This window comes from Argentina silus, assembly GCF_951799395.1.
Source record: "Argentina silus genome assembly, chromosome: 14".
NCBI classification, from domain to species: Eukaryota; Metazoa; Chordata; class Actinopteri; order Argentiniformes; family Argentinidae; genus Argentina; species Argentina silus.
The window spans coordinates 5088516-5150725 of record NC_139668.1 but is presented as its reverse complement, the minus strand read 5'-3'; the positions used below and the strand labels follow the sequence as shown (position 1 = coordinate 5150725).

The following is a 62210-nucleotide window of genomic DNA, read 5'->3' as shown; positions in this document are numbered from 1 at the left end:
ACCGAGACTGGAAAGTTTTTGGGTTTACTTACGATCATGCTATCTTGCAGTTTCCCGTTCTTGCCGTCCGCTATTGTTCCAATCGGCCAAGCAGTTAGCTATCAATTACTCCATAAATCGCCTAAATAATTCATCAACATCAAACCCTCCATCTTCATTACTTTCTCCACTCAGACTACCATGAGCCCGAGGACCCGTTGGGAGTGGCAGGCGTGTAAGCCAATGGTTAAGCAGTATAAAGGCTAACCACCGCGCCTCCGCAAATAGCAGCCAATGAGATTAGACGTAGGTGCCGTGCCTTAATAATTTCCGCGATTAGGGTAGGCTGTCGCTGTCATTGCCGCTTGACAGTGCTTTGACAGCACCAACAGTGATCAATCACAAATCATTCGCTCATCACTTGGAATGACAATTTGAGATTTCAGAGATTTCAAAACATTCTAAGATAATACATTGAGGTGGATGGATTTTAATTGGAGGAACTGTTACATTTCCATTGGGTCTGTAATGGAAACTGAACGTCATTGCCAATAACCTTAAGGACAAACAATACACAAAACCTTTAACTCAGAGACCAACCTTTGTATGCCAGACGTTTCCCCGAGCAGCGTGAGGTCTGTACGGCAAATTGCCTTGTAAAGGTTAAGCACCAAAACAGTCCTTTTAATTGCAGAGCTTAACATTTGCTCTGATAAATTATGCATGTCTATTGATCTCTGTCTCTCTGTTATTATATACAAAGATAATGTTGTATGTGTTGTATCTATGTATGCTGCCACTTTTAATGCACAGTGCAATTGCTTCTGTGGGATAAATAACGTATTTTGAATTGAATTGAACAACAGTACAGTATCAGATGCAGCATAGGCTTCATCAGGTAAATCATGGATATTTGCCTGCGGGGTCTCGTCACTGAGGGCCTGATTTACTAAGCGTAATAAACTGCACCTCATTCAACCTAAAAGACAGTGGAGGCAGAAATTAGAGGACATGCTCATTGTAATGCATGGAATGGAATGAAGAATGCTATCAAACACATGTTTGATACCATTCCTCATTCCATTCCACGTATTACAATCCGTTCCGTGCATTACAATGAGCATGTCTTCCGATTTCTACCTCCACCAGCCTCCACTGCTAGAAGTTGAAATGAAGACAGTTTCATGTTTAGCTGTATCCTCTATTCACAAAGTCAGTGCAGTTTGCACCTGGTACAAACCTGGTCTCGTGATTCTGACCCCCTGTGTGATGATCTGTAATATTCTGCCACAACATGAATGAAAGCAGAACAGAAATACAGTACAATAGAGAGACTATCTGGTCAGATCAGCAACACTCAGCGCTCCAGATGACCCTCTTTCTGCTATGCTGATATTGATGGATTTATGATCTATTTTAGGAAGATCTATACACTGGGCAGATCTAATCCTCTTAAATCCGGAAGAATTACTGTACCGGTCATAAATCAGAATGTTCAGTACAACACAACACATAATGAAATACCAGGCAGCAACAACACACACACTCTCTCTCTCTCTCTCTCTCTCTCTCTCTCTCTCTCTCTTACTCTCTCTATTAACAACCATGAAACGATGATGGAACTGCATTTCGTTGTCTCAGTACTTGTACTCTGTGCAATGACAATAAAGTTGAATCTAATCTAATCTAAATGATTGATTGATATTCAAATTGCATTGATTAAGACCTAATTACTGCCCATATATATATATATCACTTTATACTACAAGGTTATACTGTATACATACCATCGCGAGTAGGGTTACAATACATTTTATGACATTTTTGACATTTAGCAGACGCTTTTATCTAAAGCGACTCACAACAAGTACATTTGTCTAAAGTAAGTGAGCATAAGAAAATAAAAAACTATGCTAGGACCAGGGGAAGAAGTCACAATGGAAGAAGAAGGAAGGATTATTATTTATTTATTTATTTATTCATTTTTACAGTAGAGGAACTGTACAGGGGGGTAGTGGGGATGAAGAGGTCTTTAGGAGGGACAGTCAAGATGTAGCCTGAAGAGATGGGTCTTCAATCTACAGTGGAAGATAGGTAGTGACTCTGCAGTCCTGACAGCAGTGGGAAGCTTGTTCCAATAATAAACGTCTGAGGCTATGCAAAGCAACATTCTTGTTATTTGATTGCGGGTAGACACAGTGTGGACAACAACATTGTCCAACAGTGGTCTAATAAGTGCATATAGTACTTTTACGTTTAAAAGCGGCTTTCATTATAACATATCTCATTTAATGTGTGTATATGTATGTGTGTGTCTCTGTGTGTTTGTGAGCGTGTGTGAGAGTGTATGAATGTGTGTGCGGCGTGCATGCGTGCGTACGTGCGTGCGTTTGTGCGTTAGGTTCTGACTCCAGCTATCTCAGCGACCTCAGTCAGAACCTTCCTAGCCTGTTGTCTGTATCCAAGCGACAGTTCCTTCGCCCTCCTCACTTCCTGCATGGTCTCGTTCAGGTTCTTTTCCAGCCTACACCGCTCCTGATAGGTCGGCGTTGCCTCCCTGACCTGCTCGGCCATTTGCTCCTCCCCCCGCAGCAGCCAGCCTATCAGCTCCTGGAGTTTGGTCCCTACGGCAACTGTGGCCTTGGCGTCCTGTGACATACCCTTCAGCTCCTCTTGAGCCAATCGCAGACGGGAAGGTAGTGACTTGTCCTCTGACATCAGAGGGACCACGGAGAGAGAGAAATCATACCCATCCATCTCTATGGTTACCCTAAATCTGTCCTCTGGATGGGGGGAGAGAGAGAGAGAAAGACAGACAGAGATCAATTCTGTTTACCCAGCTCCTCTTGGCCCATCATTCATAGGCAGTGTGTGAACTGTGAATGCCATCTGGTGAGGTGTGTGTGTGTGTGTGTGTCTGTGTGTTGCTCACCGTGCTCCTCTCTGATCCTCCTCACACATTCTGTCAGCGACAGAGCGTCGTCATGGTTACAGCCATAGGTCTGTCGCAGTTTGATGATGCGTTGTGTCATGAGCTCGAACCGCTCCTGCTGCTCATTAAAGGTCTCCGCAGTGTCAGAGAACCTCTGGTCCAGCTCTGACACACACACACGGCGCACCGCCAACCTTCCATTGCGAATCTGTGGCAGAGTGTCTGCAACAACACACATACACACACATTTGTATTTAATTCACACACACACACACACACACAAAGCCCTAAAGCCACAGCACCAAGTCAAACTTCCATATAGTACAAGCTTCTAACAACTTCTCCCAAATGTGTTGACTCGTTTTGCACTGTGGCTAGTTTGCCCATCTAGGGAGTACAGAGTTGCCATTTTAATTACAATGAACCAAAATTGTCCGTGGGTCAGGGGTTAGGGGTCAGGGCTCAGAAACAGACCAGCGCGTCTGAGTCTGGCTGACTCTGGTTTCTCAAGTCCTGGTCCTGGTCCTGGTCCTGGAGTGCTGGGCTGCAGTAGGGGCTGCCTCTGTAGGACACACACACACACACACACACACACACACACACACACACACACACACACACACACACACACACACACACAGAGACAGACACACAGACACACACAAAGAGACAGACAGACAGACAGACACACAGTCAGACACACACACACACACACACACACACACACACACACACACACACACACTTTGGTTTCCAACCTGTTCCACCCAGTGGGAGTTCAGGAGCAGCTCACACAAATCCAATCAGCCCTAAAGCATAACTTTTTAACAGCAGATAACAACAAACAATGAGTCTAAACGGAGCTACAGCGTTGCCATTGTTGCTAATCGCAGAAACATCTAGGTCATGTTTTGTTACTGTATCACAATTGATTATGAAATATGAAACGATTTCGTTTCCTCCTAGTAGTGATTGTATAAAGTACCTCGCCGTCGGTGTTTTCAGTGGGTGAAAGGCACGGGCAGCAACAGAGTAGTAGAGACATGTTTGTCGCTGATATGATTTAGGTCAATTAATCCCTGTCCCGGATTCCTAATGACGTCAGCGTCATGAGACTGCTGGAATGTGTTGTTTTTTATTTCCTGTACTTCAGCGACAGGTGCACCTGCTACGGTACTCTTACCACGTGAGATGGGAAGTGTAGGCATTTGGCAGACGCTATTCTATTTAACTGCCGTTGTGACACGTCTTGAATATGAACTTCAGACTTTTCCCAAACTTTCTAAAGTAATCAACAAAGGCAAATGAATAGGTGACGGTATCCTGTCCTATCCTAATATCCGATCCCACATTAAAAAAAAAACAAAAAAAACATTCATCAACAGTGAAGACAAGCATTCCACACTTCATTTCATCATGGTCGACTGACTTTCATCATGAAACTTTCGCAAATAACTTTTGGTTATGGTCTGAGAGAGAGGTGGTCTGGAACTCTCCTCTAGAGGGCGATGTAGCGCCGAATTCCGCTGAGGAGTCACAACATGAAGACAAAGGAGAAAAGGGGCCCAGAAGAAGAAGCTAGCTGAATAACCCCAATGCAACCAGGAAAACACTGACAGCACCACGTCTCTTTAAACCCCTGATCCGACACACACCGCGCTTTATTGACAGGGAGATCAAACGTTAAATCCTGTACGTGCTGTCTCTACAGTAAGTAGAAACACACCATTAGTTGCGATCTGGACACCTCCTTTTTTTAGTAAGCTAGGGCCAGAGCTCTGGCTAGCTAAGCTAACTGCTAAGCCAAAACAAACACAGTTGGTTACTGGGACGTTGTGAGCAGACGAGTGTGACAGACGGGCGGCATGGCCACTCCTCCGGGCGACAAGGCGTCAGTGTCCAAGAAGAAGAGCGATAGGAAGTTTGCTTCCAAGGAAGAGTACAGGCAGCTGTCCAGTATCATGGGAGTCATGAACAGCCTCAGGAAACAGGTGAGACAGAGTGAGTGTGTGTGTGTGTGTGTGTGTGTGTGTGTGTGTGTGTGTGTGTGTGTGTGTGTGTGTGTGTGTGTGTGTGTGTGTGTGTCTCGACAGAGTGAGTGAGTGTGAGTGTGTCTAACAGTGTGTGTGTCTTCTGTAGGGAACCCTGTGTGATGTGTCTCTGGTGGTGCAGGGGAGACACTTCCCTGCTCACAGAGTGGTGCTCGCTGCAGCCAGCCACTTCTTCAGTCTCATGTTCACCAGTGAGTACACACACACACACACCACTATACACACACACACACACACACACACACACACACACACACACACACCACCACCACCACCACCATACACACACACACACACAAAGGATGATGATGGTGACATAGGTATATCTCATAAATCAGACCCCCCCCCCCCCCCTATTCCTCTCTCTCTCTCTCCCCCCCCCCCCCCCCCCCTCTTCCTCCCTCTAGCCAGTATGATGGAGTCTACCTCTCATGAGGTGGAGCTGAAGAGTGCTGAGCCAGAGATCATTGAGCTGCTGGTGGAGTTTGTCTACACAGCACGGTAAGAGACTAATACCGGACTAACAACAGACTAACACAGGACTAACAACAGACTAACACAGGACTAACACCGGACTAACACCAGACTTACGCTGGACGTTCATACACATGGGTCTTTTACATTTGTTTGTCCATTTTAGATGCAATAGGAGACCTACTGATCTGACTAGGAGAAACATACTCTTGTGATATAGCAAAGCAAACAACATCGCAATCAAATAAACTGGCCTGTTTCAATGGAGAGGGCTTTGAGTAGTAACGTGTGTGTGTCTGTGTGTATCAGGATCTCAGTAAACAGCAGTAACGTCCAGTCCCTGTTGGATGCAGCGAACCAGTACCAGATAGAACCAGTCAAGAAGATGTGTGTGGACTTCCTCAAAGAGCAGATAGACGCCACCAACTGTCTAGGTAAGACCTGCTCTATTAGCCACAGTTCTATAACCACTACCAACTGTCCAGGTAAGATCTAATCTCGAGTCACGTTTCTACAATCAGAGTTCAGTCTTTATTCTGACCCAGCCAGTAGACACCAGGGGAGGCTGGTGGAGGTAGAAATTGGAGGAGGGGCTCCTTGTAATGCATGGAATGGAATGAGGAATTGTATCAAACAACACGTTTCCATGCGTTAAAATGAGCCCGTCCTCCAATTTCGACCTCCACCCAGCTTCCCCTGGTAGACACAGTATCTCTGCCCTCATGGACTGTATGGACAGTCAAAAGACTGTAGTATCTCAAGTCCCTCGTGTCTGTCCTGTAGCTAGGTATCTCTAGTATCTTCAGTCTGCCTGGTCTCTCTCTCTCCTGTAGGTATCTCCTCTCAGGCTGTCTCAAGTCCCTATAGTCTCTCTCCTGTAGCTAGGTATCTAGTTCCTCTGGTCTCTCTCCTGTAGGTATCTTCAGTCTGCCTGATCTCTCTCTCTCTCTCTCTCCCCTGCAGGTATCTAGTTCCTCTGGTCTCTCTCTCTCCTGTAGGTATCTCCTCTCAGGCTGTCTCAAGTCCCTATAGTCTCTCTCCTGTAGCTAGGTATCTAGTTCCTCTGGTCTCTCTCCTGTAGGTATCTTCAGTCTGCCTGATCTCTCTCTCTCTCTCTCTCTCTCCCCTGTAGGTATCTCCTCTCTGGCTGAGTGTCTGGATTGTCCAGAGCTGAAGGCTGCGGCTGATGATTTCATCCACCTCCACTTCACTGAGGCCTACAAGCTGGATGAGTTCCTCCAGCTGGACGTCTCTCAGCTCACACACCTGCTACACCAGGACACACTCACCGTTCGTGCTGAGGACCAGGTACACACACACACACACAAACATTTTCATACAGGCCAGGAAGATAACCATATGTCATTGTGTGTCTGTCTCTCTCTCTCTCTCTCTCTAACCGTGTGTGTGTGTGTGTGTGTGTGTGTGTGTGTGTGTGTGTGTGTGTGTGTGTGTGTGTGTGTGTGTGTGTGTGTGTGTGTGTAGATCTACGACGCGGCAGTGCGCTGGCTGAAGTATGACGTGTGTAACAGGCAGAGGTACATGGTGGAGGTGTTGGGTCGTGTGCGTTTCCCTCTGGTCTCCAAAGCCTTCCTGTCTAAGACCGTCCAGGCCGAGCCTCTCATACAGGACAACCCTGAGTGCCTCAAGATGGTCATCAGTGAGGATACTGTACACACACACACACACACACACACACATGAATATGCACGCACATACATACATATACACGCACACATACCATATATATGTTTCAATGTGTGTGATGTCAGCTCAGGTGTGTGTGTGTGTGTGCGTGTGCATGCGTGCGCGGGCTCAGTTATCTGTTCGCTGTAAGCTCAGGTGTGTGTGTATGTATGTGTGTGTGTGTGTGTGTGTGTGTGTTAGGGATGGGCATTCGACTAAATTGTCTTAGTCGATCGTCGGGAGAATTAACGATCGATTTTCGATTAATCATTAATATTTTTATATTAAAATTCACTATTTATAGGCTATATTCAAAATGCAATGAAAATACAAAAAGACAGCGTGTTTTCCTCATTGAGATCTTTATTACAAGATGAACAACTCTTGTGGCAGTTAAACCGGATCCGTTCAATTGAAGATACGCGGAGCCTGCAGCTAAGCCGGTGCTTATAAACACAACTGACCCTCGTTTTTTTTCCAAAATAATAATAATATTAAAAAAAAAACAATCATGTTAAACAATAACTTAACCAAAAATATATAATACTTAGGTCGGACAGGTTTTGCCAAATGTAACTCAAAACTATCAAAAAAGGCACCAAGTCGAGAAAGAGGGAGATTAGCCTACCCAACAATGAATTAGGCTTATTAACAAAGCTTCATAAAAAATAACCAGTAACTCACATACAACTTCAGCACCAGTCTACTGATTTTTGTTGAGAAAGATGAGCATGTTAACATGCTCTGGGGTCAGACGCGACCGCAGCCTGGTGACCGTCAGTCCAGCCGCCGAAAACACCCGCTCTGAGGGGACCGACGTTGCCGTGATGCACAGGTACCTCCGTGCTAACTTGGCAAGCCTGGGGAACCTTATTCCATTTACTTTCCACCAGTATGTAGGGGTGCAATCCAGGTGTGGGGGGGCCTCCCTCAGAAAGTTCTGAATTTCTGATTCGATGCCAGACTCGCATTGAGTGGTATAGTGCTCCCCAAGGAGTTGTGTCATAGCAGAGACCTGGGACTGAGAGGCCGCGGCTTGCTTCCGTTCTTCGTAGTGAGTTTCTATCAGTCTGGTGATAGTACGTCGTGACGGAATGTGATATGCTGGTTCCAATAAGTTTATCAGTTTTCGAAAACCTTCTCCCTCAACAATACTTAAGGGCAGCATATCCATCTCAATGAACTTGCAGATCCCTTGGGTAATTTTCTCTGCTCGTTGTGCATCGCAGCTCCCCCGTGCTAACACCGAGTTGATGCTAGGTTGAGACTGAGAGGAGGATGCACCGCCACTAACCAGGGTCGGATGCGCGTTGTTCAAGTGGTACATCATTTGAGTCGTGGCCGAGTTATACTTATACACAGCTTCGCAGTGTTTGCAGTTAACTAAGTCATTTTTTAAAAACAAAATGGTCCCACACCACACTTCGCCGTGACCTCTTCATGATTACTTTTGAAATACACGGAAACTCGCAGGTAACTGAGTAGGCCTGTGGCGTTTTTTTTCAAATATTGCCCCCGTGTGGTAAAATTAAGCAATAAGCCCCAAGAGGCCGCGGGTTTCGCTGATTTTACAACAGGTAAGGGGAGTTGTTTGGCACGACGCGAAGTCTAGTTTCATCAACTAAAAAAATAATTTAATCGACGAAATTCTAATGATCAATTAATCGATCGTCGATTAATCATGCCCATCCCTAGTGTGTGTAACCTCTCGTGTGTGTAACCTCGTAAGTGTGTGGTGTGTATGTAACCTCTTGTGTATGTGATGTGTGTGTATGTAACCTCTTGTGTATGTGATGTGTGTGTGTAACCTCGTGTGTGTGTGTGTGTGTATGTGTGTAGGTGGGATGCGGTACCATCTCTTGTCTCCAGAGGATCGTGAGGAGTTGGGAGAGAGCAGCCGGCCACGACGGAAGAAACACGACTACCGAATAGCTCTGTTTGGAGGATCCCAACCCCAGTCCTGCAGATACTTCAACCCCAAGGTACACACACACACACACACACACACACACACGCAGAGTAACGCATTCTACTATTAAGTAACTATATTCTTATCATATTTTAATACTCATCACGCTAACTTGTCGTAGTTAGCTCAATTTACGGAATGACAATAACAAAACAATTTGACTTCGATTTTAATCCGTTGTTTTGACCGACCTGCGCGTGTCTTCAGGACTACAGCTGGACAGACATCCGCTGCCCGTTTGAGAAGCGGCGTGACGCCACGGCCGTCTTCTGGGACAACGTGGTGTACATCCTGGGAGGCTCCCAGCTGTTCCCCATCAAGAGGATGGACTGTTACAACGTGGTGAAGGACAGCTGGTACTCCAAACTAGGACCGCCTACGTCAAGAGACAGCCTGGCCGCCTGTACCGCGCAGGGCAAGATCTACACCTCCGGAGGGTCGGAAGTGGGTGAGTAGGGCAAGATCGACACCTCAGGAGGGTCGGATGTGGCGGGTAGGGTAAGATCGAGTACTCAGGAGGGTCGGACGTGGGTGGGTAGGGCAAGATCGACACCTCGGGAGGGTCGGACGTGGGCGGGTAGGGCAAGATCGACACCTCGGGAGGGTCGGACGTGGCCGGGTAGGGCAAGATCGACACCTCGGGAGGGTCAGGGCCAGGAGTTGGTGGGTACCCCCACAGGTTACCTGTTCACTGTAAGCTCAGGTGTGTGTGAGTGTGTGTGTGTGAATGAGTAAGTGTGTGCACTTCCTTGCCTACACGTGTGCACACGCCTGTGAGTGCTTGCTTGCTTACGTGTGTGTGTGTGTGTGTGTGTGTGTGTGTGTGTGTGTGTGTGTGTGTGTGTGTAGGCAGCTCGGCGCTGGACCTGTTTGAGTGTTACGACACGCGTACAGAGAGCTGGCAGGTGAAGGCCAGCATGTTGATGCCGCGCTGCAGCCACGGCTCCGTGGAGGCCAACGGACTCATCTACGTCTGCGGAGGGTCGCTAGGCAACAACGTCTCCGGGAGGGTCCTCAGCAGCTGTGAGGTCTACGACCCCAACACTGAACAGTGAGAGATACACACACACACGCGCACACACACACAGTGACATACTGATGTGCACACACACAGACATACTCATGTACACACACAGACTCTTCAGATGTCTTCTGGGTCACCTATATATGTTCTCTGTCTCTCTCTCTGTCTCTCTCTCTCTCTCTCTCTCTCTCTGTCTCTCTCTCTCTCTGTCTCTCTCTCTCTGTCTCTCTCTCTGTCTCTCTCTGTCTCTCTCTCTGTCTCTCTCTCTCTCTGTCTCTCTCTCTCTCTGTCTCTCTCTCTGTCTCTCTCTGTCTCTCTCTCTCTCTCTCTCTCTGTCTCTGCAGATGGAGAGAACTGTGTGGGATGAGGGAAGCCAGGAAGAACCACGGCTTGGTTTTTGTCAACAACAGGATCTATGCTGTGGGAGGGCAGAGTGGACTGGGTACTGTACTCTGTCTGTCTGTCTCTGTCTGTGTGTGTGTAATGTAATGTAGTGTGGAAATATGATGAAACATTGTAATTTGGCATAATGTATTTCAATGTAGCTAAGGGAAAGTGTGTGTGTAGGTGGGCTGGATTCTGTGGAGTACTATGACATCGCCACTAACGAGTGGCGGGTTGCCACGGAGATGCCGTGGCGTGGTGTCACGGTGAAGTGCGCGGCGGTGGGCGGAGTCATCTACGTGCTGGCTGGTTTCCAGGGCGTCGGGCGTCTCGGACACGTACTGGAGTACCACACTGATGCTGACAGGTGTGTGTGTGTGTGTGTGTGTGTGTGTGTGTGTGTGTGTGTGTGTGTGTGTGTGTGTGTGTGTGTGTGTGTGTGTGTGTGTGTGTGTGTGTGTGTGTGTGTGTGTGTGTGTGTGTGTGTGTGTGTGTGTGTGTGTGTGTGTGTGTGTGTGTGTGTGTGTGTAACATCTCTTTCTGTATGTAACTCACTCAGTGTAATGTGTTTGTGTTCCAGGTGGGTGACCTGCAGTAAGGTGAGAGCGTTTCCCGTCACCAGTTGTCTGATCTGTCTTGTGGACACCTGCGGAGCCAACGAGGAGGAGATAGATCTGATACACACACACTCCCATGCACACTCAGGAGACACACCCTCTCCGTCATCCTCATCCTCATCATCATCGACAGCAACATGAGGTGTGCTCAGTTGCCTCTGTGTGTGTGTGTCTGTCTGTGTGCGTGTCTGTGTGTGATGCTTTTTTTGTGGACTATCTTTGTTTTATGTCAGCTTTTTATAACTCTTAAATGTCCATGCTTCTCCACATGTTGCAGAGCGAATGTGAGTTTGCGGGGTGTGGCTTTACGAGACAAACTTTGTATATACTTCTAAATGCGGTGTGTGTGTGTGTGTGTGTGTGTATGTATATATATATATGTTCAGGGGTTGGGTGGTATAGCTTGAAGGAGAGGTGCTGTAGTGGTCATCATGTTGGAGGCTAGGTACTCTATCATCCAGTAGCATAATTGCACAGCAGGGGGAGGCTGGTGGAGGTAGAAATTGGAGGACGGGCTCATTGTAATGCATGGAATGAGGAATGGTATCAAACATGCATGGTACCATCCTGCGATTTCTAGTTCCACCAGCCTCCACTGCTGTACAGCTGTCGTTTACACCCTAATTCAAGCCGAGCTGAGCTGTGCTGTGCTGGCTTGGTTATACGTCCACCATATTTGCTGTGCTGGACAATATGAGAGGAAAAATACCTAAGCCAGTATGGTTCGGCTTGGCCCGGCCCTGTAGTGTGTATTACCTCTCAGGGTCTCACGTCCTCCGGGACCAGAAATCGGATTACTCTCTTGTAAAATATAGTTTAGGTCAATACAAATAAATCTGAAACATTTGATTCATTTGTGCTGTGTCAGTTTCAGTGTATTACTCAGGAGATCTCAGCCAATCAACAGCTGTGCTTCTCTTTCGTCTGGTTTAAGCTGTAAATGTGTTTCGGTAACACTTCTTAAAGCATACAGTTATAACGCTTTCATAGCGCTTATGAACATGTATTACTGCATTATAATGTCTTATGTCACCTCATAAGACAAAAGTCCTGAGCTATTATCAGATATTTTTGGGTCGGGAAAAAAAAAAAAGGCTTAATACAGACATTACATATTATGAGGCCATTATAATGCACTCACAAACAGTACATGCCTATACTGAGTTACAATGTGTTATAGTGTATGTGTGTGCCTCATTGAAAGGGTTACCTGTTGTTCTTAGAAGTTGTACTGTGAATACAATCAAATAAAAACTGTGTGTGTGTGAGAGAGTGATGATGTTGTTACTGTGTGTGTGTGTGTGTGGACGGGGAGTTCAGGTAATAAATAGAATGCTGGTCAAGATGTGAGTGTATGGACAAGTCCATGTATGTAAACACCCAAATATGGGACAGATATGCAGAAGCCATTGTATCAACTGAAAGAGTAATTTCAGTTGAATGAGAGATAATTGAATGAGACATTTCAAGCACTTATCTGTGACAATTCACACGTGTCTCAATATCTGTCTGGAGTGTGAGGGGGGGCTACAGTGTATAACAGAATGTCCTGAGCAGAGAAGGCATGACAAACACATCTCATTGGTTAAAACATTTATATAAATTTGTATTGATTATACACATATTTGTAATATAAAAAACATGGTAAACAATGGTACATAGGCACAAATGCATATAGTGACTGTAATCTGAGTGACATAAAATCAGAAACACCTGCATCCCATTTATCCTAAACTTTAATACATTAGAACCAATTCTGAATTAATATATATACACACATATATTGTATATAAAGGAACAGGCAGACTTCACTTTTGGGAACAGAGTATGTACAGCTGCTACTGTGAAAAGGATTAGAGATGCATCCCAAAAGTCTACGTTGGCCTCCTTCCCTCTCCCTCAGCTGCTCTCATAGAAACACACAAGAGACAGTGCCCTGTATAAGTAATGGCACAGCGATGCATTTTTTTTCAAACAAACAAACAAATCTGATCAAATAAAAGCTGAGAATCTCTACTTACCTCATCGTAATTGTTTGATTTCAAATCAAAACCTTTAGAGTATAAAACCAAAAGAAGAAAAAAAAATAACATTATTGACACAGATGAAAACAATGACAGAACATTGTATGGGGAAGTGCTGCTTTCAACTGTCCCATTCACAGATCAATGCAGCAGAAGGAGAGGAGGCAAGGAGAGGAAGCCACTTTAGATGATTGAGACGAACCCCGACAGTTAAAATCCCTGTTCCCTGCTTCTCCGTTGGCGCACAGCATTCCCTGAGCTGTTTTAAAAACATTGGAATGATGGCGCTTTTCCACTGTCGCTTTAGGCAATCTCCGAAAACTGCCCCAAAGAAGCCCAGACCTGGGACCTTGGGGAGATTTTCGGGACTTTTTTTCGGGATAAGTTACAAGTAGTCATGCTGGTTTTGTGGGTGACCCTGCTGGAAAAAGTGTTTCTGACCACGTCGATCATTTGCTCCTCCCTGCTCTCCCCAAGTCCTCAGAGTCACCCTGGTGGTGGAAACACAATGCAGCAAAACAAACAACAGTGCTTGGGCCCAAAAAGGTCTGGAGTGGGACCGGGTCTCTTGTGGAAAAGCGCCATGATTGTCCAGTCTGTAAAATGCCACCTGGTCATCTCTCTTACTCTTCATCATCATCATCCTCATCTTCCTCACTCATCAGCATTGCAAATCGGTTGTTTATCTCCCGAGTGGATGGGACTTTAATTCCCCCCCCCCTCCCCTGCTTCCCCCTCTTCCCCCTCTTCCTCCCCCTTGCAGATGACGATGATGAGGAGGGGTGAGTTTTGTGGCTGCAGTCCCGCACGGCGGCCAGCATGGAGCAGTAGAGCTCCCCAGAGAGATGACCTCCAGCCAGGAGAGACTCGGCAGTGCGCCCCCCTCTGAGAGACCTGACCAGCCCATGTACCAGTGAGCCACTGAACAACCTGAGAGAGAGAGAGAGGATAAATAAAGACAGTAGAAGGACAAGTCAAACCCCTTAAGGGAGAGAAATAGCATGGTTTAAGCAATGGGAATAGTGTGCGTGTGTGTGTGTGTGTGTATATTTGTATTACCATGCTGTGTATGGTTCAGGCAGGGGCAGTAACAACAGCTGGTTGAGACAGAGCGCGCTCCAGAGGCAGGCCTGCCATTGGCTGAAACCGTGAGCCACTGCAACATCCATATCCTGCTTCTCTCCTGGCCGCAGTCTCTGTCTATCCAGCCCTGCCCCTACGCTGCGCTCTGCAGCCCAGTCTGTCTCAGGACCTATCAGAGAACACGATGGAAACATGTACAATTACCAGTAAAAAACCCTATAATTATAGTTATTATATATAATAACTATAATTGCCATTCATGAAGTGTTTCGCATTATATGAAGACAAGTAAAAAGCTGCCCATGCAACACGCAGACAATCATTCAGACACAGACTGTAATTGACCTGTGTGCTGGTTGCGTGGAGCTCCAGGCGGGTTTGAGCGGGCCAGCTCTCCGTAGACCATGCCCAGCAGTAGAGCCTGTAGCTGGGGTGGGGAGGGAGCGGGCCTGGCCCTTTTCAGCCAGAAGGCTGTGACCCCCGCAGTCAGGCGGAGGTGGGGGGGTACGGGGGTTAGAGCAGACTCCTTCACCCCCAGAACATCCAACAGGACCCCCAAACGCAAGGCCAGTGGTGCCTAGGGCAGAGACAGGGGGTGGAGGATAATGTGGACATGTGATCAGAGCATAATGACAGTATTTCAGCTAATACATTAAAACTAAAATGAGCTAAATCCAAGCCAATGCCAAACACGAAGAGAAGGTTTCCTGGACACAGATTAAGCCTAGTCGTCCTGCACCAAATCACATCGTCAATGGAGAATCTCTATCAAATGTGCTTTTCAGTCTAGGATTAGGCTTAACCTGTGTCTGAGAAAAAAATTGCAACAACATTTACATTTTAGACATTTAGCAGACGCCTTTATCCAAAGCGACAAATTTCCCTAAGTAAGTGAATCATCTATACATCAGTCATCATAAGAAAAACAAATCTATGCTAGGACCAGGGGAGATTGGCAGACACAATACTATAAGAAGGAAGAATTACTTGTTTTATTTTAATTTTTATTTACAGTAGAGAAACTGTACAGGGGGTAGTGGGGGTGAAGAGGTCTTTAGGAGGGACAGTCAAGATGTAGCCTGAAGAGATGGGTCTTCAGTCTAGGGTTGAAGATAGGTAGTAGCTCTGCAGTCCTGACTGCAGTGGGAAGCTCGTTCCACCAGTGGGGCGCCTGGACAGTGAAAAGCTGTGACCGAATAGTGCATCCACCTTGAGGCAGCCAGCCAAGGTGGAAGAGCGGAGTGATCGTACAGGGGTTTGGGGGCTGACCATTGCTTGCAAGTGTCTTAAAGACAGTGGATAGAGAGGAATTGGTTATGGTGGTAAGGAACAGAAGGAGGTCTTTGGAAATGGAAGGCCAAAGGAGGAGAGAAGGTCAAGTACTCCAGATGAGTGAAGCTTCCCTGACTGGATGTTGAAGTCACCAAGTAGTGTGAGTGGTGTGCCGTCCTCACAAAGAAGCTGAGAAGGACATCCATCTCTTCTAAGAAGTCGCCAAGCTGACCTGGGGGACGGTAGATAACAACAATGTGAAGTTTGACAGGGGAGGTGACAGAAATAGCATGAAATTCAAAGGTGGATATGGACAGGTGTGACAGAGGAAGGACATCATGTGATCACTTAGGTGAGATGAGGAGTCTTGTGCCTCCCCCTCGACCAGGGAGTCTAGGGGAATGAGAAAAGGAGTAGGCATCAGAGAGGGCTGCCGGAGTAGCTGTGTTTTCAGGTGTAATCCATGTCTCTGTGAGGGCAAGGAAGTGGAGGGACATGAAGTAGGCGTAAGCTGAGATAGCCTCTGCTTTCCGGACCGCTGACTGGCAGTTCCAAAGTCCTCCGGCGACAGTGAGGTCGTGGTCAGTTGAGCATGGTGGGTAGACTAGATTAGATGCGTTGCGAGGGGGGGTGTAGTGTCTGTGTGTCCTCCTGAGGGATGAAGTAACCGGAATGGGGAGAAAGCACAGTGATATTTGCCAATATAGAGAAAGCGGGTTTGTGGGCAATACAAGATGTAGGTAGCGCTAAATACACTCAAGAGTAGTGAAAAATAATCAAATTGAATAAAAATACTTAGTAGTTTGGCTTTCCTCGATGGACCACAGATTGACTCCATCTTTGTCAGGAGGCTGTCGCTCTTTCACCATCCGGATAGAAGATTCTGTAATTGCTGATGACTTAGCAGGGTTGCAGCGCCTCCCATCTAACGATCAGTTAACGACCAGGCAGACTTCACCACTCAGTCCAAATGTATTTAGTTCTAGTCAAAGCTGAGTAGGGACTTTAATACCTTGCAGAGGAGTTTCAGCCCCTCCCACTGGAGATTGACAGCAATTTGTTTCAAGCAGATTGTTTTCAACAGAAACTAGGTCCCAGGGCTTCAGACAGGATAGCCACAGCAATACTACCAGCAACACACTGAATTAAACAAGATTAAATTAACTTACTCAGTCTGGAAACAGACTTCATCACTCAGTCCAAATGTATTACAAAAATCTTCAATCCTCAGTATGAAATTAAATCGGAATCGTAGAGAAATAAAACTCAAAGGGATGCTGACAGGGGGTTGCTATGGTTACCTGGCTGAGCGTGTTCAGGTACAGCGTCGTTCTGGGCGGGTGCAGCTCCGTCTGGTTGCGTCTCAGTGTCAGCTCGTGCCTGTCATACTCCTCCACACACATGGGGGCGCCAGAGGTACCCTCTCCCCTTACACCCGTCTCTCCCTGCTCCATCACTACCATGCCCCTACCCGCTAGTCCGCTATCACCCTGAGGTCTCAGCTGGCTCCCTGGCCCCCCCCCACTCTCCTGCCCCCTTCCTTCTCCATGACCCCTCCCGCCCCGCTGTCTCCCACCCCTTCCCCTCTTCCCTTGGTCCTGTACACTATCTCCTTGTACACTACCTCCTTGTCCACTACCACCTTGTCCCCTACCTCCTTGTCCACTACCACCCATCCCTTGCTCCTGGTTCTCCTGCCCCATTTCCTGCCCCCTCCCTTCCCCACGACCCCTCCCCCCCCGCTGTCTCCCACGCCTCCCCCTCTTCCCTTGGTCTGGAGTCTCCTGTACACTACCTCCTTGTCCACTACCTCCTTGTCCACTACCACCTTGTCCCCTACCCCCTTGTCCCCTACCCCCTTGTCCCCTACCCCCTTGTCCCCTACCACCCATCCCTTGCTCCTGGTTCTCTTGCCCCTCCCTGTGCAGCAGAATCCCGTACAGAGCCTGACGTATGGGCAGGGCACAGCAGTGGCTGCTGGGTAGTCTGCTGTTCTCCACCTGCGGTGTGAGCATGACCCTGCGGAGCACCAGGACATCCAGGACCAGAGGGGCCAGAGCTCCGCGCCCCGCAGCCCAGGACAGGCACTCCGGCAGCGGGCTGGGATCGGCCATCTGCCCCCCTGGTGCCATGGAGCCTCCAGAGAACCAGCGAACCAGAGAGCTCTGAGGGGTGAGGTGGTAGTCCTGCATGCCTGCCCGCAGGAGGGAACAGAGACTGCTGTTCTCTCCTCCTCCTCCCATCATCCTCCCCACCTCCTCCAGCGCCTCCTCTGGTCCAGGGAAGGAAGAGAGCCAGAGGAGGAGACCCTCTATGCGGGAGGGGGGACTCTTCCCTCCCCCTCCCCTACCCGGGCAGGTCAGGTCCAGCATGGAGAGGAGAGTGGAGGTGCCCCTCGGTGTGCCGTAGTCATTCCCCGCCAGCACGGCACACAGCGGCAGCAGCTGCCGGTTCATGCCCCCGAACCGCTTACACAAACCACTCACCGTGTAGCAACGTGTGTGGATGTACTTGTTTCCCGATTTCCCGCGAAGGTCGGTCCAGTGGAAGAAACTGAACGGCAGGTAACCCCCTAGGATGAGAGAAGAAGGAGAGAAGAGAAGGTGAGAAGATGAAGATAAGATTCATTTTGTTATTGTGTGTGTGCAAATCCTAAATAATAAAATAAAAAAAAGACGTTAACATAATATAGCTAAACTGCATATATTATTAAAAGATAATAATATATGCCATTTAGCTGACGCTTTTATCCAAAGCGACTTACATTGCATGATGAGAGAGATGAGACCAGGAGACTGCTCCAATCCATTCAAGTTCAATGCACTCAAACGGGTTCCATTTGGAACAATTTACTTCCTGAAGAACCTAGTGATCTACCAGGGTTCTCGCCCAAAAAATTTAAGATTGGCGCTGCGCAACGCTGCGAACTTGGCGGCGCCACCATGTCAACATTTCAAGGCAAATTAAACTACATGTTTAGTAATGATAGAGTAACTATCTTTGATCGGCAACAACATCGTTGTTAAAAACAAAACCGAACGTGAAAGCGTTATAGTGAATTCTGTGTTTTAGCGGGATTTTCTGCACATTTTGATATGAATAAACACGAGTCAGGTTTTGATGATAAGTAATCATCTCCTCAATTTGGAATTCTGCATGCCGGATACTTCTAAGTCTGGGTGCAGGTACCCCACCTGGTAGGTCAAAGATGAAGAAGTCACTGTCATTGGTCAGAATAGGACAGCCCCACTGATTGGCCAAACAAGCGATTTCCCAGTCTGCCTCAACGGCGCACTGGACCAATGGCACGCCATGCTGGGAGAGGACCTGAATGAAGACATCTCGTGTGAGGAGGGGGAGGACCGAGGCACGGCGGCCGTGGGAGAGAGAGTCCGCCTCTTTGATCTTACTCTGCAGACGCTGCCTCACAGTGGCAAGCTTCTTATTGCTGGGGTCCATCCCTCAAAAACATAAACACAAACAATAAACAATATACCTGGGGTCCATCCCTCACAAGCACAACCAGATCACTATTAAAAAGGATTAGATTTAAGAATTCAAATAAACATACAAATAAAATAAATGTTAGACATTCTTGTTGAGTGATTCTACGTTGATAGGGATTTGTCTTGGCATTCTACAACGCAGGAAGACTATGCCAGTTTGTTTCTGCTCTAACCAACACAACCACTGAAATCACATCAGAGCCAAAATCTGAGACGAAAAATAGCACATTAGAGCTTGGCTAGGACATGACTTAAGACATCAACAGGACACATAAGCCATGAATAAAACATTCATAGACATACATGGAACATGCATATGACATGCATAGGACCTGGGCCGTACCTCCGTCAAGCACCACGTAGGGCTGTATGTTGCAGGCAGCCAGGGCAGAGAGGAACTCAGAGAGCAGGCTAGCAAAAGTGTCGTAGTCTCCCCCATGCTGCTGCTCCAAACCATGGTTAAAATACAGCCTGAAGAACAGGCTACAGCCGTCCACCACCAGCCGACTGTCCCTGAACCTCAGGTCCTGGAAGAACGATCGGTTCCCCTCCACGTAGCTGGTCAGACCCTGCACCCCCATGCTATACCATCAGACAACCTGCGGGGAGGGAGGGAGGGAGGGAGAGAGAGAGATATTAAACACATTTCTGACAACCTCCATATTGCCTTCACTCTAGGCTACAGGTTCTCACAAATCCATTGATTTGTATACTCTATGGAGAGGATGGAGGACAGAAGGACTGGTCATTCATCTTAATTAAACTATTGGAACAGCAGCTGTCAAAATGCCTACAGTAGTAGCTATTGGCAGGTACTAACACAGTACATGATCACAAACCAAATGCTGTAGTAAACAGAATGCTGTCGCAGTACAGGTCTGGTTGGTGTGTCCAATCGAATCCCTAAAATACTGTACAAGTCTACGACTGAGGTTAGCCTGTGGTTGGTAGCTGACTCAGTCAGAAATGCCCTACTGAAGCTAAAGTTAGACTATAATTAACTGTTTTAAGTTCTGTGGAAAATATTGTTCATCCTGCTAGAACAGGCGGACAAGTACAGACTTGGAGTTGCAACTATATCGCAGGCAAAGTATCATGGAACAATCTTCTATGGAAAAATACACGTGACAACGCGCGGTCATACAGTGATATATTGCATTCATGCGTGCATTGTCGATAAGTTGACATATTACTAAATCAACAGTTACATTGAAAATTGATCACATACCAGTTTCGCAACAATCAGATGAAGCGCTTACTTCCTACTTATGGAGCCGAGCGAATAGAATCATGGGAAAGTGAGTTTACACTCCGGGTGGTTTATGGTTACATTTTGTCACCATCTAGTGGTCAGATTAAAACATCGTATGCATTGGCTTTATAGGCCCTATGCTATCCCAAAATCTTCTGTTGTGGGTGACTAAAAAGGTAGCTAGCTAGAATTAGATCTAGAAAAGGGTTTTTCCAAATTAGTTTGGAATGGGAAAAAGACCAGATTAAAAACCCTGGAGTTACCAACTAGGGCTAGCAGTGATCAGATGCCTGGAAAATATGATAAATAAGATATATATATATATATCCACGTGGGGAGATATACAAGTACAAGCAGCTGCAGCGATGTGGGCACTTTAATGACCAGCGCACTCCCACGGTAACAGCAGTGTCCATGGGTAAATCGCAAAATTCTTTCCTCAACACCATGCCTCCTCCTAACATAGTATAAGATGGTTCGAGTGGAGGAACCTCCGATCACCTCCTACAATGATTTTTGGAGAAGGTGAGAGGATGAGAGAAACTCTTGGGATTTATCACAGCCGGATACAGATGCCAGACAACAGCCAAGACCAAACTGCCTAGTTGAGAAACTGCATAGATCAAAACTGTTTAAAATGATGTAACTAAAATGATCTTGTAGTGTATTTTGCTCTGACCAGAAGAAGGCCTGATGTGTTATGTATAAGCCTACAGTATTGTGCACTTGAAATGTTGCAGCATGCAGTTGGCCACTGTAGATTGAGGAGACAGTACGGGATGGTACAGGAGAGATAGTGTTGGGAATAGCCTTATTTGGTAAAGGGTATGAACATCACCACCGTATAGGTTGAAAATGTCTAGAATAATGTAGACCTGGGATTTCCATGCCCAAATCTGGAAGATAGTACATGCTGTTCTGTAAGATAAGGTATATAAGACTGAACGGCTAGACTAGAAGGGAGGGGACATTATTGGCTGTATAGGAGCCCCCACATCTGGCCGTGGATTGTAAAGATGAAGTTATGATTAATTAAAGACGATTAAACTGACTCATCCGGACCTCTGCAGCTTCCTTTCTTCATCTAAGTTTATTAACTACAATCTTGCAACTCTTGTTTTAAGAATGAAAAGCATTCTTAAAACAAGAGTTGCTAACCACTGTCATTTTCAGTATTGGTTTATTCCAGCCCTCCACAAGACACTTTAAAAAGTGGTATATTCCGCTCTCTTCAACTGCGTTGTGCAGTACGTTAATTGGAACTACGCACCCAAGCTGCTTGTGACAAAAGTTACCTAGAACATCTGACTCTGAAATTCATGGATCCAAGCTAGCCATATTAACAAGTGAAATAAATTATTCATAAATAACGTGTGACTCCTTATGCCGAATAACTGTCTTGTTCAGTCAACATCCTTTTAGTTAGCGACTGTACTAATTGACTGCAGTCCAAAGAGCTAACGTTACTTTGCTCAATTCAGCCACTTTATTTGCCACTCCAGTAACACCAAACACCAATATACATGTTTATTCAATCATAAAAAAGCTATATGTGTATAAGTTACTATGAAAAAACCCAATTACAGATTTTCGATAATTTTGGAATGTGAGGCTGCCGCATATTGGTGCATTATCAGAGGAATGTCCCGATAGAGATATTTCTGTAAAAGGCCAATATCGGCCGATAATATCGGTGCTCTAGTTGTATGTGTACCTGGCTTTAGGTACACAAACCAAATCTAAATTCTGAGGAATCTATTGGTTTTCTTCTATACAATGACTGAAACATTTTTTTTAACGGCATGTTGTATTTGCCCTTGAGTTACCATGGCTGGCATGTGTTGGATGATGGTCTAACATATGGACATGGTCTGATTATGGACATGATCTGTAACATATGGACATGATCTGATTATGGACATGGTCTGTAACATATGGACATGATCTGATTATGGACATGGTCTGTAACATATGGACATGATCTGATTATGGACATGATCTGATTATGGACATGGTCTGTAACATATGGACATGATCTGATTATGGACATGGTCTGTAACATATGGACATGATCTGATTATGGACATGGTCTGTAACATATGGACATGGTCTGATTATGGACATGGTCTGTAACATATGGACATGGTCTGATTATGGACATGGTCTGTAACATATGGACATGGTCTGATTATGGACATGGTCTGTAACATATGGACATGGTCTGATTATGGCCTTAGTAACTTTGGACCACTTTATACAATGTGTCAAACCTTGTGTCTTGTCTACATTTTATTTAACATGTGTTGCTCAAAGCCACCAGAATTGATCTAATATCTGTGAATGCCCTTTTTCAGTACATGGAGGAGTTGTCTGATGTACTGCCATAACAGGAAGGTGATTCATTGGGACATCAAGCCAGAGAATCTCCTGCTGGGCTTCTGTGGAGAGCTGAAAATCGCTGACTTTGGTTGGTCTGTCCATGCGCCGTCCCTGAGGTGAGGAATCACTGAAACCCATTCCAGCCGCAAACTGGATTTGAATCGTGTTCTGTACGGTCAAGGTCTTGGTCAATGCTAGCTTATTCTCCATCAGTCACTCACTGTAAGTCTAACGCATTTCCCCCCAATGTCATTCTCGGTCAGTTGTTGCCATTAAAGCTGCAACTGTTCTTGTCTGCCCCCCTCTAGGTGCCGTACAATGTGGGGAACACTGGACTACCTTCCACCAGAGATGGTTGAGGGGCGCATCCATGATGAAAAGGTGAGCCTGTGGTGCATAGGGGTACTCTGCTATGAGTGTTTGGTTGGAAACCCCCCGTTTGAAACTGACAGCCACTCTGACACATACAAGAAGGTCACAAAGGTTTGCATATTTTGATGCTCAATAACTAAATGGCAACAAGTTACATTGTTTGTTATTGCAGACAGTAAAACCGTTGTCAATGGAGAGAAAGGATATCTTTGTAATTTAGAAACATTTGATGACAGTTGAAAATGACATCATTATTTACATCTCCACTGGAATGGATATAGATATGCAACCAAGGCAATTGTAGATGGTGAGATTGGCTAATTACTTTCCCTGGGTTGTAGGTGGACTTGCAATTCCCCATGGTGGTGTCTGATGGTGTACGGGACCTGATCTCAAAGCTCCTCCAATACAGCCCACCCACACGTCTCCCATTGCAGTGTGCGATTGACCACCCATGGGTGCGCACCAACTCACCACGGGTCTACCCTCAGTCTGCACTGCCAAGAAACACTAAACCAACCAGCCACCCTGCCTTTGTCCCAGGGTGGGTGAATGACTCCTTCTGATCTGGTTTAAGTATTCATTTTGAATTTGTCTGTATATACATACTTGGAATTTCTATTAAATATATGTTTTTACTTAGCATACACTTTTTTTTTTTTTTTTTTTGTAGTCACATTTCGGTATTTTACAACTACTGAGAATCCTACTCACACACTCCATCTTCACCCCAGCCACCCGCCCCTAGAGACCTAGCCTGAACTTATATCACAGTTAGGTCCCTTGGGGGGCAGGGGGGGGGGAGTGCTCATAAACAACTAATACTGGCTGTGCAATGTGTTATTAAGTAGTAGAGATACATGAGGCTAAGTTCTGCGAATTTGTTATCTCTCCTCTCCACGCACGTGTTTGAGAACGTCTTTTTCAGCACATAACATGACTGTTTACATTTTCATCAGAGAGCCTTCCAGTAAACTATTCTATTTCACCTGGGGTTAGGGTTAGGGTTAGGGTTATGTTGTTTCCCTCTCCTTGCAAGTTTTTTTTTCTGTTGATTGTGCTTTACTAGAACTGAATTGAGTATTGAATGAACAATAATAATGAACGATAATAAATTATTCATTTGATTTCCCAATTTATGAGATACTGGTGTCAGTCTCATGTTCTTTATTTCGAGTGAAAAAGTGAATTCCTTCATCATCACCATCATAATTTTAATTGAATGTTATTGCAATAAAACATAGCTGTATGTACTTGCAGTCTCACACGCCTACAATATACATTGTGTTACAAAATGTGATATTATCATATTATATTATAACAGATTTGTGAAATGTGATATTATAACAGATTTAGTTGGCCCCTTTAACACCCCCCCCCCCACTCCCCAACCAGAGCCAAGTTCCTTATCTCCTCTGCCAAGGCAAAGCTCCCACACCCTCTGCGGGTCTGAGATTAAAGAACATAAAAACAACAACAACTAAAAATACCAAGCCTTATTTTTATGTTATTTGCAGATTGTTATTTAGATAATTCAAAGAATTTCACAGGTGAGCAGTATGCATTCAATTATCTATTAAAGAAAATACCCCAGGGCTCTGAATAGGGCTCTGAATAGGGCACTGAATGGGACACTGCCTTGCAGAGCATGCCGTTTCGGCGATAAACATCCCATGGCACTTAAAAAATAATCACAAAGAAAATACAAAAAAAAAAAACTAATACATTGCAAAAAACTGTACTCTTATATGAATAGTAGATTTGGCATGAGTGGTAGGCCAATGATCACAGTCATAGCTACTTTACATTCTACTGATTAAGTTTAATCAGCTGAGGGCATGTCAGCAAAACAGGTAATCTTGGATCACACCTTGAATTTTGAGAAAACCCCACCCCTCCCGAGTAATTCTCAGCATATAAGAACTTCATAGCCTTCCTGAAAAAGAAGACTGAATTCTGACCTTCAAGGTTGCAGCCTTTCCCACCAAAGGTAGGTACTGCTGTGTATTCTTGCATATTTACCTGTTTTGCTGTGATGTTGTGGCTGTTCAAAATTGTCCAATAAATGTATTAATTAATTTGCCCATTCAATTTAATTAAATCAATCAACAGTCACATCAATTGTAAACTGCCTGAAAATACAATGTGACTGTTGATTGATTAATTGATTGATTAAATTAATGAATGTATTTATTTATTTATTGGACAATTATGAAGTGCCAAAACATCACAGCAATAGCAGTACACACATTCAAATGAAAGGGATTCAGATGTTTATAATCTGAAACCCCAAATCCATTTTAAATTGAGTCTATAACACAACAAAATGTGGAAAAAGTGAAGGGGCCTGAATACTTTCTGAAAGCACTGTACATTTAACACAATGATCTGAGCTTTTATTTCTGCATCTCCTTATTTTTACAGATGTCTGAGATAAGGTAATCTGTTTTCCTTTCAGATAACTGCATTCATTTTCACCTCATCCTTTTTTGGTATGTGTATGCTCATGCTAACTCGTCTGTTGTCTGTCTGTATATTGAAACAGTTCAAAAATCAGACTAGGACACTCCCTCAACGAGGAGGAGAAGAAACACATCACTGATAGAAAATCAGCTGTCCAAGAATGTCTGAAAAGGAACAACATCACATGTTCTCTGGTGGGTGTTATCGATAGTAAGACATACCAGTCATATCTATTTTCAAATCAGCCCGTTACGTACAGTAACGGGCAGTTATGTACAATCAGTGTATGTATATGAAAGGTCTCAAAACCTTCTTGCAGGACGAAGTTCCCAACATTGCGGTGCTGGGTTCTGGAGGGGGTGAGAGAGCCATGGTGGGGCTGCTGGGATCACTGGACCAGATGGGGAAGGAGGACCTACTGGACTGGATCCTATACCTGAGTGGGGTGTCAGGATCCACATGGTAAGGTCCTGATGCTCCAACAATGAATACTGTACATGTACACAAAACCTGGAGATACTTAACATTTTGATATGGTTTATGGTGATATTGTGGCTTAATTATGTGTAATGTTGCCACATAATTAATTTCCTGATTGGGTCGCCTTTCCCTTGAGCTTCTTAGCACTAAGATCACTTTTAAATCCATGGACCATAATGGACTTTTAGGAAATGTAAAGTAACCACATGGGTCATATCATTGAGTTTGTTTCTCTACAGGTGCATGTCCTCCTTATACCAGAAGCCTAATTGGTCCAAAAACCTTGAGCAGGTGACACAGGGCATAGCTAAAAGGACTGGGCTTGGTAGCATAGACTTTAGTACAAGAAAAAACAAACTACAGCAATACTACAAACAAAATGATAATTACTCCATGACGGACGTCTGGGCAGCACTTCTTGTGCCTCAAGTTGTTGCAGCGGTAAGCACATGAAACTTCATTTGGATTGTTACATTCACCTTTAGTAATAATAATAATAATAATAATAATACAAATAATAATACATTTTCTGTAAGTCTTTTGTAAATCAGTGTTTGTTTCTTGGTGTCTTGGGCTTTGTTACTGAGGGCTGCTGCTCTTTGCTTCCTCAGCTAGATCAAAAGAAACTCTCCGACCATAGAGACGGCCACAGCAAGGACCCCTATCCCATCTACACTGTGATTGATAAAGACAGCAAAGATGAGAATTTGAAAAAAGGTATTGTCATAAATGTGTTCATGTATGTTTTACAGTATGAGAGTAAGAAAGAGAATAGGCAGTGTTTATAGGTGCAATAGGCTACAATTTCACCTGCAAATAGCCCAACAGTAAATGTCCATGATAGAGCAAATGTGTAGAAGTAATGGAATCAAATCCCATAAGACAAACAAATATTTTTGGTGCGAGTACAACAGCAGTTTCACTATTGGTTCTCGTACTCAGAGGTTAATAGTGCTAAATACAAAAGTGTAGGGCGATTCACATGTATGCAAAAACATCCATCACATGTTCAGGGACAAGGCTTAAAACCAGCAGAGTTTGTGCAACACTCTACCATGTTTAATTAGTGTGACGCCAATGGCTATGAGTAATACTTGTTGGTCATCCCACCCACTGCCCCAGCCTCCACCTGCCAAGTCATGGGCTCCCTGCCATATTAGCATTTTGTATTTTATGTTGTTAAAATTCAGGCAGGGAGCTATACAGAGGGGAGCCATCCAATTACGCCAAACTTACATTTATTATTTTCATTCAAATACTGATTAAACTGTCTTGACTGAACTGTAATAAAAAAAAAAAATCTGAATTATTGCATAAATGTTGCCCACAGTATACTGTAGTATATCTCAACAGATATTCTCAACAGATCCCTGGTTTGAGCTGACCCCTCATGAAGCTGGATATTCTCTCACTGGTGCCTTTGTGGACACAAAGCGTTTTGGGAGTCAATTTGACAGTGGTGTTCTCAAAAAAGAACAAGCAGAGAAGGACATGTTGTACATTCAAGGTACATTTCCCACAATTCAAATAAAGGCAATAGCGGCATACTGTGTCTTATGTGTCCTATGAAGTCTTAAACCTTTTGTTTTGCATCAAGGTCTGTGTGGCAGTGCCCTCGCTGACAGACAAGAAATATGGAACACTTTGATTGGAAGTTTAAGTGGTAAGCTGGCTATCCACCAATGCCACACTGTATCTATTCTGATTGGTCTTACTTACATTAATTTAATCATTTATGTAGATTACTTTTTCTGTAATTATTGTTATTGTTTATTGTTTTCAACTCCTAAAGGCAAGAAAAAGCGGAGTGCAGAGGTGAAGGAAAGCAATATCATTGCTATTCTCCAGAAAGTGGTGAATCTGAATATCTGTATTTTAAAAGGGGAAGACTGCACTCTTTTGGAAACAGAGTTGAATTCACTGCAAAAAGGTAGGGTACCGGACAGTCCACAAGACAGATCAGCATCAAGTTCACTAAGTTGCAGATCACAACTGACGATACTAGAGGTGACATTTTGATAATTCAGAAACGAACTGTGTATCAATGATATCTATTTCAAAAGGACCAGAATTAAACTGCTACATTGATTGAATAGATTGCTTCAGGTATCCTTAAATGTACTGTAATTGTAAAACGATATAAATCATAATTTCCTCCTTCTCATAAATGTTGTATATTAGCAATATGCAACAGTTATGACACAGAAGCCACAACAAGTATTGAGAGTGATAACGTCTAAAATGACTATGATATTTACAACTAACTTGCATTGTTGTTATAATGGTTACAAGATGTCTCAGTTGCTCTGCATTGGAACCCAAAAGGGTTCAAAACAGAACCCAAAATGGTTCTACATTGAACCCAAAAGTGTTCTTCAAAGGGTTTCCCCATGGGGACAAATGAAGAACCCTTTTTTGGTACTAACTAGAACTTTTTTCTCTAAGGGCGTTGTTAAAAGATATCTCAGTTGCTCTGCATTGTTCACAGGAAAGAAGAACAAAAGGGGTGAGGATATGGTACTCAACACAGCTGATTGGGTTACATCAGGAGAGATGGAGAAAAAAGTCAAGAGCTACAGTGAGGATGTGTGCGAGTCCAACTCAGACTCCGTCGAGGACAAAGAAAGCGGTAAGTTAGTTGCACCGTCCACCAAAATGATTTATGTCATCATTTGAACTGGAGTTTCTAAGTCGTGTTTATTGCAATCTGCCTCATAGCACAATGGTATGCATCTGAGGCCCTAAAGCTGTCCTTCAGCTGGACTTGGGGAACCATTTACAACTTCCTTCACAACGTGGCAGGTGAGCTCCTGGTTCAGACTGAGATAACTAAACTATCATAGATAGACCATGAATACTACAGTACAGTAGTGCTCTAAAGTATGCTTACTTGTATTTTACAGAATTATTAAATTTTTCTATAATTTCTTGAGTGTAGAGTGTATTCCTCTGCAGTCGACCTAATTCCCCCCACTTTCACTCTCCTTTTAAACATTGTTTTATAGTATGATGTTACGTCAGAGTATTAGCGCAGTATTAGAGTATTAAGAGAAAAGAAAATAAACAAAAAGGAAATAAAAATGGGCCGTTGTACTTAAGATTTGTTTTTTTGCATGGGTAACACTTTAAAAACTAGACATTACGAGAATAAAGTTGCATTATTTCGAAAATAAAGTCAAATTAAACTTTGAGAATGAAGTCGAAATATTTCAAGAAGGCAGAATTACTACAGTACACTACCTGGTGTAGATGTCCTGTACGGCAGGGAGCTCCCCCCCCCCCCCCCCATTGAGGGCTGAACCGTCTTCGGTACCCTCTACAGAGCCTTACGGTCGAGGTGGTGCAGCTGCCGTACCAGACGTTGATGCAGCCAGACAGGATGCTCTCGATGGTGCATCTAAAAGCTGTTGAGGTAAAAAGCTGATCTGAGGGGCCTTGCCAAATTTCTTCAGCCGCCTGACAATTGCAAAATGGCCTGCTGTCTCATGGGTCACTTGTCACTCATGACACTCTTGTCATGGCGTCCGCACCAGGACTTTGTTCCCACACTTTATGATTGAAATGTTGAGGTTTTTAAGTTTTATCCATGCAAAAAAAAGTACAACCTTGGCCCTAATACTCCATATTCCATATCATATTCCAATCTCTATGAACAAAAGGTTTTAGCTTATCTATGTAAAGATATGACACTGTAACCCATATATGTAGGTTTAATGGGGGGTATGAAAGGAATAAATATAAAGATTGAAAACGGCTTAGGTCAATTATTTCAGATCACCATCATTCAGAGATCTGTCCACAAATGCATATTTTCTGGCCCTGTTTCAGCTGAAGACGTTGCTGAAAGTATTCAGAAAGAAGACATCAGGCACTTTGAAGACGCTGGTTTGCTGCTGAATTCTCCATACTTTTGTGTCCTGAGGCCTGAGAGAGAAGTTGACCTCATCATCTCCCTTGACTTCAGTGACGGGGATCCCATGCTGGCAAGAACACACACACACACACACACACACACACACACACACACACACACACACACACACACACACACACACACACACACACACACACACACACACACACACACACACAACACTTTTCTCTCATAAAGATTGAGTTACAGTGCCGAGATGATAATGTAAAAAAATACCACCAAGTCTTGTATTTTGAAGACTGCTTGACAAATGTTATCTGAATTCCAAAAACAACCCTACATTTCTCCACTTTGGTCTTTTTATTTCCACAGACAGTGACAGACGCATTCAAGAAATGCCAGGATATGGGTATGTCCTTTCCAACAGTTGTTGTGGATCCTGAAGACACTAATACAAAAGACTTCTATGTATTCAAGGGCAACGGCAAAGTCCCCACTGTGATCCACATGCCTCTGTTCAACATCAACAACTGTGGTGGTAAATAAAACACACTTGCTGTAACTTTTTCAGTTTTAGTGCAGCAAAATCATTCACTGTGGTATCATTGCTCACAATACATCAGTAGGGTCTATCATCTGCAGCAGATTTCTGTGCAGTTGTTTTAGCATACCAAGCCTAATTTTTACGCTATTTGCAGATTGCTACTTAGAGCATTCATAGAATCATAATTTTGTTTTAACAGAGTATTTCTCTATTCTTAGATCAGACTGTGGATTCGTGGCGTGAGAAATATACTACCTTCCAGCGGTCTTACAGTCCAGAGATGATTGACGAGTTGATGAAGATGGCCGCCATGAACATCACAAACAACAAGGCAAACCTGCTCCGGGAGATTGAGGAGGTCATCAAACAGAAGAGAGCCTTTAAGTCTCAACCAGTTGGTGAACCTGCTCTCCCTGAGTGAGTGGGTCAGGTTCTCTGATCATGAGCAGGCCTACGCACAGACCAGTAATCACAGAGTGCAGGCAGTTTTTTATTATAAACCTCTCAATCTAACAATATCACTTTGTAATCATCATAGTCTTAAAGAGATGTTACAGCTTTTTTGTCTCGAAAACTTTATATCAAATTTTGAAAAAGTGTTGATTATATAGTTCATAACATAATTTTAATTATATATTTTTGTGTGTGATAATAGAATATTATATATACTGGTTAAAGTGATACTACAGTACAATATATAATATATATATATATATTCTGTGTTAGAATTCCAAGTTAAAAATACTTTGAAATAAAATGCCAAAGACTAGAGCTGATGGTTTATCCAGATACTTTTATTCACAAGTAATAAAAGTGAACACGTTTGCAAAGGGGTTACTTTCATCATTTCAGTCCGCCATTTTATACTTTCAAATATAGGTTACCTCCCTCATATGCAAATCACTTATATCCACCAATATCATTCGTCTCCTACATCTGTCATCATGGACCAGAATCTCAAATCATGGACCACAAACGATTGTGGAATCAATGCCAAGAAGAATTTAAGTTGTTTTGAGAGCAAAGGGAGGCCCTACCCAGTATTAGTATAGTGTTCCTAATAAAGTGCGTGAGTGTATATTCATATTTTGTCTTCATATAATCACGTGTGATTCAGCTTGATTTGCCCTAGTAATTAGTTGGATATTGTGATAAAAGTTGTAGTTAGGGTCTGCTAATTATGGATTATATAATTAAGGCTTATATGTGCTGATGCATTACAGTAAATAAGTTCCTGTGTTGTCTTTTTTCACCATCCAGGAAATTTGATCATGTCGGTCTGATGATATACCGTGCTGTATACCTGATGATCAGTTATTAAATCACTTTAAGCACTGTTACTATTAAGCACTTTAATGTATTTTACTCAAGAGGGGGGACTCCCCATCTTCCAATAAAAACCATAACCCTAAGTAAAGCACAACATGTGGTTCATTATGTGTCAAATATTTAAATGCTGAAATGACCGATCTAAAGATGTGAAATACAGTCAGTCACTCTCAGTTATGTAATAAGAAACATAATTAATTGAAATTGAGTTTCAAGCGGGTGTGTAATCCGTGGATAGTTAACTGGAACAAGTGCAGAAAAAAGAACAGATTAAACTATTTCAAACCAACCATAATGTGGCGCCAGACATCAATGAACAACAGGAAGTCAGCGAAAAGGAAGTGTATTTCTTCAGTTGTAACATGGTAACAAGTGCCTATGATAGCAGACAGGATTTTTAAAAAAGTGGGTGATAACAAATGGTCTGAATAGCCATGAAGTATGCCAATACCTCTATTATCTAGAATATCTAGTATGCCAGTCTAACAAAATGCGTCTTGGGCCTGTTACACACTTATAACAGCATTACAACAGCTTATAACAGCTTTTGAACATTTAGAAATCAATGCGGTTTTATCAAAGGGAGAACATGCTGATGTAACTAATGTGTGATCCAATAGAAATTAATATCTTGGTTATGTGGCCTAAAGTAGTAAGAACACATGTTCTACAGTAAGAGATTCCTACATTCCTGCTGAGAAAGTGTGATCAACATGTGTATATAAGAGGCCACAAAGACATGAGATAGCTGCAGAATGTCCTGTGGAGATGTTTTTAAGTAGTTATACTGTGAGTATAAAAAAAAAGTTAAAAAAACAAAAACATTTTTACAAAACACCAAAAAATGCCTACAAACTGGTCTGACTGAGGACAGTTTCCAGGGAACTTCCAAACACCATCCAACTAATGGCAGCATAGAGTCAGTTTACACCTCAGTTTGCTGCCACAGCCCAGTTATGAGGAAAACCATGAATCATAACTCGACCGCAGGATAAACTGTCATGCTTGGCTTATTGTCAAGCATTTTTGTTTATGAAACATTCTCATGCGCTTTCTCATGCGCTTACTAATGACCGACAGATATAGAATAGATAGAACATTTATATGTATAGAATATCTAGTATGCAACTCCAGTATATCACAATACCTGTTGGGCCTGGCCATCTACAACAGCTCTACAGAGGGTGGTGAAGACGCCATGCAGTGTCTGAGGAAGGCAGAAGAGGACCTCACACACACACACATACAAACACACACACACACACACACACACACACACACACACACACACACACACACACACACACACACATACTGTATACATATACATATACACACATACCGGTACGCATTCTACACTCATTACCATAACTGTTGCTATATACAGTGCCCTGCATAAGTAATGTTGTGTGAAATATGAAACAACTGTAATTTAACCTGAACCCATCCTTACCTTTATCCTTTAAGGGTGTGTTCGTTTGGTTCTCGGGAATTCGTAACTCCCAGTTGGTGAAGTCATAGCCAGCAAAGCATTCTTCAACCAATGAGATTTCGTTTGCAATTCATAATGAACGTTAAGAAACTAGAAACATACATTATACATACACGTGTGATTCTTAACAATTCAATATGTTAAAATTCAACAAATACTGTTGAGATCTTTACCGTCTGTTTTCTGACAACAAGGTCAAAGGTTACAGTGGAAACATCACAACTCGGGTGTCATCATACTGGTCCGAGTTTCCCAATAATAACGCTGACTTGGAGTGGTTATTTCACTTGTTATTTCAACACCTAAAGACCTCTTTACGCTAAATCATTTCGTAAATAGAATAGTAGTAAATAGAACGTAGACACACATATATAAAATGGTAGCCTACTGACACAAACACCAACACAGACTTAAACGAACCAGCGTGTCCATCGTTGATGTGAGCGTGTTTAGGTCCGACTCTGCCATTCCATGAATTAGACCATGAATTAGGCTACCGACCTACCGTTATGATCATCGTTATGATCATCGTAAATGTTGCCATAGACCCAGACAATGCATTGTCTTGTCCCTCCTTAAGACCTCTTCATCCCCACTACCCCCTGTACAAGTTTCTCTCCTGTAAATAAGATAAGAAAATGCTTCTCCTAGCATTGTGACTGCCAATTAGCCCCTGGTCCTATCATGGATTACTTTTTCTTATGACTCATGGATTCACTTACTGAGACAAATGGATTTGTTGTAAGTCGTTTTGGATAAAGGCGTCTGCTAAATGCCATAAATGCAAATATAAATGTAAACTCGTATCTCCGAGTTCCTTGGTTTCCAAAAGCTGCCGAACGCACCATTAATGTCAATTTCAGTGGAGTGACGTCCCAAGCATCCCACTTAGCATTTAGCGTGAAGGAAAGGGGAAAGGGAATAGCTAGTTGTGATTCTGACTAATGGACTGCTCAGAAGAATCTCGGCCAATCTCTCAATGCTTATTTCTGAGTAGTATGGAAGAAGAGGATTTCAGGTTTGCAATGAGGTATCACAATCGAGGATTGATTGAACCTGGGGCGTTTTCCTGCTGTATGAAAGACGAGATCAATGAGTGAACCCCCTCGGTACCTTCAATAGGGCCTCATTACCCCCGCTAAAATGACTGTGGGGGTAGACATCAGAAGTGGCAATGTCTGGCTTGAGAGCAATCCATTGAATGTTTCTGGAGTTGCAATTTGAAGTGTGAATTACATTTTTCCTCTGTATTAATCACTCCTATATTGTCTTTTAGTATTGTGGATGAGGAAGAGGATGAACTACCACCAAGCACCTCCACTGCTGCTGCCCAGCCCGTCATGCCTCCTCTTACCCTGGTCCTTGGGTCCTTGGTCCTTGTCTGCCTCGCCTGCTAAGAGGCCCAGATTATTCATGGATCCTATGGAGGACAAGTACGTATTTTCAAACAATTACATTATTCAAATGTGTTGTTGATGATATCTTCCACTTACACAAGTACACCCAGGCACTGTACCTCAAACACATAATGCACACTGTGTGTGATTTGACTGTCATTGAGTGTCATTTCTGAGGTTTATTTATTTTCTGTCTATGGAAGAACAGAACAGAACAGTTCGAGACCTTTGGGTCAAAGTTTGAGGAAATAAGTCGTATTATGTTCTGTTTGTTTTGAATAAAAAACAAGGAAATTCAATATACGTTGTTCTGGGGGGGGTGGGAGGTTCATGTCTAATATCTCTTATAGTGCCAGAATAGCCCTATTATGACATGCATCTAGTGTGGTCTCTGCTGATGAAGCCTAACAGAAGCGAGTAGAAGTTCCAGGTGTTTTGTAATGGAATCTGACCCTCCTTGTTGTAAAACTGTTTCTGTTTTTCTGCCAGGATGTACAGAACGACCGCAGATCTGTACTTCACATGACAAATGTGCATGTGGAGCGATTTGTTTATCTCACTTAAACTCTGCTGCTTGCAGTGATATAAAACACTTGATTGTTCCCATCATATGTATGTGTATGTTATGTGTGATACCCCTATGTCTGTACGCTACTTGGAACCTGAATTTCCCCCTGGGATAAATAAAGTTTCTATCTATCTATCTATCTATCTATCTATCTATCTATCTATCTATCTATCTATCTATCAGGAATGAATCTGGTATAAGGTCAAATGTACAGGTAGTGGAAACTGGCCAGAAATGCCTTAGACTTAAGTTAGACATTGACTTTAAAACCATGAGTTATGTCTGTGCCAAAATAGACTCAAAGCCTTGAGGTGGCTGAAAGCTGCACACTGAAGATGTATTTCAGTGACTTGTTATGGATTAAATATCATGCAGTAGCTACAATGCATATTATGATATGAGAAGCGACACACTGACTCTTCTCTTCTCCTGTTGTTGATCAGTTGTGAATCTGTAGAGATCCAGGTAGTAACTCGTCTCTCTTATCACAGCAAACTGGTTTAGCGTCATGCTTCTTAACCGACACGAGAACAGGTGCTTCACAGAACAACACACACTCCACTAACCAGTCCCATACACTCCCCTCTTTTCAGACAGATGAATCTTATAACAACTTACTCCTTTTCTGCTACAGATATCTCACTAATAGAGTCAATTAAGACAATTGCATATAGTGCACTATAATGTCTATCATCCAGTGATATATCATGAAAACCAGTCAAATAGATGATTTTTAGTGAACAAGTTTCTTCAGAGATTAGCTGGTCTTCTTGGTGAATTTCTATCAAAATGTAATAAATATTATGAAGTATGGAAGGTGCTGTTGTGTTAGATACCCTGAGTTCCTGTGTTGTCTTATTTCACAAAACAGGAAATGTGATCACCTCAGTCTGATGATATACTGTCCAATAAAAACCTTCTGAAGTAAAGCAACAACTTGTGTCTGTCTTTGGTTAATTCTGTGTCACAATGGTTCCCAAATACTGTGTATCTCATATTAAGATGGGAAATAGGTCATTCATCGGAACCATACTAATGTGTAGTTTCAATTATATTGAGATAGATTTTCATAGAGAACAAGCAGGTGTGGAATCTGTGGATAGTTATCTGGAACAAGTGCAGAAACAGAACAGATTGCTATTTCAAAACAACCATGATGTGGCGCCAGACCTCAATAAACAAGACTGGCATCTTCTGATAGTAGATATTCAATGAAAATTTGCCAGGAAGTCAGCGAAAAGGAAGTGTATTAGCTTCAGTTGTAACATGGTAACAAGTGCCTATGATAGCAGACAGTATTTAAAAAAAAGTGGATGATAACAAATGGCCTGAATAGCCATGAAGTATGCCAATACTTCTATTATCTAGAATATCTAGTATGCCACTCTAACAAAATGTGTCCTGGGCCTGGTACACACTTAAGCTTATAACAGCATTATAACAGCTTATAACAGCTTTAGAACATTTAGAAATCAGTGACGTGTTATCAAAGGGAGAACATGCTGATGTAACTACTGTGTGATCCAATAAAAATTAATATCTTTGTTATGTGGCATAAAGTAGTAAGGACACCTGTTCTACAGTAAGAGATTCCTACATTCCTGCTGAGAAAGTGTGATCAACATGTGTATATAAGAGGCCACAAAGACATGAGATAGCTGCAGAATGTCCTGTGGAGATGTTTTTAAGTAGTTATACTGTGAGTATAAAAAAAAAGTAAAAAAAACAAAAACATTTTTACCAAACACCAAAAAATGCCTACAGACTGGTCTGACTGAGGACAGTTTCCAGGGAACTTCCAAACACCATCCAACTAATGGCAGCATAGAGTCAGTTTACACCTCAGTTTGCTGCCACAGCCCAGTTATGAGGAAAACCATCATAACTCGACCGCAGGATAAACTGTCATGCTTGGCTTGTCAAGCGTTTCTGTTTATGAAACTTGTTCTCATACACTTTCGTACAAATGACCGACAGATATTGAATAGATAGAATATTTATATCTATAGAATATCTAGTATGCAACTCCAGTATATCACAATACCTGTTGGGCCTGGCCATCTACAACAGCTCTACAGAGGGTGGTGAAGACGCCATGCAGTGTCTGAGGAAGGCAGAAGAGGACCTCACACACACACATACACACACACACACACACACATACTGTATACATATACATATACACACATACCAGTACGCATTCTACACTCATTACCATAACTGTTGCTATATACAGTGCCCTGCATAAGTAATAGGACGGTGAAGCATTTTTTCTTCTTTTGGCTCTATACTCCATAGGTTTGGATTTGAAATCAAACAATAACTGTGAGGTTAAAGTAAAGAGAGCTGTCAATGTCTAGTATTGATTCTCGGCTTTGCGTTTGCCTTTGGAGTCTGCTATTGGTGTCTGTCAATATGAGGACCAAAGTGGTGTCAATGAAAGTCAAGGAAGCTTTTATTAGGCTGACAAAATCAGGGAAAAAAACTATCAGAAACAAAGTCAAAACCTCAGGCTTACCAAAACCAACAGTTTGGAACATCATTAAAAAGAAAAAAAAGCACTGGTGACCTCAGCAATCACACACAGGGTTGTAGGCAAAGGCAGACTACAGTGGATGACCTAAGTGTGCTCACCATAATTAAGAAAAAACCCAAAACAACTGTCCCACTGATCAGGAACAATCTATAGAAAGTAAGCGTGAATGTGTTAGAGACTACCATCCGCAGAATTCGTCACCAGCCGAGCTACAGAGGCTTCACTGCAAGGTGCAAACCACTAGTTATCCTCAAAAAGGATGGTCACCTAAAAAGCCTGCAGAGGTCTGGAAAAGGGTCATGTGGACAGCATACCACTTCAACTGTGAAACATGGTGGAGGGGGTGTTCATTTTAGGGCATGTATGGCTGCCCCTAGAACTGGCAAACTTGTCTTAACTGATTATGTAACTGCTGAATGTATTCTGAAGTGTACAGAAACATCTTGTCTGCTCAAGTACAAGCAAATGGCTCCAAATTCATTGGATAGCGCTTCATCATATTACTTGTTTCCCACTGATCTACACAGCCTGCTGGACACATTCAAAATGAAAGAAACATAAACAATTATAATAATGAATTAAATGTGAAAAACAGAGAAGACTTCTTTGCAAAAGTCTACACCCCCCCTGCTATGGCTCTCCTTAAATGATCTCAAATGCAAACATGTCTTCAACAAGTTACTCAAAAAGCTGAATTGAGGCTATCTGAGTGCAAAGATGATAGTTCATGTGATTTCAGAATGAATAAAACCCCACCCATTCTGGGTAACTCTCTCAGGATATAAAAACCTAAAAGCCTTCCTGAACACATCAGACAACTGAAGCATTTCCTTCAAGGTTGCAGCCTTTTCCACCAAAGGTAGGTACTGTGTCTGCTGTGCATTCCTGCATCTACAATTTTAAATGGAATGATGACAAATTGGACTCCTCCAACACTATATAGAAGTGACAATAGCCTAAGAACTTAGAGTGCAATTCATTTCATTTTATTTCAGAAAAATATAGAGGAGGAAGATGTTCTGTTCATTAGTATGTTTGAAATGTCATGCCCAAATCATGTTAGTCATTGAAATCAAGTAATTCTTGAGTTTGTTTCAGAGAATTTGGGGTGACTGTAGCAACATTCCAACATGCGATTGTAATCAGTTAGCAGTTAGTGACAATGCCCAGATAAACAGAACCAAAGTGGGGATTGGCATCTGTGCTTGTCCATAGGTTGTACAGTACTCCTTTCAGGGTGAGGAAGAAATGTGATTTCCTACCTGTTCAATCAGTTGTTACATACCTGTACAGTACATGGAATTCTTGCAAATTAAAGAGTTTTGGGCGGTTATACATTTAAGACAATGAACTGAGATTGTATTTCTGCATTTCCTTATTCTTACAGATGTCGGAGATAAGGTAATCTGTTTTCCTTTCAGATAACTGCATTCATATTGGTATTTGTATGCATGTTGGTAATCTATATGCTTATGCAAACTCTTGTCTCACCTGTTGTCTCTGTCTACTCAAACATTAACAAAATCAGACTAGGACACTCCCTCAACGAGGGGGAGAAAAAACACATCACTGACAGGAAATCAACTGTCCAACAATGTCTGAAGAGGAACAACATCACATGTTCTCTGGTGGGTGTTATCGATAGTAAGACATACCAGTCATATCTATTTTCAAATCAGCCCGTTACGTAAAAAATCAGTGTATGTATATGACAGTTATCAAAACGTTCTTGCAGGACGAGTTTCCCAACATTGCGGTGCTGGGTTCTGGAGGGGGTGAGAGAGCCATGGTGGGGCTGCTGGGATCACTGGACCAGATGGGGAAGGAGGACCTACTGGACTGCATCCTCTACCTGAGTGGGGTGTCAGGATCCACATGGTAAGGTCCTGATGCTCCAACAATGAATACTGATTATGTACACAGCCTACACAAAACCTGTTGATGTTTAACATATGGTTTGATATGGTTTACAATGTTTATAGTGATATTGTGGCTGAATTATGTGTACTGTTTAGCTTCACATGGTAAGGCTCTGAATGATGCTTGAAGGTCAGAAACACAACAGCAATGTCTGACACTGCAAGTCCATTTCAGGGGGTTAGGGAGGATGGAATATTCCGGTTATGATGTGCATGTAAACATACTGTAGTTACTGTTTAAAGGTGCTGTGTGTTAGTCTGTTGGAAACCTGTAACCTTTGGAACCGAAATACTAGCCAGAGTCCTGGAATCAGGAGTCTACGTGCAGAACAGCCAGTTTGAATGATCCACTCAGAACATTAATGTAATAAATGATTGTTGCATTTATTATTTGTGTCTTGCTTAAACTAAATTACCAATTAACTGTTTTAATGTCATGAGATAAACACAGAATTTGAGTGGATGTGAAGTGCTGAAATTGCAGTATTCGCGTCACTGTAAGTGCACGAATATCACAAAACCACATTGTACAATACAAGGCTTTATGTTGTCTTTAATGTGCATAAATCTGATTACATATATAATTGCAATGAGGCATTTATCAGTGAGCTTTTCTTTGAAATGGTTGCTATCATTTCTGAAGATCAGCAGATGGCGCTATTCGCACCATTTTCAAGGCACCGAGGCTTCAGATCTTTTTTCAGCACAATTTGGATGGAAGCCCCCCTAAGGCTCCAAAAAGCCTCATCTGCCCCTCACTAACGGTCACAGACTAGGCAAGAGGCAGGTTGCTAAGACAGACACCACTGAAACTTTAATAAATTAAATCAACGTTCCAAACGTAAAAGTACTTCAGTAAGTATTCAAATGAAGCAGGTCTTTAATACGCTTGACAGTCTAGACGCAAGCAGAGCCTTTTGACGAGTACAGTTGATTAGGATACTAACCACTGATGATAGTGGGAAAGATCTTTGTTTTGTATCTGGTCTCTTTTTCAAGGGTGCCCTGACTACAAAATATATACACATCACAATTATTTACATCAACATTTTAAAAAGACACAATTTACACAGGCAATACAATTTTTCTTTTTTACAGATAACAATCAGTTATAACAACAGCACTCCTTCACTGAGGAATCCTGAGTCAGGTTCCTAAAATGGCCCAAAGATACTAAAGCAGTAAGTCTTAAGAGTATCATACAGGTCATTCCATGCCTGAGGAGCACAATGACTCAAGGCAGTTCTACCAGCTCAGAGGAGACACATGTGACCTTGAGGACTAACCAATCTTGAGACCTTGTCTGATAAGTGCTAGGTCTCCAGGTGATAAGATGTAAGATAGTATGGGAGTTTATGGAGAATTCCTTTATATACATACAAGAGGCAGTGTTGGTCCTTCATAGCGGTTAGGGACGGCCACCCCACAGCCTGATATAAAAGACACTGATGAGTACGAAGCTTATCTCCTTGATGCCCACACACGTCACAGGCAATTAGAATGTGGTTTCATGGTCTGACTTTAAAGTGTTGTAACAATGTTCGCTCGTACACAGAGGCAGACGCAGTATGTCGGTAAGGGAATGTTGTTCCCGTTTATTATTGCAATCTCTATTTAGACTTTTCAGTCTCTGTTCGCAGTGTTTCGCCGACTTTCCAGTCGTCTTTCTCTCCCACTCCTTCGCCGTTCCCAGCCCACCTACTGAAAGAGCAGAGGCACACACATCTTAAGCACTAGTCAACGAGACTTTATTTGCAACAGGTGTGCAACGAAGCCTCGCCAACACAACCCTGGCCACGGTCCTGTAGCTCCCTCTACAGGCCGAACGCTGCATGTCCCCCCACAAGTGTAAAATAGTGAAGTTATCTTTTAATTGTTTAGAGGAAAGGTAAGCTCATGGGTAATTTACAAGTTTATTTTTCTGTAGGTGCATGAGCGCTTTATACGGGGAGCCTGATTGGTCCACAAATGTTGAGCAGGTGAAAAAGAAAATAATTCAAAGGGTGGGACATGATAGCGTGAGCATAGCTGACCAAACAGCAAAACTGGTGAAATATTATGACCAGAAGGATAACTTCAGCCTGACAGACGTCTGGGCAGCATACTATGTGCCAACGACAGTTAAAGAGGTAAGCCCATGAAACCTAATTGAGATCGTTACATTCACCTTTAGCTAGACACACATTCTTCACATAGTAATTTCATTTACTGTGAGTCTTTACAGCCTGTTTTGAACTGTTCTAAAAAATATTGATGGTGTTTGTTACTGAATGCTGCTGCTCTTTGCTTCCTCAGATAGATGAACGTCCTCTCTCCAGCCATAGAGACGGCCACAGCAAGGACCCCTATCCCATCTTCACTGTGATTGATAAGGATAGCAAATATGACAGCTTGAACAAAGGTATCACACACTTTTTTTAATTTATTTTTTTAAGTCAGCAACGTTACTATTTAAACACAAATAATGCTGTAAATAATGTTTAAAACACTTTGTTGTTGTTGTTAAAACATGATCTGAAGATAAGAAACATAGGTTGGACACATTATTTTTCAAAACGGATGACAACTCCCATATCTGTCTCAGTGGTAATTTATTCCGACGTCAACTGCATATTTCTCCAACAAAATGTTCCACAATCTTACAAGATATGTATAGAGAAAATAATATAGAAATATAGAAATACGTTACATTTTCATTGGCAGTTGATGGTCAGCGTCAGACCGGATCACAGTTGAAAATAATAGTTTTTAAAATATTGCTTATTCACGTAAATACAGTGATAAATGTCTAATATTGATGTAACGTGTACTTCATAACTAAATGAATACTTACTGTAGACAAATCTTGTCCCTCAACAGATCCCTGGTTTGAGCTGACCCCTCATGAAGCTGGATATTCTCTCACTGGTGCCTTTGTGGACACAAAGCGTTTTGGGAGTCAATTTGACTTTGGTGTTCTCAAAAAACAACAACCAGAGATGGACATGTTGTACCTTCAAGGTACATTTCAATAGGGCAATCATTATAATAATTCATATCAAGACAATAGAGCCATATTGCTACTTGTATGTCCTATGACGTCTTAAACCGTTTGTTTTGCATCAAGGTCTGTGTGGCAGTGCCCTCGCTGACCAGCAGGAAATACTGAAATATCTGTCTGAGATAATGACAAGTAGGCTGGCTATCCATTTGCAGTACTATACTCTATCTATTCTGACTGGTCTCCCTACATGAATCTATCATTTAGATTTGTTTTTAACTGTTGTTTGCTCCTGCAGGCCACTCTGACCAGGCCACTCTAACTCTCCAGAAAGTGGTGGAACTGAATCTCTGTGTTATTAGAGGGGAAGACTGCACTCATTTGGAAGCAGAGTTGAATGAGCTGCTCAAAGGTACAGTACAGGACAGGACAGGGACAGGACGGGACGGGACAGGGAGAGGACGGGACGGGACAGGGAGAGGACAAGAGAGATTAGCATCGAGTTCATTTAGACAGCAGTGCCAGTAAATGACCGGGACATGTCTGTGTACACAGGGTTAGAGTTGTAGATGACAATTGATGACACTAGAGGTGACATCCTTAAATGTCTCATAAATGTTTCATATTAGGGGTTTCATAATAGAAGCCACAACACGTATTGCAACACAGTCTCCTAATTAAATTGTGTACCTATAAACGATAGTATGCATTCCCAGTTGCGTGTCCTGGTTGACACGAGAGATTTTTGCATGGTACGTCAAGAACTGAAGAAACGCTACATGAGAGTAAGTGAATTTGCGTCTTATGTAAGAAGTTCATATTTTTTTAATTTTGAATTGCGTGGCATTTAGGCAGTATTATATATTAATGTCGAGTGGTGAAGGTAAGGGTAAGTGGTCAGGGAAAGGCATTAGCGAACATTAGCAACAATAATTAGCAAATATTGTTGTCCATAGCATGATTTGAACCAGTGACGTGCGGGTTGCAAACCAAGGAATTGGGAATGTGTACTACCGTGTATAGCAGGGGAGGCTGGTGGAGGTACAAAATGGGGGCATCCAGTTCATTGTAATTCATGGAATGGATTCATTCAATGGAATGAGGAATGGTACTGTATAACACAAGCATCTGATACTGTTCCTCATTCCATTCCATGCATTATAATGATTCCATTCCTCCGTCCTCCATTTCTACCTCCACCAGCCTCCACTGCTGTATACGTAACACCACTTACTTGCATTGTTATTATTATGGTTAAAAACATGTCTGCATTGTTCCCAGGAAAGAAGAACTCAAGGGGTCAGACTATGATATTCAACGAAGCTAGTTGGCTATCAGCAGAAACAAGGAATTGGTACACTCTGGATGTGTGCCAGTCCATCTGGGATTGGATCAAGGACTGTTAGTTGCTCCATTCCTCACATTAGTCTCCAAAAATAATGTATGTCTCAATTTGAACTGGATCTCCAGGCATTTGAACTCCGTTTGAAGTCTTGTTACTCTGCTTCACAGTAATACACGAATTGACAGTCATTGCCAAGGCCCTAGCGCTAGCCAGGACCTGGACGTGGGGAACCACTTACAACTTCCTTCACAATGTGGCAGGTGAGCTCCTGGTTCAGACTGAGATAAACAAGCTAACTCATAGATAGACCATGAATACTACAGTGCAGTAGTGATCTAAAGTATGCTAATTGGTATTTCCCCACTTTTCTTTACAGATTAATAATTTCTGTAATTTCTTAGTATAATTTCTTAGCATGTTGCCCTACAGTCAACCTAATTTCCCCTACTTTCACTCTAGTATGATATTTCAATTGATATGAACCAACAATTGTAGTTTATCTATGGAAATATATTATAACCCATATTAGTAGGTGTAATGGGGGCTAAGAAAAGAAGAAAGATAAAACCCTAACCCTAACGGCTGATAAACAGCTGTTAAGTGATTTCAGATCATCACCATGCAGAGATTTCTCCACAAATGCATATTTTCTGGCCCTGACCTGTTTTTCAGCTGAAGAAGTTGATCAAAGTATTCCGAAAGAAAACATAAGGCACTTTGAGGACGCTGGTTTGCTGCTGAATTCTCCATACTTTAGTGTCCTGAGGCCTGAGAGAGAGGTTGACCTCATCATCTCCCTTGACTTCAGTGACGGGGATCCCATGCTGGCAAGAACACACACACACACACACACACACACACACACACACACACACACACACACACACACACACACACACACACACACACACACACACACACACACACACACACACACACACACACACACACACACACACACACACACACACACTGCTGTTCACTCACAAAGACAGAGTTACCCAGATGATAATGTAGAAAGCACCACCATGGCATGCATTTTGAGGAAAGGCCTATTTGTTCACATTTGTCTGAAATCTGCAAAACAACTCTATATCTCTCCACTTTGGTATTTTATTTCCACAGACAGTGGAAAAGGCACAGAGGAAATGTAAGGGTATGGGTATGCCCTTTCCAAGGGTTGTTGTGGATCCTGAAGACTCCACTGATACAAAGGACTTCTATGTATTCAAGAGCAATGGCAAAGCCCCCACTGTGATCCACATGCCTCTGTTCAACATCAACAACTGTGGTGGTAAATAATACCTAGTTGCTGTAACCTTTTCTGTTGTAGTGCCTGAATTAATCTAGCACAAATCCTTCACTGTGACATCATTGCTCAAAACACATCAGTCACATCAAAGCTATAATTGTGAAACCATGACACATTTTTAACATGTACAATTGACATGCCCCATTGATTGGGCTTTACAAAAATACCATGAACGCTGTGATAGATTCTTTAGTTTAGTCTGCCATCGGTAACATTTCACAAAGCTAGCGCTGCAATTAGGAGGAGAAGTACTAGAGAACTGATGTTATTTTTAGGTAAGTTACAGATTTCTGCTTAGATAATTCAAGGAATCATAATTGTGTTTTAACAGTGTGTGTCTGTGTTTTGGTACATAACAGATCAGGATGTGGACTGGTGGAGAAAGAAATATACGACATTCCAGTTGGCTTACAGCCCAGAGATGATTGACGAGTTGATGAAGGTGGCTGCCATGAACATCAGAAACAACAAGGAGAACCTGCTCCAGGAGATTAAGGAGGTCATCAGACAGAAGAGAGCCTTTAAGTCTCAACCAGTTGGTGAACCTGCTCTCCCTGAGTGAGTGGGTCAGGTTCTCTGATCATGAGCAGGCCTACGCACAGACCAGTAATCACAGAGTGCAGGCAGTTTTTTAATTATAAACCTCTCAATCTAACAAAAACACTTTGTAATCATCATAGTCTTAAAGAGATGTTACAGCTTTTTTGTCTCCTAATTCTTTATATAAAATTTTGAAAAAGTGTTGATTATATAGTTCATGACATAATGTTAATTATATATATATATAATATATAATTATAATATAATGTTTTTTGCGTGTGACAATATAATATTATATATACTGTTAAAGTGATACTACAGTACAGTGTATATATATATATATATATTCACTGAGAATTTTATTAGGAACACCTGTACACCTTCTCATGGAGGTGGTGTAATGGTGTGGGGAATGTTTTCTTGGCACACTTTGGGCCTGTTAATACCAATCAATCATCGCTTGAATGCCACAGCCTATTTGAGTGTTGTTGCTAACCATGTGCATCCCTTAAGGCCACAATTTAACACCTCTTCTAATGGCTACTTCCAGCATGATAATGCACCATGTAGCAAAGAAAAAGTCGTCTCAAACTGGTTTCATGAACATGACAACGAATTCAGTGTTCTTCAGAGGCCTTCCCAGTCACCGGATCTGAATCCAATAGAACACCTTTGGGATGTGGTAGAACGGGAGATTCACAGCTTGAAAGTGCACCTGAAAAATCTGCAGGAATTCCGTGATGCAATGATGTCATCATGGACCAGAATCTCAAATCATGGACCACAAACGATTGTGGAATCAATGCCACAAAGAATTTAAGTTGTTTTGAGAGCAAAGGGAGGCCCTACCCAGTATTAGTATAGTGTTCCTAAAAAGTTCTCAGTGAGTGTATATTCATATTTTGTCTTTAGATAATCACGTGTGATTCAGCTTGATTTGCCCTAGTAATTAGTTGGATATTGTGATAAAAGTTGTAGTTGGGGTCTGCTAATTATGGATTATATAATTAAGGCTTATATGTGCTGATGCATTACAGTAAATAAGTTCCTGTGTTGTCTTTTTTCACCATCCAAGAAATTTGATCATGTCGGTCTGATGATATACCGTGCTGTATACCTGATGATCAGTTATTAAATCACTTTAAGCACTGTTACTATTAAGCACTTTAATGTATTTTACTCAAGAGGGGGGACTCCCCATCTTCCAATAAAAACCATAACCCTAAGTAAAGCACAACATGTGGTTCATTATGTGTCAAATATTTAAATGCTGAAATGACCGATCTAAAGATGTGAAATACAGTCAGTCACTCTCAGTTATGTAATAAGAAACATAATTAATTGAAATTGAGTTTCAAGCGGGTGTGTAATCCGTGGATAGTTAACTGGAACAAGTGCAGAAAAAAGAACAGATTAAACTATTTCAAACCAACCATAATGTGGCGCCAGACATCAATGAACAACAGGAAGTCAGCGAAAAGGAAGTGTATTTCTTCAGTTGTAACATGGTAACAAGTGCCTATGATAGCAGACAGGATTTTTAAAAAAGTGGGTGATAACAAATGGTCTGAATAGCCATGAAGTATGCCAATACCTCTATTATCTAGAATATCTAGTATGCCAGTCTAACAAAATGCGTCTTGGGCCTGTTACACACTTATAACAGCATTACAACAGCTTATAACAGCTTTTGAACATTTAGAAATCAATGCGGTTTTATCAAAGGGAGAACATGCTGATGTAACTAATGTGTGATCCAATAGAAATTAATATCTTGGTTATGTGGCCTAAAGTAGTAAGAACACATGTTCTACAGTAAGAGATTCCTACATTCCTGCTGAGAAAGTGTGATCAACATGTGTATATAAGAGGCCACAAAGACATGAGATAGCTGCAGAATGTCCTGTGGAGATGTTTTTAAGTAGTTATACTGTGAGTATAAAAAAAAAGTAAAAAAAAAAAACATTTTTACAAAACACCAAAAAATGCCTACAGACTGGTCTGACTGAGGACAGTTTCCAGGGAACTTCCAAACACCATCCAACTAATGGCAGCATAGAGTCAGTTTACACCTCAGTTTGCTGCCACAGCCCAGTTATGAGGAAAACCATCTCGACCGCAGGATAAACTGTCATGCTTGGCTTATTGTCAAGCATTTTTGTTTATGAAACATGTCCTCATGCGCTTTCATACTAAAGACCGACAGATATAGAATAGATAGAACATTTATATCTATAGAATATCTAGGATGCAACTCCAGTATATCACAATACCTGTTGGGCCTGGCCATCTACAACAGCTCTACAGAGGGTGGTGAAGACGCCATGCAGTGTCTGAGGAAGGCAGAAGAGGACCTCACACACACACACACACACACACTATATACATATACATGCATACCGGTATGCATTCTACACTCATTACCATAACTGCTGCTATATAAAGTGCCCTGCATAAGTAATGGCACGGTGAAGCAATTTTTCTTCTTTTGACTCTATACTCCATAAGTCTGGATTTTCAGAAATTATAACACTTTTTATGCATGGTCCCCTTATTTCCCAAGGTTCTAACATTCAGATGAAACAGAACATGAAGGACAAACCCATCAAGCAGGGGTTCAAACTGTTTGTCTTGGCTGATTCCATTAATGGCTACTGTCGAAAATCTCCCCGACCTGCATCTGTTGAAAGTCTGGCCCTCCCCCGACCTGCATTTCTACCTGTGCAGGCTGCTCAGAACTTCAGAGGGGGTATTCGGCGCTTGGATCATGGCGGGGGCCCTTATGGACGAGCAGGGATGACTGTATCACGTGGATACCGAGGGATGCCGGTAGGGAGCCCTGGCGTGGGGAGCTGGCGCCATCTAGTGGCCTTAGCCTGGAAGTATCTGGGGAAGCTGAGAGCTCGGCTCACGGGACGATTGAGGATAGGATTAAGAAGGAGGTTATTGAGCCGGAGGATGGGGATGTTGGTGTTTCTCTGGAGAACCTCTCTGACCTTCCTGTTCCCGCTCCAGTCCCTGAGGTGGGGCAGGTGGGGGCGGGAGTGGAGGATGCCTTCGCTGGTTACAGAAGAATATGTTGTGGGGCTTCTTTGTGACCTGGAGTACCAGCTGCTGGATTTTGATACTGAGAATATGTTTTACTAACAACACTGAAACATGATCTACTAAAAATAAACACTATATACTACTAAGGTTATATAACCAGCAAAATATACTACAAGTGATATGTGCTACAAAGGTACTGAATGTCTAATGGCTGATGTTTGACTGATGAGATGACTTGACGTTGATTTAAGTTGAAATGGGTTTAACCTGTTTTTACTATGTGTAACAAATAAAGTTGAAATGTAATAAATTGGAAAAGGAAGTAAAGAAAAGGGAATGAAGTCAAAGTTGAGAGAGGTTTGGTTTGAGTCCAGAAGGTAATGGGTTAATACAATTTGCTTAATTTTCGGTAAGTCGATTCATTCCAAATTATTTACTTTCACTTTAATTTCTTTTCTTTTAGTTAATTTCGATGATTTCTTCGATTCTTTAGATTTTACTTCATATCGTGTCATTTTTTGTAGGTCGATTCACTCCAATTAATTTACTTTCACTTTAATTTGATCTCTTTTATTTTAGTTCATTTCGATGATTTCTTTGAATCTTTCGAGTTTATTTATATCGTGTGGGTTTAATTGACCTACTTTGGATCTTTGGATCCCTAACCCTAACCCTATATTTTTTCCATTTTTATATTTCCTAAATCCTTTTCTTTCGTTTGGATATCTGGAAACCCTCGGCTGAGGATGTGGTGATCGACCAGAAGAATATTTTAATCTTATCTTTTCTTTCTTTTTACTTGGAGATTGGGAGAATTTGGAACTGACAGTAATAACTTTTTATCCTTCTTTCTATAGTATTTGTTATTCTTTTTCTATAAAATCATTTTATTGATATCATGTATTATCCTGCTGACCTGTTTTATGCTTGAATAAAGAACAACTCTGAAAACCAAGTAGAAGTTTTAGTAGATTTATATTTAGCAGTACTTAATACCTGAAATAATGTGTTACTCTCCTTGCTAAACATTAAAAGATAGATTACACTGTGTATATTACACCAACGTTTCTGCAACCACACCAACTTAAATCGCTGTCGCTTCCCTCTTCACGATCTCGAACCCGGTAAAAAGAAGACACGATCAACAACCTGTAGTAGAGACTGCAGGCCGCAGTCCACGCACTCTCGCAGTCAAACCTGAAAAACACCGAGGCATTTTTCAGTGCCTTTCGTTGCTCATGCTAACTCTCAACTGAAGTTTGTTGTTGTAATGTATTGGCATTATTACAACTTTGTGTTTCCAATGTGTTAAGAAGGGCTTTCCCTATTGGCTGTATAATAGTCCTTAGCTGTTGTGCACATGCGCTGTACTCTGTCTTAAAATTGATCAGTAAACGAGCATCCACGTAATGTTCTGTCTCCGTCTCCGTTATTGAAACCGTGAATATATATCTATCACTCTAAATATATTACAGTTGTTATCTGAAGCGGACTGAACATTCCATAGAATGTTGCTAATGTTCTATATTGAAAGGTTGCATGGCAACACACCGTTTTGAAAATAATGAGTAATAATCATACATGACATGTATCATGAGCACTTTTGAAAAATGCGTTACCATGTGACCTCTAGAAATAGAACATTAGCAGCCTTCTATGTTTGATCCAGGCTACATCTTAACGGTCCGTCTTAAAGACCTCTTCACCCCCACTACCCCCTGAACAAGTTTCTCTCCTGTTAATAATAATTAAAAACAAAACAAAAAAAGAACATTGTGACTGCCTATGGCCGCTGGTCCGAGCATTGATTACTTTATCTTATGATGACTGATGGATAGATGATTCACTTACTTAGACAAATGTATTTGTTGTAAGTCGCTTTAGATAAAGGCGTCTGCTAAGTGCCATACATGTCATGTAAATGTCCTCATGGATCAGACCTCTCTAATGACAATAATGACATTGCACCACTGAATATGTGTTGCTAGAATACGAAATAACATAGCGTAAGGCCAAAATCCTTGGCAAAATGCATGGAGCTGGCTAGAAAGCTAGCTAGTTCAAGCTCTCTCTTAGCAACGCCCTTAGAAACCACCTAGCAGCTAATAATGCTACCATTGCTTCAAGCTAAATAGTCATTGCACAAACAATGTGTTCGATATGTGTCTACTGTAAAATGTAATTAAATCGCTGTCGCTTCCCTCTTCACGATCTCGAACCCTGCAAAAAAGAAGACACGAACAACAACCTGTCTCGCAGTCAAACCTGAAAACACCCGAGGCATTTTTCAGTGCCTTTCGTTGCTTATGCTAACTCTCAACTGAAGTTTGTTGTTATCTGGAGCGGACTGAACATTCCATAGAATGTTGCTAATGTTCTATATTGAAAGGTTGCACAGCAACACACCGTTTTGAAAATAATGAGTAATAATCATACATGACATGTATCATGAACACTTTTTAAAAATGCGTTACCATGTGACCTCTAGAAATAGAACATGAGCAGCCTTCTATGTTTGATCCAGCGCTCCGCAGCAACACACCTCTGATGATGTTGACATTGACGAGACCCAACTGGTTTTCTGAGCGCTAGCATTACTACGCCATTAGCATTAGCAACGAAAGGTACTGAGAAACGCCTCGGTGTTTTTCAGGTTTGGCTGCAGGAGTGCGTGGACTGCGGACTACCGTTTCTACAACATGTTGTTGTTCCTGTTTTCTTTTTGAGAGGACAGCGACTTCGAAGCAGGTATGCCACGTTTAATTACATTGTACAGTTGACACAGTCAACAAATGCATCTGTGTAATAATGGCATGACTTAGTCCGTCAGTAGCAACTGTGGTAGCATTGTTAGCTTTATTTTGAACTAGCTAGCTTGCTCGTCACCTACATGCATGTTCGACTTGTGCTGTGTTGTTTTAGCAACACATATCGAGTGGTTATCTAACTATCGTTCAGGTATGGTCCAACTATCGTCACATACCCTCTCCGAAGTAGCTGCCGTCGCTTCCCTCTTCACGATCGCGAACCCAGCAAAAAAAGAAAACACGGACGTAAAAACGGCAGGCCGCAGTCCAAACTTGAAAAACACTGAGGCATTTTTCAGTCCGTTTTGCTCCGAAAATCAGCTGGTTTGTGTCGATCTAAACATCAACTGAAGTTTGTTGTTATCTTGAGCGGACTGAACATTCCATAGAATGTTGCTAATGTTCTATATTGAAAGGTTGCATAGCAACACAGTTTTGAAAATAATGAGTAATAATCTTACATGACATGTATCATGAACACTTTTCAAAAAATGCGTTACCATGTGACCTCTAGAAATAGAACATGAGCAGCATTTTATGGAATGGTTGATTCAGCGCTAAGCAGCGACACACTTCTGTTGATGTTTACATTGACGAGACCCCGCTGGTTTTCTGACAGCTAGCATTACTAAGCCATTATGTAACACTTACCTCGAGTTGTAGATAAGAATGCTGTGTTAGGATCAGTGACTAGGCTCGTAGGGAGCAGTAGTAGTTAAAACAGTAATAATAGCAAAATAATAATCAGACACACCACAGACCATCAAGTAAGTTTTAAATGCCGGCTTGTTTATACACATTTGTAGAAAAGGTTAGAAGTAGAAAATTGGTACCATAAGACAGTTTACATTACACATACATACATTGAATACTGAAAACATTTGCATCTAAATGCAAATGGATCAATAATAAACCTCTTCTTTAAGGAATATCAAGAAAACAAAGTCTCTTTCAGTTCAAGAAAATATTTCTAAAGTGAAGTCTCCTTTAAAGTTGCTTTTAAAGTTCTATTTGGTTTCTAATTTCAATAGTTAACTATTTTAAGTTCAATGGCTATCTTACTTTTCCATAAGATTATTCTATCTAAGTATCATTAAGATCTTTTAAATCTTCATTAAATCAATATTTTCACTAGGCCTATTTAGAATCAGGTATCAAGTATTAATCTCCTATTTTAGCAATATAAACCAGTGAGCTACTATGTTTAGCGAGTTCAGAAACAAAATCAAAATCAGTTTGGCATTAGCATGAAACCAGTAGGCTAACAATAATACCATCAAACATCAAGTAAAACATTCACCATTCAACATTAACATCAAGGCTATGAACGTATAGTGAATAACTATCAAGTATCAAGTTAAATGCTAATCAATCTTTTCAGTCAACAATGCAATTCAATCATAGACCGTATACAACGGTCAACGAATTCAACCTTGCTAGCGACCAGTCGAACAGTCCAGCGAATGCCACGTGCGAACTTAGTTTTCATTGAGTCCACGCTTACCGCAAATCAAGTTCCAAACGAATCCTCTTGCAACGAAATAACGAAGGATTTACGCAGTCCTACCGCAAATCCGATGAAAGACTCCTTGTTCTTCTCCAGAATGTAGATGAATCTTGTGGATGCAACGTGATGATGATCCGATGGTTCTTCTCAAGAATGTAGGAGGCTCGCCAGCGGGAGCATGGCTCCGAACGATCCGGATAATACACGGTTTTACTCTCCTATATAATGTCTAAATAAACCACAGTCTACCTTTGCAGACAGAATACAACATAAAACACTTTCAAATCAAAGCAAATAAACGTTTTCACTAGTATTGCTGTTATTTTGCTCACTGGTTAGTTCCACTAGCTTTTCGCTCAACTTGCTTGTCTCTGACTAGCATTCTCAATGAAACAGGAAGTTGCAACCAGCCATTCTGATTGGCTGACTAGTTTAAGTGACAAAACTTCCTGTAAAAATCAATATTGAAACGAATTATTTTTAATCCTATTTATTAGACAAAATCATGGACTTTTATTTCTAATGTCAGAATATTTATTCCGAAATATTTTTACTGTTATTTATTCAAGTATCTGTTTATGGCTATTTTAACCTAGGTTACACCTAGCATTAGCATTACTAATTTATTAGCATGAGCAACGAAAGGTACTGAAAAATGCCTCGTGTTTTTCACGATTGGCTGCGGGAGTGCGTTGACTGCGGACTGCCTTTTCTACTGTTTTGTTTGTTTTGTTTGTTTTTTTAAAGGACAGCGACTTCGAAGCAGGTGTGCCACGTTTAATTACGTTTTCCAGTAGACACATAGTCAACAAATGTACCTGGTTAGTAGTGTATGTAGTGGTATTACCATTAGTCCTTTTGTAGCAGTGGTAGCATTCTTAGCTTTAGCTTGAACTAGCTAGCTTGCTAGTCACCTACATGCATTTTGGACTTGTGCTGTGTTGTTTTAGCAACAAATATTTAGTGGTTCTCTAACTATCGTTTAGAGGTAGTCCAACTATTGTTATTGCTCATACTTATTCTTATTAGTGGGCTTGCTTCAGCAACAACTTTTCAGCTATTCACACCAATCACGTGCTGAGAAATCAATGTCGCGTTGCTATGACTTTTAGTTTTGATACCTAGTAGAAATGAAGGATTAGTTAATAATGCAGTGTTACTTTCTTAGTGACTTCTTCAAATGTGAAAGGGCCATGGGCTACAGAGGAAAGGAGGTCCCAAAGGCATTGGGAAACACAATTGCATTGACACCATCACTTCAACCATCTTGCAATTGCATCTCAACAAGTCATTTTTTCTGAATGTCAGGTTTGCAAAGGAGGGATATTGTCGTCCATTAAGAGGGATTTTGTTGTTTCTGCGCTGTGAGCAGGGTTTGAACCTGCACAGGGAGACCTCATTGAATTTTGAGTCCAATACTACTCGGCCATCACAGCTGTACTCTCATACCTTCTGCACCGCCTGGTTCGTAGTAAAGACAAAGGTCTTTTCAAGCTCGAGACATGGACCAGAGTTTGCTTGTTAAGGAAGCCTGATAAAGAGACTTTTGAATATGATTTCACAGAAGCCGTGTTACGAAGATGCAACTTACATTGCACAAATACATGTGTAACAACACACTTTGATTTGGGAAAGCAACATTGCTTGTTTTTCCTTTGTTCTGTTTAAATATGTAACCCCTTTTTGGCTTTGCTCGACAAACTAGCGGAAAGTCTGTTGCAGCCTTAAAACTTAAGGCTCAATGTTGTGAACTGCACGCTGTGAGCAGGGTTCGAACCTGCGCGGGGAGACCCCATTGGATTTCGAGTCCAACGCCTTAACCTCTCGGCCATCACAGCTGTACTGTCTTATCTTCTGCACCGCCTGGTTCGTAGTAAAGACAAAAGTATTTTCAAGCTCGAGGCATGGACCAGAGGTTGCTTGTTAAGGAAGGCTGATAGAGACTTTTGAATATGATGTCACGGAAGCCATGTTACAAAGACGCAATCCACAAATACATGCGCAACAACACTTTGATTTGAGAAAGCAAAGGACAGCCATTGGATTTCGGGTCCTGATCCTTAACCACCCTATTATCACAGCTGCCCTTATTGTTGTTTAAATATGGCTATGCAGGTAAGGAGGCCGCAAAGACACAATTGCGTTTACACCACCACTTCAACCATCATGCAATTGCATCTCAACAAGTTTCTGAATGTCAGGTGTCATCCATTAAGAGGGATATTGTTGTCCCTACGCTGTGAGCCGGGTTCGAACCTGCGCGGGGAAACCCCATTGGATTTCAAGTCCAACGCCTTAACCACTCGGCCATCACAGCTACCCTTTGCACTTCATTGTTTTTTCACTTCATTCATTGGTCTGGTCTCACCATCTTACAGATGGTCTCTAACACTGTCCAAAGATTCAGCTGCTGCTAATCTGATGCCACATTTAAAGCACCATTGCTGCTTGATCAGGCAATGTGATCATTCTTACAGCCTAGGGCTGTGTTCTCTTGTTAACTGATGCACTCTTCTTTCCCATGACAAATAAATTGAATATTTTAAAACAGTTTCTGACTTGTTTGTTAACAAAGTAAAAAAGGAAAACACAGAACTCAGTAAAAGACCACTTTATTGATCAATGTTGCATAAGGACACTTCATCTCTCCCCTCTAGAAGACAGTAAGGAACAGGGCCAACAAATTATCGTGCATCTTGTGAACAGACAATCATGGTAAAGCAATGTCACTGGAAACAAAATCAGGCCATTTACATAAAGAGATGTAGTGATGCCAAAATACAGTTGGTTTCTTACCAGTTCAAACAACAAACTAGTTTTAGTTTAACTGGAACCTAGGCACAATGGGGATCCAAGTGCTGAAAAGAGGGTTAACCCCACCAAGAAGCATAAACCTGATGAGGTGGCAACATTGTAGGCTTGGGTGTAGTGGTGGCAATATCCTGACCAGGTGGATACATGTACCAGGGATAAGGAGGAAGTGGAGGAGATATCTGTGGTCCCTCAGTTGTAGTGGAGGCAGCATCCTGAGCAGGTGGATACATGTACCAGGGATAAGGAGGAAGTGGAGGAGATATCTGTGGTCCCTCAGTTGTAGTGGAGGCAGCATCCTGAGCAGGTGGATGCATGTACCAGGGATAAGGAGGAAGTGGAGGAGATATCTGTGGTCCCTCAGTTGTAGTGGAGGCAGCATCCTGAGCAGGTGGATACATGTACCAGGGATAAGGAGGAAGTGGAGGAGATATCTGTGGTCCCTCAGTTGTAGTGGAGGCAGCATCCTGAGCAGGTGGATACATGTACCAGGGATAAGGAGGAAGTGGAGGAGATATCTGTGGTCCCTCAGTTGTAGTGGAGGCAGCATCCTGAGCAGGTGGATGCATGTACCAGGGATAAGGAGGAAGTGGAGGAGATATCTGTGGTCCCTCAGTTGTAGTGGAGGCAGCATCCTGAGCAGGTGGATACATGTACCAGGGATAAGGAGGAAGTGGAGGAGATATCTGTGGTCCCTCAGTTGTAGTGGAGGCAGCATCCTGAGCAGGTGGATGCATGTACCAGGGATAAGGAGGAAGTGGAGGAGATATCTGTGGTCCCTCAGTTGTAGTGGAGGCAGCATCCTGAGCAGGTGGATACATGTACCAGGGATAAGGAGGAAGTGGAGGAGATATCTGTGGTCCCTCAGTTGTAGTGGAGGCAGCATCCTGAGCAGGTGGATACATGTACCAGGGATAAGGAGGAAGTGGAGGAGATATCTGTGGTCCCTCAGTTGTAGTGGAGGCAGCATCCTGAGCAGGTGGATACATGTACCAGGGATAAGGAGGAAGTGGAGGAGATATCTGTGGTCCCTCAGTTGTAGTGGAGGCAGCATCCTGAGCAGGTGGATACATGTACCAGGGATAAGGAGGAAGTGGAGGAGATATCTGTGGTCCCTCAGTTGTAGTGGAGGCAGCATCCTGAGCAGGTGGATACATGTACCAGGGATAAGGAGGAAGTGGAGGAGATATCTGTGGTCCCTCAGTTGTAGTGGAGGCAGCATCCTGAGCAGGTGGATACATGTACCAGGGATAAGGAGGAAGTGGAGGAGATATCTGTGGTCCCTCAGTTGTAGTGGAGGCAGTATCCCGAGCAGGTGACTCAGTTGTAGTAGGGATGGGGCAGGAAAGTGTCACTTTTATATCTTGCCAAAGCATTGATAGAACATTATCACCATTCTGAAATGAGAAACACTTGGATCAGAGCTCTTCAGAAACAGGAATAACATCCAGGAAACAACTTGGTTTGGAGGTAGGCCAAGAAATACAATCAACACTGACATCAGTAGGTTAAGCAGGCATTGTTGAAAACATTAACATACTATGCAAGTTACTGTGCCAATTAAACAAGCCAAGCAAGCACTTGAAATGTACCTCTTGCATCATATTGCAGCCACCATAGGGTGCATTCAAAACCAGGCCAAGGGGGTTCCTCAACATGGAGTAGCCACAGTTAGGGGGCACACTTCCTATGACAGGGTAGAAATGAAGCATGTAGTCAATAATCTGCACAGGACATGCTTTCAAACCATGGAGAGAGAGAGATTCACTCCATTCAATCTTGTAAGTAAATTCATAAACAGGTTCCCAGTTACTTTACCTTGGTCAAACTGCAAATAGGAAGCTCCAGGGCCTGTAAGTCTAAGTTTCATTCTGTCTCTATTACACTGTAAGGATGATCCCATGCGCCTCCATGCTGCCTCAGCATAGCTGGAATCCTGTGTGGGCCCCAGCAACAACCCTGTCAAGAGGCATTTGGTAAAATATTAGAAATAAAAAGGTTTCTGCAATGGGCATCACCCTATTATCCACTTAAGCAATGCAATAGCTCAAGCACTTCCAGAGATGGATGTTCACATGAAGAATTATTGGCATACTGTAAAGGCAAAAACTGTATTTGTACCATTTGGCTTAAGTCTTATATGAAATGTGTTGTGACCTAATGTACTTCGTTATTTCCCATTCTGTGACTGAGGAAGAATCAAAACCGACTGCTTCTTCTATCATACAATAGACAGTGTGTGACCTTGGAACACTCCTAACTGCAGGCTGAGGTTTGAGATAGTGGCTCACAACGCCTACACTTCTTTATCAGCAAACAGGTGCAAGATATGTTTACCCCTAGATCTATGACGTACAAGCATTGGAGTGACTGTTGGTGAAGGAATGCTGATCCAGCTGACCACCGTTGTATAATACTTTCTATATGCATTAAAACTCTCAACTGAGACCAAACATCGTTTATTGTTGTTCACTGAAATATTTCCATCACAATCTCAACTAAGTTCTCACCTGTAGAATCTGCTTGATAATGGGCGTCATCTTGGAGAGATCCATTCCTTGATTTGGCTATGTGTTTTGAGCCCTCTTGTCCCGATTGGAACTCCCGACCTCCAAACAGAATCCTACCTGCTCTGATGCCTGTCGAGTCACCTTTGTTTGCATTTCGTTTGACTCCTTCGTTAATTATTTTAAAGCCAATACACTGAAAATGGACCGACAACGAACATAGCAGCAGAAAAACTATGGATGGATGTAGAATATTGTGATGTTTTACTTCACGCGCCATTCTTAAGACACGTTGCCCTAAAGTATTGCCCTGTCAGAATATGTGATTCATTATATTGGGTCCTCTCTCGCATGGTTGGTAGGACTAACAATAACTGTCTGGCCAATCGAATTCCACCCGACTAATCATTTTCACCTGTTTTCTTAATCGAACTGACAGAGCTGTGTTTAGCAAGGTGATTCACAGGGCACGTTCTGAGGATGAATCCCACATTGCAGTAGTCTGATGGATCTAAAATTGAACATGGCCTTATATAAAGTGACGACTGGTACAAGCATAACAATGAATTGAAATAACCTGCTTTAGATAAATGAATGCAATTTCAATAGTTTTATTTTTTTCAAAACACAATTCAGAGGGAAAATCATGTATTCTGAGTCACTGAATTCAATTGAATTATGGTTAAAGTGATCAAAGCAAATAAAAAAAATAAAAAAGATATTCCACAAGGATTTAGCCCCTGAACAGTGATTTTGAGTATTTCTGGAGTGAGCATGTCATTTCTTTAATTCAAATGCATTTAACGCCAGAAACTGTCACTTCCATGACACTACAACTACTTTGGCCACTTTTTCTGCCCACAATTTGTACAGCATACATGTTCCTCTCACTGTAGGTTTCAGCAAACAGGTGAAACCTACAGTGAGGACAGTCAAGGTCTGGCCAGAGGGAGCTGACTCAGCGCTCCAGCAGTGGTCAAGTCCAACGCCTTAACCACTCAGCCATCACAGCTACCCTTCCTGTTTCATTGTTCCTTACACTTTTGTAAGTTACTTCAGCAAGTCATTTTTTCTGAATGTCAAGTTTCCAAAGGGATGTTGTCGTCCATTAAGAGGGATATTGTTGTCCCTGCGCTGTGAGCAGGGTTCGAACCTGCGCGGGGAAACCCCATTGGATTTCAAGTCCAACGCCTTAACCACTCGGCCATCACAGCTACTCTTTCTGTTTTATTGTTCCGTACACCTTTTGTAAGTTACTTACTGACACATGAAAGGGACATGGCCTTGCAGGAAAAGGGTTTGAAAGGAAATGCCGAAGGCATTGGTTTTACAGCGAACCCCTTAACCATCCTGCAATTGCAGTTAAAACATTTTTTATATCAGGTTTCCAAAGGTGGGCAGACATCTTGTACATAAATAGGGACACAGTTGTGTCTGCGCTGAGAACAGGGTCCAAACCTGCACAGGGAGACCCCATTGGATTCTAATCCTAAAGGCATTGGGAACCACGTTTCAAATCGATCCATCTATTGACACATTTCTAAACCTTTTCCACTACCAAAATAAGATGTTTCAAGCCTACAAAGTTTCTTCTGGAACATATTTTTCTATTTCGATCACAGCTACCCATAGCATTTTATTGTTACTTACAGTTTTGTAAGTTACTTCTTGAAATGTGAAAGGGACTTACAGGAAGGGTTTGAAAGGAAATACCAAAGAATTTATGAGTAATGATTCATGAGTTTATTGACAATTAAAGTGATGTTACAGGATAATTTGTATAATCTCAGCCGACAGTTCTAAACGTAGCACTAATAAGCAGTAACGGGTCCCTGTCACATGCCCTCAGTGTGGTGTGTATGCGTGTGGTGTTTTGTAATGGAATCTGACCTTCCATGTTGTAAAACTGTTTCTGTTTTTCCGCCAGGATATACAGAACGACCGCAGATCTGTACTTCACATGCCAAATGTGCGTGCGGAGGGATTTATTCATCTAGCTTAAACTCTGCTGATAGCAGTCATAAAAAACACTTGATTGTTTCCATCAGGGATGAATCTGGTATCAGGTGAAATGTACAGGTACTGAAAACTGGCCACAAATGCCTTAGACTTAAGTTAGGCATTGACTTTAAAACCATGAGTTATGTCTGTGCCAAAATAGATTCAAAGCCTTGAGGTGGCTGAAAGCTGCACACTGAAGGTGTATTTCAGTGACTTGTTATGGATTAAATATCATGCAGTAGCTACCATGCATATTATGGTATGAGAATCGACACACTGACTCTTCTCTATGAATTGTGGCCTGTTGTTGATCAGTTGTGAATCTGTAGAGATCCAGGTAGTAACTCGTCTCTCTTATCACAGCAAACTGGTTCAGCGTCATGCTTCTTAACCGACATCAGAACAGGTGCTTCACAGAACAACACACACTCCACTAACCAGTCCCATACACTCCCCATACACTCTACAGATATCTCACTCAACTCTCAACTGAGACAATTCAATATAGTGCACTATATTGTTTATTATCCAGTGACATATCATGAAAACCAGTCAAATAGATGATTTAGTTCACAAGTTTCTTCAAAGATTAGCTGGTCCTCTTGGTAGAGGTGAAGGGCTTGGCCAGAGCTTTGCCCATGGTGAATATCTTGACCATGAAGGAAGGCCTGCATGATGTGGAGCTGGACCTGGAGGACCCGCTCTCTCCCTGGGAGGACGTCACAGTGTTTTGGTCGTTGGGGGAGTCTGTAAGAGAAACAAGTTTATATAAATGAACTGACTCAATATTGTTACCATATGATTAGGAATTAGGAATGCAATGATTGTCAGGTACAAACAATTGTTACAAGAAAGTCAATTTCTTCTTTTGAAAACCATTGATTAACAGCTAATCGTTAATTTACCACCTTGGTTGACGGCAGGGGTCTGGTTCTGGGTTGGTGTTGGAGGGCGCTTAGTTCCCTTCTTTGATTTCTGTATGACAAATCAGAACTACATTAGATTGAATAACAAGCCATGTAAAACAAAGCAAACAAAACATATAAAGTACTTAAAATGACTGGGACAATATAGTTTATCTTATTATACCAGAATACATACTCTATAAGAGAGGTAATAATGTACATACCTTTCCAAGCCCACAAAGAAACCAGGAACTCTTCTTCCTGCTGGTCTTCACATCAGCCTGTGGGAGGGGAGAGTCTCCCCCGACCTCACCCCTGAGCCCAGTGGTTGAGGAGGACTCCACCACCGTAGCTGAAGGTCTGATCTCACCAAAATTACCTATCAGCTCTTTCGACAATTCTCTGACCAGAACTCTGTCAAAGTTGGGGCTCTGAGAGTTCAGAGCAGCCTGCAGTATATCCGCAGAGCCAAACTCCCGTAGAAGCCCCCTGTAGACCCGTGTGTATATCCTCTTTATGATTATATTCTCAGGGTAAGTGAGGCTGTGGAGGCCTGAGGAACCATACAACTCCAGCAGGATCCTCTTTGCCAGACCTCTGGCCATGTTGCCAATGTCCGACTCCATCAGCTGGGAGGCACTGACATCAGACAGCAGCCTCACCAGCAACAAGGTGACTATGGAGGTGTAGTCTTCACTACTGGAGTCAAGAGACAGGTGAGGTAGGTAGGGTGTCACATTCATGCTGTCTGGGCTGCAGGAGGGTGGGTGAGCCACAGAGCAGAGGACAGGGCTTGCAGGCTGCTGCTCAGGGAGGGAGGGAGAGACTGATGACACATCTC

General features: G+C 42.4%; 6 protein-coding genes and 1 pseudogene across 8 annotated transcripts in view; 4 read left to right on the top strand and 3 right to left on the bottom strand.

Moving 5' to 3' along the window:
* hycc1 (hyccin PI4KA lipid kinase complex subunit 1) overlaps positions 1-168 on the bottom strand; it is a 21349-nt gene extending 21181 nt beyond the window's left edge. For both annotated transcript variants that reach the window (XM_083684945.1, XM_083684943.1), the window contains exon 1: positions 33-168. The gene's annotated coding sequence lies outside the window, so the exon portion shown is untranslated. The remainder of the gene's footprint in view (positions 1-32) is intronic.
* A 1770-nt stretch (positions 169-1938) lies between these two features.
* On the bottom strand, positions 1939-4148 carry LOC310814961 (uncharacterized protein). Its single transcript, XM_083684540.1, has 4 exons — positions 3897-4148; positions 3386-3473; positions 2912-3133; positions 1939-2762 (listed from the first exon to the last, which is right to left on the bottom strand). The coding sequence occupies exons 1-4, from the start codon at positions 3954-3956 to the stop codon at positions 2377-2379; spliced, it is 756 nt and encodes a 251-aa protein (XP_083540666.1). The 5' UTR covers positions 3957-4148; the 3' UTR covers positions 1939-2376.
* A 353-nt stretch (positions 4149-4501) lies between these two features.
* Positions 4502-14042, top strand: klhl7 (kelch-like family member 7). The gene is made up of 13 exons (XM_083685312.1): positions 4502-4902; positions 5051-5153; positions 5370-5463; positions 5746-5870; positions 6569-6744; positions 6922-7096; positions 8962-9104; positions 9299-9539; positions 9941-10142; positions 10460-10557; positions 10683-10866; positions 11080-11258; positions 13904-14042. Exons 1-12 carry the CDS (start codon positions 4777-4779, stop codon positions 11255-11257), a joined length of 1845 nt encoding a protein of 614 aa, XP_083541438.1. The 5' UTR covers positions 4502-4776; the 3' UTR covers position 11258; positions 13904-14042.
* Positions 12697-20259, bottom strand: aste1b (asteroid homolog 1b). Its single transcript, XM_083685024.1, has 7 exons — positions 20230-20259; positions 19345-19600; positions 18690-18956; positions 16797-18067; positions 14569-14800; positions 14200-14392; positions 12697-14070 (listed from the first exon to the last, which is right to left on the bottom strand). Exons 2-7 carry the CDS (start codon positions 19580-19582, stop codon positions 13764-13766), a joined length of 2508 nt encoding a protein of 835 aa, XP_083541150.1. The 5' UTR covers positions 19583-19600; positions 20230-20259; the 3' UTR covers positions 12697-13763.
* Positions 20260-20291: 32 nt separating this feature from the next.
* On the top strand, positions 20292-23570 carry LOC310815289 (aurora kinase B-like; annotated as a pseudogene). Its single transcript, XR_014555104.1, has 5 exons — positions 20292-20299; positions 20565-20652; positions 22608-22748; positions 22941-23115; positions 23346-23570. The product of XR_014555104.1 is annotated as an aurora kinase B-like (transcript).
* Positions 23571-24964: 1394 nt separating this feature from the next.
* Positions 24965-31782, top strand: LOC310815236 (cytosolic phospholipase A2 gamma-like). The gene is made up of 14 exons (XM_083684963.1): positions 24965-24994; positions 25429-25442; positions 25550-25661; positions 25787-25929; positions 26187-26388; positions 26559-26664; positions 27314-27454; positions 27545-27610; positions 27740-27877; positions 28436-28576; positions 28666-28749; positions 29776-29930; positions 30194-30359; positions 30584-31782. The coding sequence occupies exons 2-14, from the start codon at positions 25429-25431 to the stop codon at positions 30784-30786; spliced, it is 1671 nt and encodes a 556-aa protein (XP_083541089.1). The 5' UTR covers positions 24965-24994; the 3' UTR covers positions 30787-31782.
* A 6727-nt stretch (positions 31783-38509) lies between these two features.
* LOC310815237 (cytosolic phospholipase A2 gamma-like) lies at positions 38510-47008 on the top strand. Its single transcript, XM_083684964.1, has 14 exons — positions 38510-38546; positions 39075-39088; positions 39216-39315; positions 39423-39565; positions 41534-41735; positions 41902-42007; positions 42466-42606; positions 42713-42778; positions 42885-42998; positions 43868-43987; positions 44099-44191; positions 44604-44758; positions 45057-45225; positions 45603-47008. Exons 2-14 carry the CDS (start codon positions 39075-39077, stop codon positions 45803-45805), a joined length of 1626 nt encoding a protein of 541 aa, XP_083541090.1. The 5' UTR covers positions 38510-38546; the 3' UTR covers positions 45806-47008.
* The last annotated feature ends 15202 nt before the right edge of the window (positions 47009-62210 follow it).

Coding starts and splice junctions, on each gene's coding strand:
- LOC310814961 (XM_083684540.1), bottom strand. CDS start 3,956: ATGTCTCTACTACTCTGTTGCTGCCCGTGCCTTTCACCCACTGAAAAC. Junction 3,474..3,896: donor CTGAAAACACCGACGGCGAG/GTACTTTATACA, acceptor TGTGTCCTACAG/AGGCAGCCCCTACTGCAGCC. Junction 2,763..2,911: donor GAGGATCAGAGAGGAGCACG/GTGAGCAACACA, acceptor CCCCCCATCCAG/AGGACAGATTTAGGGTAACC.
- klhl7 (XM_083685312.1), top strand. CDS start 4,777: ATGGCCACTCCTCCGGGCGACAAGGCGTCAGTGTCCAAGAAGAAGAGC. Junction 9,105..9,298: donor GCAGATACTTCAACCCCAAG/GTACACACACAC, acceptor GCGTGTCTTCAG/GACTACAGCTGGACAGACAT. Junction 10,143..10,459: donor TACGACCCCAACACTGAACA/GTGAGAGATACA, acceptor CTGTCTCTGCAG/ATGGAGAGAACTGTGTGGGA.
- aste1b (XM_083685024.1), bottom strand. CDS start 19,582: ATGGGGGTGCAGGGTCTGACCAGCTACGTGGAGGGGAACCGATCGTTC. Junction 14,801..16,796: donor ACCTGAACACGCTCAGCCAG/GTAACCATAGCA, acceptor TCTCTGCCCTAG/GCACCACTGGCCTTGCGTTT. Junction 14,071..14,199: donor CCTGAACCATACACAGCATG/GTAATACAAATA, acceptor TCTCTCTCTCAG/GTTGTTCAGTGGCTCACTGG.
- LOC310815236 (XM_083684963.1), top strand. Junction 25,662..25,786: donor ACAACATCACATGTTCTCTG/GTGGGTGTTATC, acceptor ACCTTCTTGCAG/GACGAAGTTCCCAACATTGC. Junction 26,665..27,313: donor AGATGAGAATTTGAAAAAAG/GTATTGTCATAA, acceptor TATTCTCAACAG/ATCCCTGGTTTGAGCTGACC.
- LOC310815237 (XM_083684964.1), top strand. Junction 39,566..41,533: donor GGGGTGTCAGGATCCACATG/GTAAGGTCCTGA, acceptor ATTTTTCTGTAG/GTGCATGAGCGCTTTATACG. Junction 44,192..44,603: donor CTTCCTTCACAATGTGGCAG/GTGAGCTCCTGG, acceptor CCTGTTTTTCAG/CTGAAGAAGTTGATCAAAGT.